This window comes from Lethenteron reissneri, chromosome 29, assembly GCF_015708825.2.
Source record: "Lethenteron reissneri isolate LAM-NWPU_2019-01 chromosome 29, ASM1570882v1, whole genome shotgun sequence".
In the NCBI taxonomy this organism is placed as follows: Eukaryota; Metazoa; Chordata; class Hyperoartia; order Petromyzontiformes; family Petromyzontidae; genus Lethenteron; species Lethenteron reissneri.
Genome location: NC_083807.1, coordinates 10,603,038 through 10,675,126, shown reverse-complemented (window position 1 = coordinate 10,675,126; position 72,089 = coordinate 10,603,038). Strand labels below are relative to the sequence as shown.

The window sequence follows — 72,089 nt, the reverse complement described above, 5'->3', positions numbered from 1 at the left end:
AAAGCAGTTGTGTGACGTAATCTTCTGGTGGTTGTTTCCCGACACGTGATGTTGCATCGCTCGCCGTGAGCATATCGAGTGGGAATTTCTTAATTTCACAACGTGACGCAAATAGCACAACTCGTTCCAGGGCCTGGAGCCCTCACGGCGATGCTGTTGTATATCTCTCCGATGTCTCTTTGGGTTTGCGCCGCGTGTTGGTCCAAAAAATGGCTTCCCAAAGAAGCTCCTAGCACGTGGAGCGAAATGCCAGACACCTTGTCCCGACAACACGCGGTAAAACCCGAACACTCAACGGAGAGCGATGGCATAACTGGTTTATAGCTGGGGGTGGTGGGCGATCATAAAGTTAATGAGTATACTCTTTAATTTGCTTGGAGTTAATTACTTATTTTGTCATTTTGTATCCACACGCGCATATACATCCGCGGGATATGATATATCCATGCTCTGTGTGTGTTCAAACCTACTGTGTGGGCGTATATATATCGAGATAAAGATCCCCCGTATAGCCTTAACAGACTGTTGGGGCAAGTACTGTGAGCGAGCCTCCATGAAAGGCCGGCACGGCACACGAGGGGGTGGGTGACCAGCACGACCTTTGTCTCCCTATTGGCGATGTTTACACATCGCACCAGGTACTCATTTGAGGCTGAGTCGATCTAGGGGAGGCCCAGGACCGATTCAGATGATCGTCACTGGTGTTAGCCATGTATATATCTGCACAAACACAGACGTACATGTACATCTTGTGCACGTGCGCGTGTGGATACGTACACATGGATTATGACAGACTCATTGCAGTTTTGCGTTAATGTATTCTAAATGCTTTGGGCATTTATAGTTCTTTACTAGCCAGCAGTCATGTGCTTTAGTGTGCTTCTCCTAACGGTGGAATGTTACGTCCCCCAGCTGAAATGAACGAACCTTAATAGCCTCATTGTTTTCACCTTTAGGCAACCTAAAGCCAGCTCGGTGTACCCGCCAGTGCTCTCACAAACCACGTGGGTTGTGCTTAAAGAACAAATATTAAAGAACTCTCATTTACACACTGCATTTTACAGCTCTGTAAAAGGCCCATGTGGACCGTGGGATAATGGTCAGATGCCAGTGGCGACGAATCGTGATTTGACCTCCGATATCCCTAAAACCCATGGACTGGCCTGAGGGTTTTAACTGCAGTTAGCATAGAGAAATGTGACTTTAAAAATTATAACAATTATTTTAATTATTATCATGATAATATGAAATCTTGACTTAAAGTTATCGTGACTGCAGGAATTCTTATTCTTTGGTCTTTCGGTGAAGTCACGTAGACAGGTTCAAAGAAAATAAAAATAAACTACGACGTTTCGATCGCAACGCAAGCGGTTGTCTTCAGGAAAAGGGGGGTTAGCTTCCAAGGCAAACTGTCTATAAGGGTTTGAAATGGGCATAGCCCAAATGTCAGCAGCCAATGATAATCAAGGGGCTGCCAGGTGAAAATTAGCATGTTAAAGAGAGATTAGCAAGTTAATGGAAGATCTCAGAGCCGCAACCAAGGGGTCGGCGCGCGAAGTGACTGTGAAAGCGCACGTTTGAAATGGGCGTAAAGCACAACTTACATCGGAAGGTGGTCGGATGGGAACATCACAGCCAGTTATGACTTCAACTGGTTGATAACGTCCTTCCAATGATTGCTCAGTTTGTACCCATCTTCTCGGTTTAAATTGTGTCTGTGTCTATATATCTGGATGGCTTCATGAACGAATCCTTGTTGATAGCCAGTGGGCTTGCAAAGAACCTTCGTCTTAGAGAATCAATTTCGTGTGAGCCCACCGCATTAAAACAATGATCAGCCACGGCTGAGGTATTGGTCCTACCGTGTTTCAGATCTGCCTTATGTTCACGAACACGGTCCGAGACATGTCTCTTAGTTTCCCCAATGTAACTACTGCCGCAGACACAGCTTAGTTTGTAGACTCCTGGGTATTGCATGTCATGGATCACATCCTTCCCAGATGGGATCAGATTTTTGGGCTACGCCCATTTCAGACCCTTATAAACAGTTTCCCTTGGAAGCTAACCCCCCTTTTCCTGAAGACGACCGCTTGTGTTGCGATCGGAACGTCGTAGTTTTTTGTTATTTTTTGTTATTTTCTTTGAACCTATCTACGTGACTTTACCGAAAGACCCAAGAATATGATAATATTAATTTACTGCCCATTTTCGATTTACTGCCAGATGAAGGCCTTCGAATGCCGAGTGAGTCATGGAGTGTGGCCATGCTTCACCATGATGGCCAGTGCAGCTTGGTAAAGGGGAGAGATGGGAATGACCCGGACTGGTTCGGATATCACTCGCTGCAAATGTTAGCCGTGGCCAAACATAGGTTGCCGGGCTCATAGTGTGCAGTGTGTTAACTGTTACGTCAAAGTGAGATGAAATTAAGTGGCACAAAATTTGGGCAAATTAACAAACAGAAGATGTATGCTCTTTCGTAATCTACATACATACCAATAATTAATATAGACATACTCTTGGGTTTTTTCGGTAAAGTCGCGTAGGTAAAAAACATAAAATAAAAAATTACTAAAAGTAATCATAGAAATAAAATAATAAATCACGATGTTTTGGAGGCAACACAAGTCTCCGTCATCAGGTGGGACCGTCACACTTGATACAGCAAATCTAGCTGTGACGGTCCCACCTGATGACGGAGACTTGTGTTGCCTCCGAAACGGCGTGATTTATTATTTTATTTTATTTCTATTTTACTTTTAGTAATTTTTAATTATATTTTTTTACCTACGTGACTTTACCGAAAAAACCTAAGAGTATGAATCCTTGCAGTCACGAAAGCTTCAAATCTAGAAATAAATATAGACAGCACCTTGATAGGCGCAAGCCAGGAAAAACGAAGTGCAACACCAATGTTACGTTGTGTGCGTTTTTAATGCAGTGATTGTTGACCAGGCGACACTTGAGAACCTGAATACATTTTGAGTCAGAGTCCAGGATTTAAACTCGAGGTGTCGGTTTTGCCGACTCAGCTATCTGACCCAACCACCTCTTAAAAAATGTTACTGACTGTAACACGGTACTATTAAACAGCGCATGATCGTAAAGACTAAACAGCATGATGGTGCTCGAGATATATATATTTTTGACCGTGAGTTTTTCCAAGGTCATTTGTGTTTGATTTATTAATCACTCCACTGAATAAAGAAGTGCAGTGGTAGCCAGCCCTGTTTTGTAAATATTTGCATTGTACATTTACTGAATGCTGAGTTTTTATCAGCATGTGGATATGTAAACAGCACTTTTAATTTGATGTCTGAGACAAAGAGTACGCAATAATCAATGTTTTAGGCAATGCTGGTGATATGGGCCTGTGCGGCTGATATGTTTAAAACATCTCATTTTGTTCTATTCCAGACATTTAGAATAATTGCCATGGCATCGCTTTTTGTGCCAGCTGTTTAAATTCGTTGACACAGCAGCAACTGCAAATAACTGAAAATTCAATTGAATCTCACATCTGGACTTTTATAAATAAAAGGCACACAAAAGAATATAATGCCCATTTTTATTTTGAAGCCAAATCACTGATTTTGTGTTCACAACACGTGTTTACATATCATGTGTTTGCTGGCTTATCTGGATATACCGCATATGCAATGTATCAATAAAATGTCAACGTCTTTTTTTCTCTCAGTTAAAATATAAATCATTGCAGGACTAACGCATTTACTAATATTAACAGAACGCTTATATGCACGAGTAAATCGGGGAAATGTTGCGTGCATTCTAACATTGGGTTAGGGTTAGTTCCAATGTATATTCAAACCGCCCCTTTTGTGCTCATCCACCGTGGGTTTTCCACCCCTCCATACCTCGACAGCTTTACATACACTGCATGTATGACGTTCGTGTGCATTTACGCAGACGCATGCTGTTTTATTGATTAATTATTTGCACTGTAGTTTGGAGGTGATGATGTGGCTCAGGGGTCAGATCATGGAGCCAACACCACTGAGACCCTGGGTTAGACTCCTGGCAGCTGCCCGCGGGTAAAACGGCTTCTTCTCAAGCACAGCGGGTTGATGTTCTCAGCTTGGTCATCATTAACTGCACAACAACAACACAAATCTTCAAATTAAATGTGTTCTTTGCTATTCCAGCTTTTCAGTTTTGATGAGCGATCTTTCAGGCCATCAATAGGTCTGCCTCTAATATGAATGTCGGTGCACTGCTAGTTACACAGTCGCTAAAAATGCATTCATGTAACTCGTGCTATGATTCTGAATGCACAATTGGGATATAATTGGGGAAAAAACTAAGAAAATGCCATAGTTTTACTTTACCAAGTATTGCATGATTGGTGAAGCATCAACATTTCAACCGTGCCGCATTTTGATATACAGTTAACACATACATAGTGTAAAGGGGAAGATGCTGTGGTGTAGTAGTTAGCACACTGGACTTGTCATCCAGATGTCCCCAGTTCCCCCACCTCTGTCCACCCAGCAGGATAACTGGTGGGTATTTCAACTTCTTCGTCTGGCCAGGATGGAAGTGTAGGCCAAATACCCTTTAGATTAGGCCCTTCCACTAGCAGTGGCATGTGCAAGCGATTGCAGGGCTGTACCTTTACCTTAATAATCACAAGCTGTAAAGAGTAATCCCTTCCTACCTCCCAACACCATCCCAGCAGAAGCTAATGGGATAGGTCGATCACGTGAAGTGGAAATGACATCATCATTGATCCTCAAGTTAATGATATCCTCTGCATGAAATCTGTCTCCAAACCAGATATTTTAAAAATACAATTTGCGTTATACCTAATTTATGCATTTTTTTCAGCTGAGATCTGCAGTGCTTGTTTTGTCATAGTAAATATATCGTTATTGTGGACAGCATAAGGGGTATGTTTGACATTGAGCTAATATCATTACTTATTAAAAGGTGTCACACTGCATTTATGCACCCAAGGAATAAAGAATAAAAATATTGAACAACAAATTACCTTAATGAGCAATATGAACCCATGCTGGCTTGCTATATCCCAGATGAATGCATACCAAAGCATCCCTCAATCAAGTGTATTGACAACACCTGACGTGACATTTAATTACTATGTGTCTAATGGGAAGAGTGAGTCAATTCCTGGCAACATCATCGAAAATCCCATGATGTTCATGTCAGCAGTTTCAAATACTCTCGAGTTAGAAGTCATTTGGGTAACACACAGGACATATTTGGTTTGGGTTATTGAAGTATTCATCAGTTCATGCTTTTGAACCTTTACTCACCATTGCCACAGGTTCTTCAACCTTGAGCATTTTGGTAGTGCAAGGCTGATTCTGCTGATGAGACCCAGAAGGGAAAAATTGGTTAATAGATTGTGCATTAAAATACATTTTGCTGGTGGAGCAGTGGTTTTAGGCCGGCAAAAACAACCCCCTACCTCCTCGTGATGCCGGACGGCAGTGCCGTGGGGGGGAGGGCCAATTTAGATTGGCCTTTCCTCTCATGGCGTTTGTAACCATCACAGCAGCCAAATGGGGGCTCTGGACGGGTGCGAGGGGCTGGTAACCCCTCCACCTTCAATTAATTACCACTAAACCACGACTGAAAATTGTAATTAATAAGCTTGTGCCGGAGGCCGCGGGGGGACAGGCGCCTATGACGTCTCTTGGTCAAACCCCATTTGGCGGCGCCAGGAGACTGAATCGTTACCCTCAGGGCTACTCCAGAACAACAAAAAACCACTACGTGTGGCCACGTAGGAATGTTAGAATGCTCACTGCGGAGGAGAGGCTGCCACTCATTTGTCTGGAGCTGGACCGGTACCACCTGGATCTCTGTGGTATTCAGGAGGTCTGGTAGACCGGCTCTGGGTCCTGCCACCATGAGGGGGAGACAGTCCACTTCTCTGGGCAGGAGACTGCCAAACAACAGGGAGTGGCTCTTCTTCTGAACAAAAGAATGAAGGGGGCGTGGGAGCGTTGCGGTGAGGTGTGGAAAGCTGTAAGCCCCAGTCTACTTTTGGCTCGCCTTCCCATCAACCAGAGGCGAGGAGTGGTGGTCGTGGTTACTTATGCCCCCACCGAAGACGAACATGCCGTGGAGTGATGCAGGCAAGGCCAATGAGTCAGATGCCTTCTATGACCTGTCACAGGTGCTAGCTAAAGTGGCCCCTCGGGATAGAGTCATCTTGTTGGGTGACTTCAATGCCCGAGTTGGTCATGATGCTGGCACCTGGTCTGGAGTGATTTGGAAGGCAGGGGCCAGATCAGCTCAATAACAACATTGCTTTGCTAGGCATGCTGAGGAGAGGCTTGCGGAGCCCCATTGTGGTTTCAGGAAAGGGCGGTCCTGCACATATGCCATATTTTCTGTCCATCTGCTACAGCAGAGGTGTAGGGAATTCCAACAAGACCTACATCTCTGCTTTATTGACCTGGTCAAGGCCTATGCTACCATCAGTAGGCCTGGGCCCCGGGTTGTTCTTCATGCTTTCGGAGTCCCTGACCCTCTGCTCATGATCTTTAAGGACCTTCATGATGGTGAGCGGGCCCAGGTAAAACTACGTGGTTGGGAGTCGGAGCCATTCCCTGTACACCTTGGGGTGCGACAGGGATGTCCTCTGGCTCCCACATTATTTAACATCTAATTCGACCACGTAGTTCATGAAGCCTTGTATCTGTACCATTGTATCTGGTACAGATACAAAGGCACAGATACAATCTGGTACAGATACAATGGGAGGTTGATCGATGCCCAGGTGCTGTCAAGGGATGGCTCCCTATTGCTCCTGATCTGGTAATTGTTGCTCACTCAGAGGAGGAGTTGGAGGCACTGCTGCTGAACCTGGAGCTTGCCACTAAGAGGTGGGGCCTTACCATCAGCCCCACCAAAACTAAGCACCTGCCTGGGTATTTTATACCGTCGGATACTCCACCCCCACAACTCCTAAATGGTGATAGGGCAGTTGTGAAGAGTGCAGAGTTTCCCATACCTGGGCATGACCAGCTCCAGGTTTAACAGCGGAGGTCTCACTCCGAATCAGTCGAGCGACATTATCTTTTCATTGGTTGCGTAACGCTGTGTGGAAGGTACCTGGTCTGTCGCTCTGTACGAAGCTTTAGGTCTTCTCAGCCATAGTCATTCCCTCCCTTCTCTATGCTTGCGAAATGTGGACCCTCTTAATGGAACATCTTCGCCGGTTAGAAACATTTAGGCTGGGGTTAACCAGGCTCGATTGTGTGAGGAGCTCACAAATCCTTGAAAGATCTGGACAAAGTCCCATAGGTGAGCTCCTCCGGCAAACAAGGCTGCATTGGCTGGGTCATATAGCCCGTATGCCCAGCCACCGCATGCCTAAACAGCTTTTGTTCGGCCAGATCGAGGGGGCTATACGGGCACGGCACGGGCTAGAGAAGAGATCGAGTGATGTGGTACGGGAGGATGTGGAGCTCGGTGGACTTGCTGATGACTGGTACCAGCGGTGTCAAGATCGGCCTCTGTGGAGGAGGCTCGTGAAGGACGTGGGCAGTTGGAGGCAGTCGCCCTCTAACAACAATGGAGGACGGAGGAACGACGCTCACAACAACGAGCGGCACGCCGCGTGGCTAAAACACAGCAAGTTGGCACAGTAGGGGGCACAGGTAGTGCATCAGCCAGTCGTCTCAGTCAGTAGACCTGTGGCATCTGGGTCTGCTCCGTAACCTCCTGCCAGCAGGCGTTCGACACTTCACGTGTCCTCAAAGTGCACATAGCCTGGCACAAGCGTCATGGTGACGTCACCGCCACTTCATAGCGAATGGCGGTTATTGTTAGCCCACTGCACCTGGTGACCTCAGTTCAATTCCTGGCCACTGCTAACATCAGTGGGGAGTGATATTTAAACTGGTCCGTGCACTTCTTCCTTCATCAACCCGTACTGACCAATGTGGTGAAGTCTGGTTAGAGGCTTTGTGTGGAGAGGCTTTCTTCCTGTATAAATTTAATAAAGAATGCATAACATTGTCGAAGGCCAAGAGACTGATAGACTAATAAAAAAAATCAGTGGAGATTCAGAGATACATGCAATTGCATTGTTTTGTTTATTTTATTTCCCTGAATGCTCCACTGCAGAGAATAATGAGATATAGGAATAAAAACGGTTCGCACGTGTTGTGTTTCATCATCTCCATTCGCCAATGTCTGCAAACAACGCTTACACGTTTTCTCGTGCCAAATTCGATTCGAGTGCTTAACATATATCAGCAGACAGACAGGGTGAAGCGCTCAGCACCCGTGGAACAAGCACTGCTGGGTGCTTGTGCAGAGAAGGTCGGTTGAAAAGGCACCGATTGAAGTAGCTCTGTCTCATATCTTCCGAGGTTGTTCCCCTGCAATGTCAAGAGTCCCCACTGCTCATGGGGGCAAAATGAACATTAACATCGGTGCTGTTGTAATCACAATGTGAATCAATAAGACAAAAACACAGCCATATGACATTCACCAAGCATACTATTGTAGTCTTGTCTCCTGACTTTTGTTCGCGAGCCAATGCTACGGGGCAAGTGTGTTCATAAATATCTTTCTCAAACGGGGCCATTTAGTCGTTCAGTCCACTGCAGACGTCCCGATTAAGTGACCTTGTAAAAGGAGCTGGATTGATTTCAAGTGGGCTGAGCTACGCTAATGGCGTAACGGGGGAGATGGGTTGAGCGAGGGGGCTCGGTGAAGGGCGAGCGTGGAGGATCGAGTATCTTATCTGCTGAGGAAACCAAAGGGGGGGGGGGGGGGAAATACCACTGCTCAGAAGTTCAATGAATAAATCTGTACAGAATGTACACAGGGGCCTAACTGTGGCGTTTTTTGTGCTTAATTACTGAAGTTTTGCAATTTATTTACTTATTTTTGTTAGCAAGAAGCCCTATTTATTTTTTATTTCTGTGACATTTGAGCAAGCCCAAAGCGGACTTGGGTAACAGGCTGGCCTTTGTACTGGGTGAAAGGAGCCATTATCAGCCAGGGGCAGGGTCAATACGCACAACAGGGAGCCCCCTAATGTGGAGGCCACGGCGCAGCCTGTGATAGGTGCTGCTGCAATTTGCATGCGGCAACTATTCTACTGTTTAGCCCCCTAGATGCTTAACGGAATGCCCCCAAAATTATGTGTGGTCCCCTGGTGTGAGAGAGAGAGAAAAACCACGGCGAGGGCGTTTTCGATGAGCTTGTGGTCCGTCAAAGTCCGAATTCGGGTTTTTGTTGTATTTAGCTACCACCACCCGTGGCGTGCTCTGTCTCACTGTGGTTTTGCAGTCCTTTACGTGGCTGTGAAAAACTAGGATCGCGTGCGCAATAGAAGCGATGAGACGGAGCGGCGGGGCATTTGTCATATTTTTATTTATTGAAAAGGGTAAATAAGTAAAGCACCGTGCAGGGGTGGGGGGGGGGAGTTTTTGAGACCGTGAGTTTTTGGCCTGGTGAAATGCAGCCACAGTGAAAAGAATTTGGTGCATGTGTTGTACAGTGCATGCCAGCTGCTGCGAATTGGATGGCCACTTGCAAGGCGCATTTAATAATTTATTAACGAAATTGAACCGATGCTCTTCCGTTTGCTTCATTTAAAGTCTTCGTTTTTTTCTTTCGTATTGTTGTTTGTGCACGCTGTCAAGTTCGAGATGACGTTGTTTACGAAACTGGGCTTTCTGATCCCAGAGATCTGATCTCGGAGTCGTTTGCGTGTATTTACGAACGTCGCTTAAATTCCTCAAGTGATGATGGGGCCGTCTTCGTCTCCCCAAGGATAGCAGACAGATATGAACTCCAGTATCTGACTTCAGCCACAATCTCAAATAACCTCAGTCTGCCCTCACCACCACATATACTCTTCCACGGGCCATTCTCATTCCACTGCTCGATCAAGGTATTCTCATAGCAATGCCAACAGCGGTTCTGTATAGATGCGATTAGCGTAATTTTATTTTTTCAGATCTCACCAAGGTTTCCATTGCTCGTGATTTTTATTTATTTATTTTGAGCTTTTCATCAATTGCCCTACAGTAAGTGTCATCTCGTGACGTGCACTCTCTGAGCAGTGTGAAGCACATTTCACTCTTTTGCGAGCTTCCCTTCAACAGTAGAGCCTCCGCAATGTCATGTTGAGCTGCGACGTAGACTTCTCCGGCATCACCAAGTGACCTACAAGGGGCCTCCGTTGTGCAGCAGCCAGACTCCAACCGCCCCATTTAGCCGCGCAGGCCTAATGGTTCACTCGTGCCTATCCGTTGAATGAGGCCTTTAAGCTGAACTTGACGATGTCTTATGCAGCCATTGGTGACTGTTACTCTTAGGTTTTTTTTCGGTAAAGTCACGTAGGTAAAATTTTTTTATTAATAAAAGTAAAATAAAACAAATAGGAAAATTCACGACGTTTCGGAAGCAACACAAGCCTCCGTCTTCCGAAACGTCGTGATTTTTTCAATTTGTTTTATTTTACTTTTATTAATTTAAATTTTTTACCAACGTGACTTTACCGAAAAAAACCTAAGAGTATGAATCCTTGCAGTCACGAAAGCTTCAAATCTAGAATTGGTGACTGTGTTTGAGCTAATTCAAAGCTTTCACACGGGAGACAGTGCCGGGTTTAGTGGCACAATCCGGAAGGGTGGAGATGTTGTGGATCTTGCAGCGATTGAGCGTGAATGATGCCTTGAGGGCAACAAGGTGCCCGTAAGGAGGCAACACGGCAAGTCGGTGTTTGTGTGGAGTGTTGAGAAGGAAGGCACTACGTGCTTTATAACAGGGGAGGGGATTCGTCGAGGTGTAATGGTTGTCACGTGTTGCAATCCAGAGTTGCAGTCCAGAGGTCGCCGGTTCAACCTCTTGGTGTGGCTTCTATGTCGGCCCTCATACTGCAGGAGCTTGCCTGTCTTTGCGATCTATAATCCAAGAGAGGATATTTGTCATGATATATAAAGTATGAACTGTATGCATATATATTGTGTGTAGTTTGTTGTCCTTTCCCCACACCTCCGTATAGCACTGTTGGCTACGTGCGGTGCGGAGGACGTTGAAGATGCATCCAAACAAGAGAGGACCTTTGTCATGATGTTTAAAAATATGTGTATAAGTAAAGTACACCATCATGTCTGGGGATTGAGGTACAGGCGGATATGAGAAGAAGTCAAATATGTGAACATCTTTGCAAAATCACAGTTTCAGCACCATGCACAATTAATTTAGTCGACAAAAATACATCTCAAACTGGTTTAAACATGGGGCATGCTTCATTGGACTTTAGAAGGTGGGAAAGGTGACGCAAGGTCGGATATGTGAACATCTACAATGACAGTCGGACCGCGCGCAAATACTGCGCTGGTGTGTGGAAGGTTGATTGGTCAGAGCGGTCACGTGACTGTGCCGTTTACGTTTCTCTTGTCAACGCAGCGCAGCAGCGAAGCCTATCGTTGAACAAAGCCGAGCTGCAGGCAGTGTAAACACCCTACACTCTCAGCTGCTGACTGACAGAGGAAGCTGGGAGAGGGTGCTTACCTTGCCTGGCTTGGGCGAGCATCACTGCTGCCTGGAAGTGTCGTTTGAACCTTGGAGGTGGGGGTGGGCGGTGGATAAAAAAAAAAATATTTTTTTGTTTTACCAGGTAAGGCCCATTGAGTTATATAGCTCTTTTTTTCAGAAGCGAGCTGGCTTCCATAATTGATAGCTCAACGCTCAACGAAGTGGCTTATCGTGTGGAAATGTGTAGTGGCCAAATACTCCAAACGTGTGTTTCTAAATGTGGAGGGAAAAACCGGAGGACCTGGATAAAAATCTACGCGGTGATGGGGGAGAACAAATATTGAGGCGTCAGGGTCAGTATCGAACCCACGACCTCCTGCATACCAGGCGAGGGAGTTAGTATCTCGCCACCGTGACTTAGTGTGCAGTGCAACGTCATTACAACATCCAGATGATGTGAATCATGTGTAAAAACGCTGTTGTTAGAGACACTTTAACCTGTGTCCATTTCCTTTCTTTGAGATGTACAAACGTTAAAGACATAATAGGATTTATGGTGTTACTGAGATCTGTTAGAGATATAAGGATGCTGATGTGGCGTAGTAGTGGGCACATTGGACTTGCAATCCTCTGATGGCCGCGTCGATCTCCTGGTGCGACAGTTGAAACAATGGAGCAAGTTTCTAAATTCCTCCCACTTCTGTCGACCCATCGGTGGCTATCGGTATAAAAAGTCGACCGGCAGGTGGTTTGTGGTGCGGTAAAGGTTGGGAACTCCCACCTCAGTGTGGAAGAGTAGACCAAAATATTCCTCGAAAGGTGCTCTCTATCTAGAGCACCACGAGTGGAGGTTTTTTTACCGCCAGTGCCTTGGCGTGAAAGGGCGCACGATCACAAACAAATTATGATTATTATTGCTAAACTACGTCAGACAGCATCAGGATAATATCCAGTCGGTCATTCCGACTTTCTGGAGATCCAGGCTTCCATGACAAGCTGTCTTGCTTAGCTTCCAACATATAGCTTCAAATCAAGTTTTTACATTCCAGGTGGTTTGATTATGGGTGTTAGGATTTGGAAATTGTAATCACATACAAAAGATAACATTTAAATAAATAAATGCACCGATATGCTTTTTTGTTGTTGTTAGACACTGAGAAGAAACAATGCATTGACCACAAGACATTGCAGGTCAGTGTGCCCCAATCATCACTCATGTTCAATCCACAGCTGGATGAAGAACTCCCCAAGACGCTGCCAGTTCTCACATCCCAGTAGCGTTTGTTTAGAGGAGGCACCCTCTTGGACCAGTTATGATTTTTTTTGCTTCGGCAGCAATTATTATGAGTGAGAGTCGTCCAATAATGTGGTGCAAGAATATAGTCTCATTTACATCGTGGGAAAGATCAGTCTTCAGACATAAGCAAAGTGAGGGAAGACATTGCAATGAATGGCAATTAAAAGGATATCACAGACCACAAACGTGGCACAGGAGACATAGTGACCAAACCGTCATGGAGGGACTTAGACTATAGAAACTATTTTTTTTTATTTTACCAGATAATTCCCACTGAGCTACATAGCTATTTTTTAGAAGCGACCCTGGCCACCACAAATGATACTTAACATGATGATAGCTTATGATCACGTGGATATTTATAGCAGCAAAACACTCTAAACGTATGTTGATTCGTTAACGTGGAAGGAAAACCGGAGGACCTGGAGAAAAATCCATGTGACCATGTTGAGAGAAACATGCAAACTCCTAATATACTGGCGTCAGGGTTGGGATCGAACGCCATGACCTACATACCAAGCGAGGTAGTTAATGTCTCACCACCGTGACTTAGGTTTGCTTGTGAGAGAATTCTCGGGGAATTACATCTGGAACATTGTTCGACTCAACTACAGGGTGGAGGACTTTCAACCATCTTTCTTTCTCTCACTTTGGTTGAAGCAGGAGAAACTGCCGTCCTTGTACTTATTTATCTTTTCTTTTTGAGCGACAAGACTGCGATGTAAAAAACATTATCCCTGTGTTTGTTTTTTCATTCCAGGAGGCCCGGCGTGGTTTTCCAGCTCTGCTGTCCCCCGTGCATTATGAAGATTGCCCCACCTAAGTGGGATGTTTATCAAGGATTAAGATTTCCACTTACTTTGAACGCTAACCACATCCACAACTGCGTATGTGTATACATACACACATCTATGCCTATATAGACAAAGATCCCTGTGTAGCCTCAACAGACTATTCGGGCAAGTGCTGTTAGCGAGCAACTATGAAGGCCGGCACGGCACACGAGGGGTGGGTGGCCAGCACCACGCCCGACCGCCATTGTCTCCCCAGTGGCGATGTTTATACACCACACTTTGTACTCATTTTAGGCTGAGTCGACCTAGGGGAGGCCCGGGGCCAGCTCAGATAATCGTCACTGGTATTGGCCGTAAGCGGGAATCGAACTCGGGTTCCCGGGTTTGTGGCGCAGCGTGCTAACCGCTGCACCACCGCTCCCCATGCGTTTATATACACACAAACAAAACACGTGTATACTCGCACATGATCAGGGCCCTACTTGCAATCATTTACAGTTGATATACGGCCAAAGCTTGGGATTCTCATAAGTCAACTCGGCCTAAAATGAGCTTCTCTGGTACAGTATGGTGGTGAACATCTACACTGGAGTCTCAAAGTCATCCAGGCATGCACGGGGCTGGCTACACCATCTACTTGCATGCCAATTGGCGAGAATAGGTGCTCGCTAACATAATATATGCCATATAAGATGAAGAAGGGGTATTTGTTTGTATAAAGAATAACAGTTGCTGCTTAAGTGAATATAATTATGAATATAGAGCAACATTTAAAAATGAGTCTTTGTCATCGCTTACCAATTATGAGTGTGAAACACAACGTTTGAAGGTGTTTTGTGCTCTGCGCATTCATCAGCGAGTCGTAATTAATAAATGATTGCCAAAGTACATTGTGCCTCAGCATTATGAACAATCGGGTTGATAAGTCCATGAATGCTTGAGAATAAAACCATATTCTCGATTTGAAGCTTTCGTGACTGCAAGGATTCATACTCTTAGTTTTTTCGGTAAAGTCACGTAGGTAAAAAATGAAATTAAAATTAATAAAAAATAAAATAATAAAAATCACGACGTTTCGAAGGCAACACAAGTCTCCGTCATCAGGTGGGACCGTCACAGCCAGATTTGCTGTATCAAGTGAGGCAGGGATTCCAAGATGCAAGTTCTTAAATACAAGTTGAGGGGGGGGAGCTTATCAGAATGTGGTAGCCAATGAATGGAACGTATTGGGAGGGGGGGGGGAGCTAAAAGAGAGCACGAGGTGTACGTAGACGTGGACGTGCGCACCAACAGGGGCTTGCGCACAAACACGTCTACGTACACCTCGTGCTCTCTTTTAGCCCCCCCTCCCAATACTGATGTATTGTATGAGGTCCATCAACAGGCATTTTCATGCAACCACAATCGCAAAAAATCAAAGCACAGATGAGTTTGTGAGTAGCCGTGTGGCCTAGTGGTTGTTGCAACTATTTTAAGACCATGGCAAATGTTGGATTAAACGGGATACTTAAGATTTGGATATTTCTGTCGGTCAGCCCAGACCACCATTCGTTTTGAAATTGCTCATAAAACCCAAGAGCATGTACTACCATACATTTTTGGCAATATATAAAAGCCAATGAAGTATTAATTGGACGAAAACAACGTCTTGTTTTCCCTAATCTGTAATTTCCCATTTTTACCCATACTGTTGGTAAGTGGGATATGCAATTACAGTAACATTGGATACAGACTCGTGTTAGCTACAGGAAAATTGTGAAAAAATGTAAATAAAAATATGTTGAAGGCTTCAGGCCATTCTTGACCTAGTCTACGAGCACAATTCACAAGTGAATTGGTCATCAGTTTAACCCATAGGCTTTCGCGAACAATATCCATAAGACGTTTTGTGGATTAGATCGCGTAGATATAAATGGGCCGTTAAACCCGGCGCCACCCGACACAGCCAATTAGTAAGGTTTTTCACGTAAACAAAACATGCCAATTAGTTACTAGTTCAGCACAATGGTGTGTTGGAGAGTAAACCCGACAGCCCAAAATGGCTGTCGTGATGATGCTGGTTGTAATTTCCGGCGAAACATCGTACTTGAATTGTAAATGTGAGTTTATACTCCAACAGACCCGTGAATTGGTCATCGTCATGACTGCACGCTTGTTCTTTCCTTTAAATCACCTTTCCACTTAATTTTTGGTATTGCATAGGTTTTGGCAACTTTATGGAAACTGGACTCTCCAGTAGCACTTGCATCAATTGCTTTAGCCTTGTCTTCACTCTACAACTGGCGATTGGTTTTTCATTTCTAATTCGAAGGCACGGCTCTTGCCGGTCAAGACATTTAAAATGAATTTATGCCACAAAAAATATTTTCACAAATATTTTAAAGTAATATCAGATATTTGCACAAGATCTATTTGTTGTTAACACGTAGACTTTCGCGACCAATATTATTCATAATAAAGTTTTTTTGTTTAGATCGCGCAAGTATAAATGTGTCGTAACCTTCCACTCGACATAGTAAGGTTTTTCCACGTAAACAACGCGACAATTAGTTACTACTTCAGCCCACCGGTGTGTTGGAGAGTAAATACACAACATTTACAATTTCAGTAGTACGACGTTTCACTGGTAATTACATCCAGCATCATCGGGCGATTTGCCAGCATAGTGTGATCTTAAGTATTATTAAGTAATACACCTTACAATTGTATTCCTTATAAAGGCAACACATGCTAATAAACTGTGATTAAAAATCTATTGTTATAAAATTACCCCCCCCTCTGCTCACCGCACCAGATTGGTTCAGAGTGATGACGTCACATTGCTCTATTTAAGACCGGAAGCAGGTGGATTTCTTCACCATTCTGGCAAATCGTCCAATGATGCTGGATGTAATTAACGGCAAACGTCGTATTCAAATGCTAAATGTTGTGGATTTACTTGCCAACACACCGGTGGACTGAAGCAGTAACTAATTGGCGCGTTTTGTTTACGTGACAAACCTTACTGGCTGTGTCGGGTGGTGGAGGGTTACACCACATTTACACTTGCGCGATCTAAACCAAACACTTTTATTATGAAGCCATTTCTTGTATTGAATATATTACCTGTAAAACGCCAATCATACGTGTGGGCAAAGTGGGATGGGTAACCCATTTTTACCTGCCGCGTGACAACAGACATTACTGTGCAGCTGTGTTGGTTAGTTAAGTGTATGCCCAAACACCGAAGGCCAAATACCACCCTTTCGCTATTTATCCACCTGTTTGCAATCTCTACATCATTCTCTCAATATTTATAGACACAGACTCTACGTTTGCTGAGCCATCTTGTTATAGTGAGACCCAGCTAAAAAAAAAATCTAAATCAGCTCGTTTACACACCACGTGTTCCACAAACAAGTCGCTATCAAAGAATGATCGCGTGGGTATCCACACTCACTCTTTGGAGATGGCTGCAGTTCGCAGGGGGAAAACAAACCTTGGTGTCCCGTTGTACCTGAGTATCCAGTTGTAGGCAACCTTCCCCTAAACAGTCCGATCTCCACAGCTGCCCTGCCATTTCTAATAGGAATTGTGCTTTGATAATTGGTTTTTTTACCCTTCCATCTGGCAACAAAACTGACACCTTTTTTGCACGGAGTCATGTTTGCATAGACCATAATACCTGCAGTCATAATGCAAACAAAAAACATAACTCTGATGATGTGCACTGTCCCTGAAGTTGATTGGTCCACACCCGAGACAGCTTTCCTTAGAGCCTAGTCTCACATGGGTTGGACCAGATGACGCCAAAAGGCGTTTTGGCGTCATCTGTCTCGGGTGTGGACCAATCAACTTTATGCACAGTGCACATTATCAGAGTTATGTTTTTAGTTTGCATTATGACTGCAGGTATTGCGGTCTATGCAAACATGACTCCTTGTAAAAAAGGTGTCAGTTTTGTTGCCAGATGGAGGGGTAAAAAAACTATTATCATATTTTTTACTGGCAAATGAGGTTCCAATGGTGTGAATTATGCTTTGTTGCATTGGCTTGACTTTTGTGAGCCTCAGGCTTTGTTGCTGAAGGGTCGGTATTAAAGACAATGTTTAACACCATTGCGCAGACGTTTCATGCTTGTATGTACCGCCTCCGATGTCTTTTAAGGTTTCACCGCGTGGTGTTTTCACCTTTGTGTCTGACGTGTCATGTGCTGGGAGCTTCTTTAGTTCATGGAGCGAAGCTTTCAGACATCATGCCAAACAACTTGCAGCACAAGCCAAAAACACACCGAAGAGCAATATTGGTTCACGCGGAACAATCACGAGCGCCATTGTGCAGAATATGAGTAACAAAATAGATAAGCAGACGATGTCTCCTTCATATATCTGCCTCTCAATTATATACACAGAAGGCTGTGCTGCCGATGAGTTGTGTAAGAAATACTTTTATATTAACAAGTACAGAACCCGTTGCTCTGCAATGGAAAAAGAACACACAGCTGTAATTGTTATGCTCTTGTAATCAGAGCACTAAAGGTAACTTTTTTACGTAATATAACGCCAAGATAATACGTATTGTGAGGTTTATAAAAAATATTTTCTAGGATTTAAAGAATATTATGGTGAAATAATTGCATTACTAGAAGCACAAATTGTATTGTTGGTGCTCATATTGTAAATTAACCGGATTAGTCTTTTGTATTCCTGACTCCCAGCTCTGTGGTGTCTGCTATCTAATATGTCTTGCAAATGCCCTCCGTCGTCGATTCAATCCAATTCAATGTTTATTTGTTACACGGAAATCCCGTTTAGCTAGTTTTGGTTGCAACGGCCCGCGGCCACTAACACTAGAGTTATTTTTGGGGTGGAGAGGCATAGATTAGAATTAATATAATGATGTGGAGGGCCAGATATATGAAAGGGGACATTGTCTGATTTTCTGTTTTGTTATACTCTGTACGAACATTAGCAAGTGCATGCCACTGTGTACAGGTGTCATAAAACAAATCTAACATTTGGTATACATTGTCTACACAGTGTTTCCCTGGCTCCCATTCTTGGATGTAATGTGCTTAAACAAATGCAGTCACAAAGCATAGTTTTACATCGCAAGGCTTTTTTTTCTCGACATGAAGTTGACTATTCACAGATTGCAACATTTAATCACTGCGTAAGTTTTCTCTGATTGTGTTTCTATAAAGGGTATGAGCAAATATCCAAACGTGCTTATAATCCTACCTCTCTTCTCCCCCCTCCCCCCACCATAGATGAATGCTCAAGGTCTATGTTCCACAAGAGAAAAAGGTCATGGACACTGATCACAGATATTATTTCTCCCAAGAGCTTCAGAATTAACAGCAGAAGATAGACATGTGGGTTTGTATGCGTGCCTGAGTCGTGCAGTGGCTATTGCACTGCGCTACGAAACTGGCCACTAGGGCTGAACGACTTGGAGAAAATATCTAATTGCGATTTTTCTGAGATATATTGCGATTTGATTTGCGATTAAAAATATTTAAGTCAAGCTTCAGTTCAACATTCACCGTGTAATAAATTTGAAACATGTGATGGAGCATTACCACGTGATACCATAAAAATATGAACTGCTCTAATTATTCTAATGCAAGGATGAGAACTTAAAAGATATGAATTGTTCTTCTTGGTTCTTTCGGTAAAGTCACGTAGAAGGGAAATAATAAAATAATAAAAAATGAAACATAATAAAATACAATAGAATTGTAAATACAATAGAATTGTATTTTATTATGTTTTATTTTTTATTATTTTATTATTTCCCTTCTACGTGACTTTACCGAAAGAACCAAGAAGATGAATCCCTGCAGTCACGAAAGCTTTAAATCGAAAGATATGAATTGCTTCCAACATGTATTTATAATTTTTTTTATTGAAATAGAACAATCAAACATAAAACACTTGTTAAGTTAAGTAAAAAAGTTATAATACAAAAGAAAACAATTCCAATAAGAAAGTAATCGGACTTTTCAAATCGCAAAAAATCGCAGCCTTCGTGATTTGCTAATCGCATTGTTTCAAATTGCGATTTCGATTTAAAATCGATTAACCGTTCAGCCCTACTGGCCACCTGAGTTTTGATTCCCGCTCATGAGCAACGACCAACATTAACGGCGAATATCTGAAACCGGTCTTGGGCGTCCCCTAGGTCGACTCAGCCTTAAATGACTACCTGGTACGATGTGAAATGAGTGTAGTGTGTAAGAATAAGCATTGGGGAAACAAAGGCGGTCAGGCATGGTGCGAACCTCGTGCGTTATTTCGGCCTTCACAAGTGCTCGCTAACAACACTTGCCGCCCTAGTAGCTAGTGTTATCTTTGCGTGACTGAATGTTTCCATGCATTGTGTGTGCGTGTGTGCGTGCACGTGGTTGTGTTTCATGTTCACTCGCTCACGCATAAATAATCCCGAGACCCTTGCAATGGGCTATTGTGCAAATGTCTTGGCCAAATTACCCACCCACCATCAGTGATTTGAAGATATTAAGATGTATAAAGGTTTGCATTTGTACCCAGGTGAATATTTGCTCGTTTTGCTCAAAATAACGTGGAAGCATATTCTTTGCATTCAATTTTTTTATGCAACACAATACATGTGCAGATTGCGAGCTGTTTTGTGATGAATGTTCGATCATGAAAAAATCAAATAAAGAACTTGCATTTACAAAAAAGACGTTTACTGCGGTATTTTTGTGGAAAATGGACAGAATGTTTTTTTTTTATTGCATCATTCAAAGTAAATATATCATTCACTGCATGCACGTATATATAGGTGTTTTTTCGAAACGTATATTTCTTTATTTCAGCATAACTCGGTTTGACGGAGCACTTACTCCAAGCATTAATTTTTTTTTTATCCTGCCTCATCCACGCTTAAATATGTATGATCAAAGGCTGCGGATTAAGGAGTTGTGATGATCACAGGCTGGAGACCTGGCTGGCCGTTTGTTTCAACACCGTCGGTCAGTTAGCCGGCTCAAATGGGCCACGTTATGCCCTGAGTTAACGGGTCACCAGAGGGGAGGTTTCTTTCATTATGTTCAAAGTCTCTCTTTGCTGCGGGCCCCCCTTACCCAGGAGAAATCACCAGACGTGAATGATTGTCGAGCATGGCCAGCGAGCAGGAAATGGGAAGAGGTCCATTGCAAACGATTACTTTGCGCTTTCGCAAGTTTTTTTTTTTAAAGAGGAGTCCTCCGATGATGATCATGTAAACAATTATAATCTGAATTTACAAAGAAGTAAATACAATGTTGTTAATATTGGCCCTTAGATATGCCTAATTGTCCATAATATAGATTGTTTTTTAGGTTAGATCGCGTACATATAAATGTGTTGTTAAACCCACCACCACCCGACACAGCCAACCAGTAAGGTTTGTCACGTAAACAGAACGTGGCCAATTCGTCACTAGTACAGCACACCGGTGTGTTGGAGAGCAAATCCACAACATTTACAATCTGAGTACGACGTTTCGCCAGTAATTACAACAAGCTTCATCAGGCGACAGCCAAATCTGACAAATTGTGTCTCAGGAAAGTGGTTGTTGGCAGGTGTGACCAAAGCACTCTTAAGAATTCTGCGAGGCATTACTCAAAGCTTGCTGACTCTTATTCCGTAGACGTCTAAAACCTTTTGACATCATTCATAACAGTAGGCCATTGTGTGTCGAATTACGGTGCAAATGCCTAATTTGTGAATGTGACGCAAACTAAATTAGGGGCCGTCCATAAACGATGTCACGCACCTTGGGGGGGGGGAGGTCAGACATTTGTGACGATGTGTGACGAGGAGGGTTTGAGAAATGTGACGTCATATCAAAATGCGTGACTTTAAATAAATATAGAATTGTTATAACAACACTAATTGTTATAACAACACTAATTGTTATACCAACACTCCTACAAAATCAGAGTGCAGCACCACATTGGATACACACTACAATGGCAATAGTTTAAAGCGATTTGGAGCATGTTTTATTTTCAAAATGGAAATATGGTTTTGGGGGGGTGGGGGCAGAGCTTTGTGACGTCATATTTTAGGGGGGAGTCTGACTTTTTGTGACGCCGTGTGACGAGTGGAGGGGGGGGGGGGTCAAAAATCGTCCAAAATCGCGTGACGTCATTTATGGACGGCCCCAAAGCCATGCTCTTCCGGGGGGGTGGTTAATCTAATCATTTTTATGATAATGGATATTTATTACCATATATTAGGTTTCACTTGCTTAAAAGTGCACAGCTTTGGAGTGCATCATGTATAGTTCATAATGTACCATGAGAATTCGAAACCTTCTGAGCTCTGAAGTGACCAGAATATGAACGGCAAGTTGGTTCATGATGCTTTATTGAAATCGTACTTGGGGCCAAGAATGCATTGCTAAGTGGATTGCACCTTGTCCTCACGAGAACCAATTTTCCCACAAATGTGAGGTGCCAGCAATATTTAATTATTTTACCTTTAGTATAAATTAGTTGATTTAGCAACATTCTTTGAGCATAGAAGGGGTTATCCGTTAACCAATCGCTACGGTTAGGCAATTATTCATATACCAATTAAAAAAAAAACTATTAGAACGATTTCAAAAATGTAATTCCCATCAGGCCCGGTGGGGTAAAGTGAAGTCTACAACGTTTATTACCCACACTGCCTCTCTAGGTCTTTCTATTTGCAATGCAGAAGGACCATTGCCCGAAACGTCATTTTCCTCATTGGAGCAGTGTTCTTGACGAATGTGTTGACTCTCTTTGGTTCATAATCCCATCGGTGCAGACTTTTTTGTGAGGGTTTTCTACAGGCACTGCGATTTCCTCTGACGTGCAAGACACTTTATGAAATGGCCATGGCCAGAGATTCCAATTGAAGGCCTTCCCGAATTTGTTTTAACAGCATTGCCACTCAAGCTTCTTTAGATGTCAAACGACAATTAAGTACACATTTCTACAACAATTCGCAACCCACACGTTCCTAAAACAACAACAAAATGTAGCGTTTTAAATACAGCGAAATACAATTTAGAGAATTGGTGGCCAGGCTTAAAATGGGCAAGGGTGAAATGAGGACTTTATTTTTCTCAACTGTAGATCATTGCGAGTGTCTGCAGAGTCGGCAGATTCCTCTGGATCATTCAAAAATCAATCGAATGTCTCGTGCGTAAATAAGGTGGTTGGGGCATCTGGGTGAGATTAAAGCACGGTCTTGGCGGGGTACAGGAAGGGGAGGGTCGATTTGAACAACTGAGCCAACGTTGCGCGTCCAGGGCACGATTTAGAACAAAATATAGAGCGTAAAGTGGACTCACCACATTCGCCAAAGTAAGACGCCAGATGGAATTTATTTCCTTGCTCCGACTTGCGCAAATCGTTTTCTTCCAATTATGATACAATCACACCTCTTCGCTCTTTGAGAGTTGAAGCGAACAAAGGACATTAGTGTCGAGCGTGGCTTGTACGTATGGTAATATTGATTCATTGTGCCCCAAGTGCACCATTCTGTCCACCAGTCGACCAGGCTTGTGGATGGCAATGCTTCGCCGTTAATATTTGTGAAGTCTCCCCACTGTCTTACCTGGCAGGCTGGTAGATTTGTGGCTATAAAAAGCGAATACAATTGCCCCTGAATGAGCTTGATTAACTTTTAAAGCACTCCACGAATTTTGTATTATTATTATTATTAATCAGGTTAATGCCCACGATCGCACTGCCATGGCTTTGATGAGTGGCTGTCAAGTCCATCTGTGGGACTGTTCTAAAGAATAGTTGTGAAGGACCCATTTGCCATCATTTACACCACAGCAAGCGGCGAATTTTGCAAAGTACAACAAGGGCAATTGTCCAGTGGTCAAAGAAGAAAGGTGTACCACGGAGCAGGGTTCGTGACATCTCCATTGCGATGCATGGCCGCATGGGCCATGAGATCACAGCGCTGCAGCCGCGCCGACAGCTGCACACTGCCACCTGCTGGCTCAGGCACAGACACGCGGACATGCCAGAGAATCCGTAAATGCCCAACGCGTGTAGCACGCATTGCCCAGCGCGTGCAGGGCGCCGTCCATTAATGACGTCACGCACCCTAGGGGGTGGGGGGGGTCAGACATTTGTGATGATGTGTGACGATGGGAGGGGGGGGGTTTGAGAAATGTGACGTCACATCAAAATGCGCAACTTTAAATAAACATAGACAACACGTTCTACTTAATTAAATATACTTTTTAATAAATGTTTTCTCCTACGACATCAGAGTGCAACGCCACATTAAATACGCACTACAATGACAATAGTTTCAAGCGATTTGAAGCATGTTTTATATTTTTGGGGGGGGGGGGCAGAGCTTTGTGACGTCATATTTGAGGGGGGTCTGACTTTTTCTGACGCCGTGTGACGAAGGGGGGGGGGGGGTCAAAAATCGTCCAAAATCGCGTGACGTCATTTATGGACGGCCCCTAGCACGCATTGCCCTGTGGTAGTTTAGTCCACATAATGTACCGTGTGTTGAACTTCTTTCGCACCGTACGTGGCCGACCGTGCTAATCGGAGGTGCGGGATATTCTCGCAAACCAGATTTGTGAATGTTGAACACAAACGAAGCATACAAAGAGAACAACCAAATATCCTCACTTCTGTCTGATTAGCATCTCCATGCAAATTGGGAATGATAAACATAACGGAAAGGCATTCATACGACAGTGGATTGATCACGGCAGATGATGATAATTGATAACAATACACCTGTTAACTTTTGTTACTGTTTATAAATTGTGGGAGTTCAAGTTTAAATTGAATGAGTCACATATGGGACGGTAGATTGGTGATGCTTTAATCGTGCAAATATATTCTAAACATGTTCATTAAAGACAATTTTCGTAGCTCAAGTGTAGCATGGTATAATGAAGATGCCGGTCAAGCTGGACAAATCTCTAAGATCTTATTATTTCGCATGGCTAATGTAGAACAACCATTCGAGATTCAGTTGCAAGTAGTTTAGCCATTCATGTGTATGTTGAACTTCTTTCGCACCGTACGTAGGTAACTGTGCTAATCGGAGGTGCAGGGGGTAGGACAACAATAGCCTTGCCTGAGAGTTGGCGCATTGCAAGGATACATTACCTTCAAATGTAACGGCCTACTCAATGAACCTTATGGCGGGACCCCGGGGTCACATAAGCCCCCGGCTCTCGCATAAACTGCGTTGCGACGTCATTTTGTGTCTGTTGAAGGCGAACGACACGGCGATCGATTCCTCTCGACGAGCTCTACACGATGCACTAATCCGAGTTTCAAAGTTTTGTTTCTTCTGCGCATTCGTCCTCGCTGCTGCGCTTGGACGACACGACAGAACGATCCGCGCCAGGCGGGTCGCGGCGTTTATGATGAGCGGTGGGACGGAGTCGCCATAAATAAAAACATTTACGATTTTGACTTCCGTTTATTCGTGACCCCGGGGTGCCGCCATAAGATTCGATTATCGGTGAACATCTGATGAAGACTGTCAGAACATTGGGGGGACGATATCTTTATTTGACTCTGGTAGTGTATTTGTGTCTGCTTCACACTGCTATATTTGTTTGTGTTTTTTGTAGCCTAACATTTAGTACTAGCTTCTTTGCCCGTCGTAGGACGGAAGCTGTAATATTTACGAAAAAATTGAGCAGAGTATAATTGTATCTTGTGTAAATTTAATGGCAGTGAATCTTGTACAAAAGTATGCCCTCAAACCCTTCACTACATTTCACTGTAGCACTGTTTTAATGGCAGTGATTCGTGCACTAAACTATGTCATTAAACGCCTCACTTCATGTTACTGTAGCACTGTATATAACTGATCTTCAATTTGTTCAAATTCACTGCTCTGATACTTTATTCTCTTCTGCTTTCGGTCGCTGGGGTTGAAATAAATTTAAAATCGATACAATATCTTGAAAATCACCGATAAATGTCTATTTTACCATAATGTAGAAGCATAAATTAGACTTACCTTTTTTCTCAAGTGCTGAAGAAATAAAGACACAAAATCCACTTTCTTGCTGCGTATAATTATTTATTAGATTCACTTTCAATAAAGAAACGTCAAACTTAAAGAGAATTTGTGAAGAAAAATATTTCCACTCGACCTTCTTCTGCGTGAGTGTAAAAATCCACCTTCTTATGAATATTAATGACGGGGGGGGGGGGGGGTGGCATGTGGAGTGACGTCACGCGCGGGACACACAGACATTCTTGGCTCATTATAGTAGTAATGCTCGGCTATATACAGAACGGTGACCCAGGGCTCAAACCCAGGTTATCACCAGCGCTGGCTCAGTGCTTCATGAATAACAACTTGATCTGCTATAGCGATGCTCCTATCTTAATTAGCTAACTGGCAAATTCTCGTTAAGGTTAATGGATCAAAATTCAAGTCACCCTTGCACCATTTAAGATCATGTGTCAGCATGCACTCTTTACGTGTGTGGACGTGTGTGTGGTTTACCCCCCCCCCCTCCGCATTTATCCACGTGTGCTTACCCTGTGCTTTCACAGTGTACGTGTGTGTGCATGATAAGCAAAAATCCAATCAACTCCTAAGTGCTGTGAGTTTGAGTACAATTTCATGCTCAGTCATCCTTGGAGTGATTAAATTATGGGCAATGACCTCATTTGCATATTATAATTAGCGTTAATTAAAGTAAAACAAAGGCTACAAAGGTGTACATGAACTCATGAAAAGCCAGATGTTATTCATATAGAAGCAACCACTCAATTCCCCTTAAAGGCAACTCAATCATCTGTGCCTTTGTTCCTCATCGCAAACAAAATGTAAGTCTTGCCAAAATGAATAAAGCCGTGCTTTCCCTTCAGTTAAAAGTTTAAAATTAATGATGTGCAAATGTCAGTGGCCTCTGTTCACAGCAGCGGTGCTGTATAGAAATATACACAGTCAATGGATTCACCGCACGTTCGTCAATCAGCATCTCGCATGGGGTGGGGTAGACTGTGGGTCTCTAACCTGACCGAGATAGAACTCGAGTGGAGGCCCTTCTCCCAGCACTGGCTTGAGCGACTACCAGCGGAGCTTTTGATGGCACTGGGTGGCTTTCCTTTAAAAAAAATGTTTTGGTATATATTTGACGTCTGCGCCAACGTCATGCCCTATCTCATGTGTGCTACGCTGTCACACGGCTGACCAGGTAGTAGCCAGAGAGGATGGGAGAGTCATGCACAAGGCAATCTCTGCGTGATCCACCAACACCTGTGACGGATTACATGACAGTATGTGCTCAAGGACTGCGCAATAGTCACACTTGTGCGTCTCAACAAGAAGGACCTGGGTTCGATTCCCGACTTGGGTGCCATTCCGTGTGGAGTCGGTACATTCTCCCCCTGTTTTGGATTGGGTTCCTCCGCATTCTTTGTTTTCCTCCCATAGCTAAACAAAAATCATCCAGTGGAACAGGTATTGGTCTAAAATCCCAATGCTGAAAAATACCTGCAAATTGTTCAATTGGGATTACATCTAGCCCGGCGAAAACTGGGCAGGACCATTCTGAAAAGGAGTCTTGAGACTCAAGTAAAGCAACCAGGTTTCACTACAACATGCCTTGTGCAGAGCCACCTCAGAAAGACATTGGTGGGCAGTGTGCGCTACCCTGCCTTGCCATATTCCTTCAAAGGACAGGTGCAGTTTTGTGTTTCCTACCAGTGAACCTTGGCCTGAGAGGTTAATGAATTGAGCCAGCTTCGTCATTATACCATGCGTGACCCCCATTTAATCAGTTAATGCAATTTAATAAGCAAAAAAAAAACGAATGAAGGTGTTTGAAGCACAATTCTTGGCCTTTAAGCTCAATTAAAATAAACACATTGAGTCATTTTCTCTCCATTTAAATTTACAAATTGTGAGCCATTTTAGCAACAAGCATCTTATTTGCGAATGCAGAGGGCGAGCACATCTTGCCAATTAAAGGGACATTTCTGATTAATGTTTTTCCTTTACCACTGTTTGAGACTATACGCGACTCAGACGGCATTATTAAAACTGGAAATGCACATGATGAGCCATTTGCTGAGCCATTTACTTTTATTTGCATTTGTTGATTAGAGTCCATCCAATTCGAATGCATGCTGCAATATGTACTTGTGCTATTGATAGCTTCTGGAACGACTGTAATCACATTCCCGACACAGCACACAGTTGTATTAAACGCACAGAGTTTATACTGTGCAGTGCTGCAGTTTATAACGCTATGCTTTCTGCAATGGAACTCCATTTACCTGATGAAGCTGCCGATATTCAAGAATCAAACAATTAGTGGGTGAAAGCAGATCTCATCTCATCCTATTACCTTTGAAAATAAATTCCTCTGTTCATGTAATCATGATCACATGCAGGGTTATGGGGTAAGCGATTATATAGCAGTGCAGAATAAATTGTGCTGTCCGTCTATGCCACCACGTCATATTGACCATTCCACAACCGACCAGCGTGGTAAGTAATTATTCAATAATTATCTCGACGGGGTGTGGAGAGGCTTCATCCAGAAGTGGATTGACAAAGGGGCTGCACATATACATACAAAAGATATGTATTTATGTTGAACTTCTTTCGCGCCGTACGTAGCCAACCATGCTAATCGGAGGTGCGGGATACAACACATGTAAAAAAAGGAGTAATTTTGCTGCATTAATATATTTTCCCCATGACATTTTTTGGTAAAATTCAGTGCCAATCGCAATCCACTTCCTGGTGATTCCTCTAATCCGTAAAAATTGCGGATTGTAGGAATAATCGACCTGCAGTTATCAGGCAATTTTCACGGATCGATTTGGCTCCAAAATGGTTCACTGAATTAATTAGAGCTCGTTGTCATGGTGAGGTGGTTTGCATAGCTGGAAGGACACTGCTGAATGGTCGTTACTCAGTTCATAGACATTCTTCGTTGTTATTAAAGCCTCAATGCCATTCGCAGGCTTATCGGCCTGAAGTAAGGCGACGATAACCCAGTATCAGGGGCCTCTTGTAGAGGGCTCATCTGCCGTTGGCAGTTGAACTGCATGTGGGGGTGACACAGCCTTTCGGTAAAGTCACGTAGGTAAAAAATGAAATTAAAATTAATAAAAATAAAACAATAAAATCACGACGTTTCGGAGGCAACACAAGTCTCCGTCATCAGGTGGGACCGTCACAGCCAGATTTGCTACATCAAGCAGCACATCAAGCAGCAAATATGCTTGATGTAGCAAATCTGGCTGTGACGGTCCCACCTGATGACGGAGACTTGTGTTGCCTCCGAAACGTCGTGATTTTATTGTTTTATTTTTTATTAATTTTAATTTCATTTTTTACCTACGTGACTTTACCGAAAGAACTAAGAGTATGAATCCTTGCAGTCACGAAAGCTTCAAATCTAGAATTGACACAGCCTTATTGATACCGGACCACCCCGTTTCAGAAAGCTGCTGCCAACTTTTCACAGCAGGGGGCAATGTTGCTCGATGTAATCCCAATCGAATGATTTCCATTCACATCTTCATGGTAGATGAAGGGGGTTTTCCAGTCGTATACACATGGAATGTTGCGCCAACGGTTCAAATCACGTGGCAACGTTAGCGCAGCGTTGACACGTTTACTGGGATGTCATTTACGGATTTGAATCCATGATTTATTTTTGTTTCACGTGCGAACTAGCGGCTGTCCGCGTTGACAGCTATCACCAAAGAACGAGCTGCCAGATTTACACGTGGATAGTAACGACCAGCCCATGCAGCTGGTGGCTCTCCCGCTCGACTGAGGAGTGTGACCAGGGCCATGTGTGGGCCAGCCGGCGGGAGTTGTCACACCCGGTAAATTCACGTGGCACCAGTGTTCCCGACTTAGCGAGTTTGTCGCTAGACATTGCATCCTTTTGGGTCTCCCCAGTGACAACAATGTTCACCAAACGACAAATCCAGCGATTTTCTGGGTGGATGACATAATGCAGATTTAGGAGCTCTTCCATGTATGCATTGAGGATCCCCTATCAGTTGGATATGATTCATTCATATCTGGTAAATTGTCTATTGCTATGTATCCAAGTTGTCTATTGACATACTGTGTGTTTCTATGATCAGTTTACTCTGTTTCACGCGTGCTATAAATCCTCTCGTGACATTTTCGACGACTGTAAATTACATCCAGCGAGCCACATGTATCGGCTCTTTGAGGTTCGTTGGCGACGTTCCGTTTTCAGGAGATGGTAAACGCTGTGCACGTGCTTGCTGGAACTAACGAGTCTCCCCCAGCTCCAAGCTGGTGGTGGGGGGGGGGCATTGCCCCAGCGAGCTGAGGCCGCTCAGCTGCACCGCCCACGGCACCACCAATGGGGGCGCCAGGGAGCAAAGGTATTTGAGGATAATAGTAAGTTTTTACCCTTTTAAACTGGTAAAAAACTGACACCTTTATTCAAGGCATCATGTTTGCATGATGCCTTGAATAAAGGTGTCAGTTTTGTACAAGTTTAAAAGGGTAAAAACCTACTATTATATTTTGCCACTGGTAAAAGAGATATCATAGGGTATTTGAGGAGTCTGCACCTAACTCGGCAAGGAGCAATGCGTGGAATTTGCATTGAATTACTGATCGCTTCACATTCGAATTTTGCAGTCGCGGCCAATAACACGCAGAGCTGGACCTGCCATCACGCCGATATATTTGCCCACGTGATAAGCCACTTTGCTGAGCTATCATTTGTGGCCAGGTCGCTTCTGAAAAAGAGCTATATAGCTCAGTGGGCATTACCTGGTAAAATAAAAAAAAACTTTTGTTTAGTTCAGGGGTCGGCAACCTACGGCTCCGGAGCCGCATGCGGCTCTTTACGGGCTGCTTCTTGACGATGAGTACGTATGTACTCAGATGCATTGCGGCTCTTGAAATACTGAATTTTGTACCGAATTGGAAAGAAATGGCTCTTCTTGTTATTTTGGTTGCCGACCCCTGGTTTAGTTTGTACGTCGGGACCGCCCTATGCACGTGATCAGCTGGGGTGGGCACGAGTGCGCAGCGCTGCAAACCTGGCCCCTCGAGTTCAATTCCTGCTCAGGACCAACATCGGTGACGAATATCTGAACCGGTTCTCGAGGTCGACTCAGCCTTATGAGTACCAGTGGCAATGTGTAATAATCGGCGCTTGTTGTGTTGGCAAACTACTCTCTCATGCTCCTCGCCGGTATAAAATATGTGCTCGCTAACAGCAATTGCTCCAACAGCCTGTTTAAGGCTATACGGGGGGGGGTTCTTTGTATTTGTCGTTCCCGGGTGAGCACCGAGTGGTCATTCCAGTAAACAATGCAACGTTGAGACAACGTTGGCATGTAGTTGGAACCGTTTGCCTAATGTTGGCCCACAGTCCCATGTCTACCGGGCAGTGCCTGTGCAGAACCTTTGACAATCCGCTGACGAATGACGGCTTCCTCTTGTGCGGGCACATGAGGATGACTTGACCAGACTGTGAAGGCGGGGTGCATAGACGCAGGCATTTGAGTCCAGTACGACGATTGTTTTTTCTGCACATCTCTCTGGTGTCCACCACATGGCCACGCAGCCCATGGCAACTCGCTGTCCGTGGTGGTGGTCGCCCAATCCACACACTGCGCGCTGATGACCTCTTGCCCCAGCACCTCCGATTGGTACGGTTGGTTACGGACGGCGCGAAAGAAGTTCAGCGTATTAGCGTCGTGTGGTCGAGGAGTGAGAAACGAGATATAACCATGGCCAGGATCTCTCGTTTGTGTTGTTGAATTGTCCTGGAATTGACGCCACTTCACGTGCACGATGTTGAACATCTCCAGAGATGAGGACTTTAATTTTTACAAATGTGTTCATTAGGTAAATCTGCACTGCTTCAGACTGGTTGTACACATGTTATAGCTCGTCCCGATGCATTCAGGGAGGGCAGAGGGGAGGGGTGTTTGCAGGTTTCGGCATGGATACCGTTCAGGAGAAGATTCGAATGTGCACCGGGAATGCCAGCACCACGTCGCGGCAACAAAGCACACTGATACGCAATTTATTTGAAAATGTAAGAAATTACCAAAAGCTATGGATGAAAAAAAATTATATAATGAAGAAAAAGTTGTTCTGGATGCAAACCCTAAGTGTAGTCTCACATGCATCATCACAAACACTCGCAGCAGCAGCAGCATCAGCAAGACGTTCATCCTCCCCCACGCATGATGATATCGTGTCCATGTGGAGCCACGGTGGCATTTTAACGTAATGACAACACTGCTCTTTATCAAGGGACGGGGAGAAAGGTCAGCGGATTCCTTTGCAGAAATGTATTTTAAAGGCTATCAAGGCAGCGGTGACAAACGCACGGCTGTGTCTGCAGGGGGCAGTCGAGCAATTTCATTCGTGCCGTTATTGTTTGCCTGCCAACACCGTCAGCGTTGCAGGGTGGGTGGGAATAGTTCAGAGAATAACAAAATATTTTTCTTTTTTAAATGTTATTTAAAGTTCACGACTTCAATTAATCTCCACGTACTGTACCAATGATCTTATTTTACATTAAAACCTCTGCACATCCCTCACTTATACGGGGACAATGCCAAACACCCGTTAATGCGATTGGACAATAGAATTCGGGACCCTCATGAGAACATATTTACCCCGAGACCGACAGCATTTTAAAACGAGGTTGCACCTGCCCCAGGCAGTATTTTTGTGACAAAAAATGTTTTGTATGTTTCTAGTTTTAAACAGACTTGATTATAGTTTAACACGTAGGCTTTCGCGACCAATATTATTCATAATAAACGTTTTTGGGTTAGATCGCGTTATTTATAAATGTGTCGCAACCCTCCACCACCCGACACGGCCAATCAGTAAAGAAATGTGTCACGTTGACAAAAGACAAATAGTTCACTACTTTAGCCCACCGGTGTGTTGAAGAGTGAATCCACAACATTTAACATTTTTGAGTATGACATTTCCCTGGTAATTACACTATTCTGGCACATTGCCCGATGATGCTTGATTAATTATACTTTGACAACATTTCTGCCTTTTAGCCCATGTAGAGAACATTATTCGAATTTCATAATGAGAACATTTATTCATACTGGAGGAATCCGATGAGCTATGAAGCTCTTTTTCACAGAGTAGTCGTCACAGATGTCCAATTTACATCAGTCTGTCAGCTTACAGAAAATTGCCGGGAAAGGTTTAGTTTGCGAGCACCTGTTAAGGCAAACACAGCACACGAGCAGTAGCAGGAGCAGCCGTTGTCTCTCCGCGACTGATGCTAAGACACTGTCCGAGTTGCTCATTCAAAGATAAGTTGACCTAGGGCATGCCCTTTTACCATTGCTGGTGACATGCATCATGGATTTGAATTGAGCCTGGGTCACTGGGACCATGATACAGTGTGCTGACAATTCTGTGTGATGCATACAAAAAACGAAAAATCCCCCGTATAGCCTTTAACAGACCGTCGGAGCAAGTGTTGTTAGAGAGCACCTACGAAGGTCAGCACGGCAAACGCCAGAGCCGGCCGTCTTTGTCAGACATTCACCGCTGATGTTAACCGTAGCAGGGAATCAAACTCAGGTTACCTGGTTTGTAGCGCAGTGTGATATACCATGACTCCCTAATAATACACGTGCGCGTGTAGACAGAGGCTCACACATATCTATGAGTCTTGTCCATTGAGAATGTGTTATTATGGCTTAGATGCTGCTTTAAAAATAGCATTGTTGAACATGAACAGTACTTGAAGGTCAAATGATGTTAATTTGTATTAACCTAAGTTATACTCATTTAAATTACACTTTTAGAACTGCATATACAGTGAGGGAAAAAAGTATTTGAGCCCCTGCTGATTTTGTACGTTTGCCCACTGACAAATAAATGATCAGTCTATAATTTTAATGGTAGGTTTATTTGAACAGTGAGAGACAGAATAACAACAACAAAAATCCAGAAAAACGCATGTCAAAAGTGTTATAAATTGATTTGCATTTTAACGAGGGATTTGACTCCTCTGCAAAACATGACTTGGTACTTGGTGGCAAAACCCTTGTTGGCAATCACAGAGGTCAGACGTTTCTTGTAGTGGGCCACCAGGTTTGCACACATCTCAGGAGGGATTTTGTCACACTCCTCTTTGCAGATATTCTCCAAGTCATTAAGGTTTTGAGGCTGACGTTTGGCAACTCGAACCTTCAGCTCCCTCCACAGATTTTTATAGGATTAAGGTCTGGAGACTGGCTAGGCCACTCCAGGACCTTATTGTGCTTCTTCTTGAGCCACTCCTTTGTTGCCTTGGCCGTGTGTTTTGGGTCATTGTCATGCTGGAATACCCTGGCTCAGGGAAGGAGGTTCTCACCCAAGATTTGACGGTACATGGTCCCGTCCATCGTCCCTTTGATGCGGTGAAGTTGTCCGGTCCCCTTAGCAGAAAAACACCCCCAAAGCATAATGTTTTCACCTTCATGTTTGACGGTGGTGATGGTGTTCTTGGGGTCATAGTCAGCATTCCTCCTCCTCCAAACACGGCAAGTTGAGTTGATGCCAAAGAGCTCCATTTTGGTCTCATCTGACCACAACACTTTCACCCAGTTGTCCTCTGAATCATTCAGATGTTCATTGGCAAACTTCAGACGGGCATGTATATCTGCTTTCTTGAGCAGGGGGACCTTGCGGACACTGCAGGATTTCAGTCCTTCACGGCGTAGTGTGTTACCAAGTGTTTTCTTGGTGACTATGATCCCAGCTGCCTTGAGATCATTGACAAGATCCTCCCGTGTAGTTCTGGGCTGATTCATCCCCGTTCTCATGATCATTGCAACTCCACGAGGTGAGATCTTGCATGGAACCCCAGGCCGAGGGAGATTGACAGTTATTTTGTGTTTCTTCCATTTGCGAATAATCGCACCAACTGTTGTCACCTTCTCACCAAGCTGCTTGGCGATGGTCTTGTAGCCCATTCCAGCCTTGTGTAGGTCTACAATCTTGTCCCTGACATCTTTGGAGAGCTCTTTGGTCTTGGCCATAGTGGAGAGTTTGGAATCTGATTGATTGATTGCGTCTGTGAACAGGTGTCTTTTATACAGGTAACAAGCTGAGATTAAGAGCATTCCCTTTAAGAGTGTGCTCCTAATCTCAGCTCGTTACCTGTATAAAAGACACCTGGGAGCCAGGCATCTTTCTGATTGAGAGGGGGTCAAATACTTATTTCCCTCATTAAAATGCAAATCAATTCATAACATTTTTGACATGCGTTTTTCTGGATTTTGTTGTTGTTATTCTGTCTCTCACTGTTCAAATAAACCTACCATTAAAATTATAGACTGATCATTTCTTTGTCAGTGGGCAAACGTACAAAATCAGCAGGGGATCAAATACTTTTTCCCCTCACTGTACCTATGCATCTCATACAATATCCGTGCCATACACACAACGGTTGCATAGACAGCAATTATTATAATGTTAATTAAAATTGCACTTTTATATCAGCATAAGTCTGTAAAATTACGTCTGAGTGTAATGTATTATGATTATCTATTCTACTTTTGTATGTGTCATAAACAAAGAAAACCATGTACGTTTCACAACTTGTTTGAAGGCTGCGAGGTTTATCCCTAAGCGCTGCAAGAGGTTGTTGAATTTTTTAAACGAAACGAACAAACACCATCCGTTTGAGCAAAAACATGAACAACTTCAACACTACAACAAGACCTTTGCGCGTTGGCTGTGCGGTTGTATCCATAAGCCGTTGCTGAATGCAAGTGCAGGGGTGCATTTGCCGGCCCAAAATATTTCACATTTAATTGACAAGCAGGAGCTCAACGTGCCAAGCCTATGGAGGAAACAAAATTAAATTATCAAATGAGATCGCATCAATTAACCACAAATTAATGATGCTGTCCAGGATAGATACATATTTTTGTACGACTAAGATTTTTTTTTTGTAAAACAACTCAAATGTTACATCGGATTCACATGTCAAAAGACCTGATTTACATCCCAACGGCCTATGGTGAGCGTGGAACTAACAAGGACATAAAACTGCAGCCCGGGATGCTTAACAAACTCTGACAAGAGTCTGAAAAAAGAGCAGCAGCAGCAGCAGCAGGAGCTGCTGAGTTCTCTGCCAATGGACAGGCAACAAATAAACCCAACTGCCCTCTTAGGCCGAGCGCAATCGCTCCCACAGGCATCTCACGCCTGGAGCTCAGGTGTGGAGCACAAACGAAGAGTCTTGACCAGACACGCGCTCTTCGACACGCAGTGCAGTGTGAGACTGAGCAAGGCACATCAATCCAGTGGGAGATCACGCGCTCACGTTGTCCCTCGCCCGCCTGCACGCACGCACACCACTTTGTGTTTTCTAAAGGTCTCGTGCAAACTGCCGCAGAAGGGCTTTGCACACAAGGATACTTTGCACGCGTTTTGTGTGATTTAAGAGAACGGCAACGTTAAAAAGGCGTTAGCGCGAAAGAACCTGAGGTGAACGTAAAAGAAAGACAAAGATCCCCCGTATAGGCTTCACAGGACTGGAGGGGCAAGTGCTGTTAGCGAGCACCTATGAAGGCACGAGGAGTTGGGTGGCCAGCACCACGCCCGACCGCCTTTGTCTCCCCAGTGGCGATGTTTACACACTACGTACTCGTTTCAAGCTGAGTCGACCTAGGGGAGGCCCAGGACCGGCTCAGATAATCGTCACTGGTGTTGGTCGTGAGCGGGAATCGAACCCGGGTCGCTAGGTTCATACCGCTACACTACCGCTCCCCCTTTTTTTACCACCTTCATCGTAAGCGAAATATACACCTCATGCATTTTGTCACAATAATTGTTAATTTGTAGTATAATTGCTTTGTTAAACACCCATTTATACAATTGATTCAATGTTTGTGTTTTTAAAAATAATTTAGTAATTTGCAAATATTGAAATTGCAGATTTGTATTACCGGTCTACATGTAATATTTCTTATTTACAGTTAAATGTGTGCACACTTAATTTTCTGTGCACCTTTTTACATGGCATTTTTTCTTCATTTGTTATTTCCTCGTATCTTTAATGCAAATATTGTCGTTCCATAACCGATGTTTTGCGTGCAAAGTTTTCATTAGTTAAATAACTCAGCACGTCTCTTAATCCAAACCCACTCCGACGCGAAGCTTATTAAAGTCCCATGGCGCTCATTGGCAGACGAACCCACACACAATATTAAATACACGGCCTATTACTTAAAACCCATTACCGGTGGCTGCGTTAAACACTGCACAATATCAAGCTGTCAATAGGCAGAACACACAATTGCAGTTGCTGAGGTGGATATGAATGTCAGGTTCACATTTTCCGCTCACTTACATTATTGTAGAATACTAATAAGTGACAAAGGGCTTTGCCCACTCTGAAATTTGCACGGGGACAGGGCCTATAGCGGTCGCGCATTCACCACTCGTTGCAGATGTTTACGGTTCACATCCAGAGGCCGTCCTGGTTAACACTGCGGGTGTTTCAACCAAAATAAATCACGTCGTATGCTTCACAGTGGTTGTTAAAGATCCCATGATCTCATTCAAAAGCGTAGGCCATTGTGTGCCAACATAATTGTTTTGCCCTTCTAGAACAACATCAGAGTATACATAAGTGAGGATGTGTGTATGTGTGTCCGTATATAGTCTATCAATGTATTTTAATAATACTCATTTAGAGCCGATTTAAAGCTTTCGTGACTGCAGGGATTCATCTTCTTGGTTCTTTCGGTAAAGTCACGAAAGAACCAAGAAGATCATTTAGAGCCCTTTGTTAATCTACTGTGTGGATGAGAGTCGTGGGGTTGTTTGATCGTACGTGCTGAAGGTCCCAGCTCAGATGTCACTTACCACTGTTGCGAGTTGTGGTCGGGAATTGAACACAGATCGCCAGGCTCACGGCATCTCTATAAACACATTAGTTGAATGCAATTTCACTTTTTAAAAATAACAAATGTTACGTCTTGTTATATTTTGTGAATATACGCCGTCTAGTTTCACGTCCTTCTTACGTGCAGTGCTTTTGAAAGCTTGGGTTCTGATGCTGTTTCAGGAAAAATCCGATTGTACCATATTATATGAAATGTTTTAGAAGTAATAGGCTATACTATGTTCTTTCATCCAGAAAATCCCAAGAACAAACAGTCCCTGGGACAGGTTGAGGAGGAACAGTTACTTCGGTGAATGAGGCGATACAATTCCCCTCACTGTCTGCACATGTGGGTTGGGTGGCCCATGAGTCAACCTGCCTCGACTCCTTTGACCTGCATTTAAACGAGCATTTAAATGTTTCATTTCACGTAATTTGCTTTATTTAAATTATGGCGAGAGAATCCATTTGCGGTCTTAAATTTCAGGAATTTGCTCAATGTTGCATTGTGTGATGGCCAAAGCAATTGCACTTCGTGGACAATATACCTTGAGCTCATGCAATAATTTTGACATCACAAACAAATCTACGACTAAAGGTCAATATTTTAATATCCATATAATTTTAGGACTATTACAATGTCCATTTAGATGCACGCATCGAGACATCAATTTATTAACATGTTTAATAGCAAGCTCAAGGTTGATATTAAACAGCCATATCGGCGATCTTTGTGCAAAATAATGTTGGTACGATTGTTGGCAATGGTGTCCGTCTGCTCTTAAGTTGACATTTGAAGGCTTCTGACGCCATTCAAGACAGCAGGCCATTGTGTACCCGGCGTCATGTGCATAAGAATAACATCTTAAATAAACCACTTACAAGACCCACCAAAAATATATACATCTCAATTAGCTCTCACCTGGTTCAATAAAAAGCAAATTGATGAAGCTCAAAGGGCTCACCTGGTTAAAGGGCCATCATTCAAAATGGATTATGAACCCTCAATGGGCTCTCGGTTGGGCAAAGGTTACAATGCGAGCGCTCGTATGGGCTGCAATCACGATTGCCGGAGCCTGAATGGCAAATGCGTTGCGAGGCGCAGAGTGATCCCTTTTTAGCGCATCAGCACATTATATATAGCCTCCATTACCAGAGTGCGGACATGGCGTGCAGGCGCTCTTATAAAATAGTAATCCCGCTTAGCAAGCAATAATATAGATTGCTTTTCGTCCCAGACGCGTTATTAAGACGCAAATCATATTGCCAGCGAGGGGCGCCACGCAACCTGCGCTGGTGCGTTATTGGAGCGCCGCTGCTGTTCCTCCCAGCTCCTCGTGTGTATTTGCGTCTGACTTGGGATTTATAATGATATACGCGCAGCACGAAGCGGGCGGCACGGACGAGCGAGACAATGTGCTGCACGTGCCACGTGAGTTGGGATTCGGCAGTTTTCACGCAAGGTTAACGTTTCGGTTGCATCGATTCTCCGTGCGCTGGGCGCAATTTCCTTAGTCTTTCATGCGTAAATTTGCGTATTAGGATAACAAGGTGCTCGTTGGTGAATACGCATTAGTGTGTGTGCCAGCCTGTCTGCCATTTTAATTTCTGTTAGCCCAGCTGAGATCTAGTTGTGATTTACTTTCCATTTCGCAAGAAAGATTTGGAACGTCATAATAACGTAGATACCGCCCTTCCCCGCCTCCAGTGTATTTGCGGGTTACGACTTAAAATTAAGATCGAAGTTGATTGAGTCTATCACCGCTTTCAAGTCAATAACATAAGTATAACTTTGTGTAACAAAAACAGATATTGCACGATAAGGAAATTGGCACTGCTGTCTAAATGCGGAATTTTCAGACGGCTCAGGGCACGCAAACTGAGATAAGCATCGCTGCAATGCTTCTCTAAGCACGGAGAGACATTCGATTTGATTTTGTAATTATATTTCCACACAGTGGCCCACGATACCACGGGGTCTTTACCATCGGCTTCACAGACAGGCAACTCTGTGCATTGTTTTAAGGTCTCGCACAAATTCAAGGATAAAATATGGGGGAATTCAGCCCGTGGACTCCAGCATTACCTAACTCACCGGCGAGAACGCTTATTTTATACACGACTTTCGACTCTCAGAGTGATGATGACGATGATGACCACGATCTTCTCGCTGTCGTCAAACATCTCAATTCATGAGTAAAAGCCTGACGCGCCACAACCTGCTGCTCACAATTGAGCGTCTTAGCCGATATCAACAATGCTCATACACATACAGGTGCCTACATGCGCGTTCGGTGTGTGTATACTGCATATGCACGTGTGCCTCTACACAGCATAGGATAATCATGCTCGTCGACAAAGGGAGCAGACAAATTGACTGCAAAGATGAATCGCTTGTAAGGCGATATCCTGCAAAGTGGCTGGCGGTGGGAGTTGAATGCAAACGCATTTCCCCTTGCAAGGCGAGCCGCTGCCTCCTTTGGGAGATGCGCATTAACGGTGTGAGGTTAAAAGTTAGAACCAAGCATCCCTCCTCCTCCTCGTCCTCATCTCCTACGCTGTATGACCACCCACCCACCCACTGGCCCTCCTACCCACCCGCTTGTATGAGTGGGGGGGGGGGAATATAGCGTGCTGTTTGAAGACACGCATCCCATAAGGTTACGACGGTTCCTGCCACCGATATTGTAGACTGTACGTACACACACACGCACTTGTGTGGTCGATGATGCAGTGTCGGGAGAATGGGCGGTGATCATAACTGAGCACACAAGCGCAAAGACAAGTTGTCGTCTGCGCCCGCTTGAGGCTCAAATCCAGCGGTGGCTGGTGGACATCGGGGGGCCGGCGGGGGTGGGGGATACATTCGATATGGACGTACACGAAAAGTGTAAACTCTCACGCGGGCGCTGAGCAAAGAGGGAGAGCGGAGAGAGAGAGGGGAGAGGGAGCCGAGGGGGACGCGCTGTGTCCACACGGAGCCCTCGAGTTGTGCCGAACATTCACGCTCCAACCCATGCCATGGAATCGAGGCTCTGCGCGACGCAGACGAGCGAGCGAGCGAGAGTGACACGCGCCTCGCTGTAATGTTTGCGCGAGTTTAAATGTCTCACCGAGCGTGCGCGATGAAGGCGTACGTCTACAGCCGCTTCATCATCATAGCCCCGTGGATCCTGGTGCTCGTTCTCGTTCTGGATTTGAACACAGAGCGCAAGCTCATGATTCGGCATTCGAAAGAGCTCTTGGGGCCACCAGATCCGCATCCTCCTGCGGCACCTCCATCGCCACCGCCGTTGTCTTCTTCATCGTCGTCGTCGTCGTCATCATCGGCGTCGTCACCCGCTGCCATCCCCGTGGTGTACTGCATCACCCCCACGTACAGCCGCGCCGTGCAGAAGGCCGAGCTCACGCGGCTGGCCAACACGTTCCGCCAGGTGCCGCGCTTCCACTGGCTCGTGGTGGAGGACTCTGGCCAGAAGACGGCCCTCGTGGGCGCCCTGCTGGCCGGCTGCGGCGTGGCGCACACGCACCTCAACGTGGCCACGCCGAGGAGGTTCAAGCGAGCGGGGCAGCCCAGGGCCACGGAGCAGCGCAACGAGGGCCTCAAGTGGCTGCGGAGGAACAGAGCCGCGTCCCGCGACCGGGGGGTCGTGTTCTTCGCGGACGACGACAACACCTACAGCCTGGAGCTCTTCCACGAGGCGAGAGCACTGACACACATACAACATGCTACACACAGAACACGCGTGATGTATAGACTGTCGTGCACCTACAGCCTGGAGCTCTTCCACGAGGCGAGAGCACTGACACACATGCAACATGCTACACACAGAACACGCGTGATGTATAGACTGTCGTGCACCTACAGGCCTGGAACTCTTCCACGAGGCGAGAGCACTGACAACATGCTACATGCTACATGCAACATGCTACACACAGTGCAGAAGACACGTAATGGATAGACTGTCATGCACCTACAGCCTGGAGATATTCAGCGAGGCGAGGTAACGGGAATGCGCGTGCATGTACCTCGCACATAGACGCTTCGCTGATACACGCACACAGTGGAGCGGTGGCGCAGCGGTTAGCGCACTGCACAATGAACCCGGCGAATGAGTTCTATTCCCGGCCATCAAGTGATATCTAAACTGTTCTCCACCCTTTACCAAACCGCCGTGACGAGAGTGGTGAAGTATGGCCCAACAACCCCCCATGACCGACACGGCGTGGGGACGCCTTCAACAGTGGATCGACCACTGTAAATTAATTTAACACGTAGGCTTTTCGCGACCAATATAATTCATGGTATTATTGTATTATTGGACAACGTTAATATATAGTACCGTGAATGCACTCTGTGTATACGGTTGCACACTTCAGTATATGCAGGTACAGCCTGGAGCTCATTCAGGAGTTGAGCTGAGATGCCTTCTGGATAAACTACACACAGCACACGCATGCTACCACATGACACATGCATGGAAAGCCTCTTCAGTACGGACGGACATACTCCTGGGCACCTCTTAAATGGAAAAGTTTAATATCACAACATTGTTGTTTAGATGCACGATGATCCATTCATAGATCCCACACTCAAATCGGAGCGAAATAATACAACATTTAATTTCAAAGCTTCTACATGCCTCGGTACACTGATTACATATTTTAACACGCTTCTCTGTAAGATGTGGACCAATCGCTTTCATGATACAGTCCTGAATGTAACTATTTTTTTTGGGAAGAACGTGAAGACGCTAAATTGGTCACTCTGTACGTATTTGAGTACGTGCATGCACAGCGTTTGCTTGTTAAAACCGGCAAAGGGGATAATGTAAATTCCACGTTCCTATGGCGGAGAAACGTTGCTCGTCCTTGAGAAAACTACTGCTGACTTCACAGAAAGTGGTGCTCATTTTATCTCTCTTGATTGAGATGAATGGGGGGGGGGGGGGGGGGGGCAAGCCATCAGGCTAGGTTTTTTGTCCCATTATGCCAGCACACTTTGTACCTGCTGATTTACAATAGCACAGGATTGAGCGCCTCATAGGCTGCAAAAGCAACGCGGTGCAGTAGTTTGCATAAGACACCACAACAAGTAGGTTGGCTTTATGTTGCATGTATATGTTGAATATTCATCTCGTGTATAACTTAATGGGTACAATCTGAATTGAAATACCCCAACACGGTACATTTGAAGAATCCATTGTTTACAAAAAGAAGTTTCCACCGATACTTGTAGTCACTGAGCCAAGCTTGATGCCACTGGCCGGTTGTAAAACGCCTCGCCATAAAAGCCACTGCAGCAGGCCCAATCGTTAAGAGAGAGTCACTTTATTGAGAGGCACGCGGATTATATATTTGTAATGGCAGGGGTATGCGGTCCCCATTCTAATACGGTGCATAATTAATCAATTGCGCGTAATTTCCCATGTCTTTCAAAGCCCCCTGTGTGAATGTATATCCACAAAAGACGTTGGTTAGGTAATTAATTATTTGATTCAAGACAGGGGCAACGACTAATAGACGTCGATTGTGTATACGTGAAATTACGGTTAATTTAAGGACATTGGAGGGAGTAAAGAAAACAGTGCAGCTTGCTGAGTCACAGAATAATCTCCCTTGCGGTTGTAAATTACATCTCTGCTCCGCTAACTGCTATTTATTAATGGTTCTATCGATTCGCCACCGCTGTTCACCATGACCAGAAGCTGTGTTTTCAAGGCGCCGCTGATAATTTACAATATCGAGCATTTGTCAATCACACACACTGTGCGCCGGGACCGCCGATCCAGCCAGAGCCACGCGCCGAGGCAAACACGAGCCACGCACGCTCGTAAATGTTTTTGTTAGCCCTCGGTATTGCGATACAGAGGGCATTTTCAGTGCACGAATAGAAACACCAGGGATTGCCGAACGCCGCCGCTCCTCGTGAGCCAACACGGACCGAAACGCTTCTTTATGGTGACAAAATCACCCCCCACGCACAATACAAATTGCAGTTGCTGTACTCGCCACACGCGCCTGATGATTGCTAAACACGCTCTTCATTGGACGTGAAGATCGCTCTCAAATTATAATTTTGCACTGAGACCTCCTTTACCAGTGGCAAAATATAGTAGTAGGTTTTTACCCTTTAAACTGGTACAAAAACTGACACCTTTATACAAGGCATCATGTTTGCAATAACCACAACACAAGCAGTCAAAATGCAAACAAAAAGAAACAACTCTGATAATGATAATGATACGCACTGTCCTTGAAGTTTATTGGTCTACACCCGAGACAGCTTTTCTTAGAGCCTAGTCTCCATTGGTGTTGGACCAGATGACATTGATAAGCCTTTTGGCGTCATCTGGTCCAACACCAATGGAGACTAGGCTCTAAGAAAAGCTGTCTCGGGTGTAGACCAATAAACTTCAAGGACAGTGCGTATCATTATCATGATCAGAATTGTTTCTTTTTGTTTGCATTTTGACTGCTTGTGTTGTGGTTATTGCAAACATGATGCCTTGTATAAAAGTGTCAGTTTTTGTACCAGTTTAAAGGGTAAAAACCTACTACTATATAATTTTGCAGTTCACCAGCATTGGATCAAGCTATCCTGACCCTGCTAATGAGACACTGCACGTCGAAACCTGTCCAGAGACTGCTTGTCATGAATTATGCACTGCCAGAAGTACTATCGTCGGCTTTATGTCGTGTGTTACTTATATTCTCCACAGTAACGGTAATGCTTATGTTGTGGCATGTATCTAATTAAGATCTCTACCAATTTGTGATCGCATAAATATACGGGAATGGGACCCGGATGAAATGGAATAAAGGGGATAATTTAACTGAATACGCATTTATATGAACTGCAAACGAAGTCACCAGTGAACAGAAATAGACGTATATAAATGTTTTGCCTATTTGAGTCTAAGTCGATTGTCAATACTCATTGTCTATACTTGTTAACATATACGGGTTTCCCTTGTTCAATACGGGTACGGGTTGTGCGATTTTGGTGTATATGCGGCAAACCGATTTCAATCCAAAATTCGTTATATGCGGTTTGCATTCACTGGTATGCGGCTCTGTGGTCGGACGTGGGACAGCATTGTGTGTGTGAGCGCTACTCGGCAGTCAGTTGCCTCGTGCGGTTTCACTTCGTGCGCCCTTTTTTTAAAACGCATCTACCGAATGAAGCCAGGAAAACTCGTATACATACAATGTATTATAACCACTCCTGCAAAACCTATACAGCTCTACATACGCTTTGTATTTAATATACTTAAAGCACCAATAATATATGTATACAGTCGTGCATATTTGATAAAGGTGCAGCCCTGCAATTACCTGCTCACCCTGCTGATGCTGGAAGTGTCTCCATGCGAGGGAGCTCTACATAAATCCTTCTGGAGGGTATTTTGGTTTACTTTCCACGCTGGCCAGACGCCTTGTAACAAGTGGGAGTTACCCCCACTTTACCCCCTTTTGCGATCTACTAATTATCTGCGGTGTACCCACTTGAACTGCTGGGTGGAAAGGGGTGGGGTTTTTAATAAATGTATTCATCGTTCCAATTACAGCAACGGGAGATAGAACCGGCGACCTCTGGATTGCAAGTACTAACCATGACACCAAGGACGTGTCCCTTCTATATACTTTCTAAACGAGGATTTTTTGGAGGGAAATCAGAAATTTATATCAATCGCATTCTGCTAGCAGTATGAATGATAATATTCCACGAAAAAAAAGCGACAGTTGACAAAAAACCTATACCATCACACTGTCCCGTGTAAATATACTAAATGTGTGGGTGCATGTAAATATAGTCACATAGGACCACAGGACCTTTGACATGTTTCAGCTTGTTGAGCGTGTGCGTTCATGGCCATAGTGAATCTTGCAGTAAGGCCATGTGGACACGCGAGGGCAGTGCCTCAATTATTTTGTCCAGCGGCAGCTGCTGCCCTTGGTGCTGAAAATGCCAGCCCCGGAAACTATAGACATTTAGCAAGGACAAAGCGTTAACATACTTTGGTACAATCGCTGTGAGAAATTATTCATTAGCATTAATTGCCCTGTCATATCTAAATATACTGTGACATGATGCCCAACGTTTCGCTCCACACATGCTGAAGAAGCTCCCACATCGCAGAGCAATATTTTTTTCATAGACCACACTGCACATATTTTAAATAACCCACTAAAGTGCATACCATTGATATATTAGCTGCGTATGCTTTTATTATGAGTCATTTTATTTTATATGGCCCTTGACTATCAGGGAATTTCAATTTAAATTGCTAATACCTTGAAAGTGTGTTCATCTCCATTATTAGATATAATTAGTTTATTACATGTATTATTTAAACTAATAATGGAGATGACACAGTATAATATTTGCAGTGGGGTGTTGTGTTTAAAATGGTACAATGCATGCATTTTTATATTGTTTGAGTTTCACGTATCAATAGGTATCACGTATTGAGTTGTTTTGATATGTTAGCAGAAATGTAGTCACATGGTAGTTTTATCATGTAATTTAGCATAATGTGAAATTTGGGAATTGGAAATGACACAATAGAGGCCCCTTTTCCATGAGCATTGCTGAGTCTTTAATGTCCACTTTACAACTGATAATTTACACAAGTAATTTCTCACAGGCATTACCTGTAAGCTTTAGGCTTTAAACCATTGGCTCATGTCATATACTCATATTTAAAACAAATTGGAACATCTGTAATGCTGCTGAGTTTATGGCAGAAACTCCATGTCAGAGTTCAAATTTGTGGTTATAGCACTCTTGGGTAATGAAAGAGACTCCCACATAACACTTCTCCACAATGTGAGAGGTAAAGTAATACAAATTGGATACATAAAATAGCCATTGCCAGAGTGTGGCACATGAATCCAAGGAATTCACAAGGCTCATAGGGCAGAATTAAATAATGACCACAAGTTGGAATTGAAAGGTCCTCAAATTACACAGATTTGCTATAAACTGGGGCGAGCATTTGTGCGTCACGAATAGGGTTAGGCTTGTGTTATGGCCACAGTTGGGGTTCACGTTAAGGTTACTGTCAGGTTATTTAATTCCCCACTTTGAGCTTTATGGAGTCTCTCAATTTAAGTGCCCCGCTACCCACAATGGTGTTTTCTGAATTTATTTGTTACTTCCCCCACTCAATCACAACAGCTACGTTGTAGGGCTCCACCACCTTCCAGAGTGTTTTATATTGACTGCAAACAATACGGCGTCTCAATAGGAATGTTAATAAGCAATGCCTATTCACATTTTTTTTAAACCGCTGCTTGGAATTGAGACACAGGTTATCTGGCTCATGTGATAAGGTGCCCTGGTAATCCAGCGACTTCGAGCAGGGATGGTGGATAATGCTGAGATTATGTTCATGATACTCCGACTTGCAGTGAATAAGTTGTTGAGTGAAGGAAGCGGGTTGGTGAACAGTGTGTATAGCAAATTAATGTGATCCCTTCTTATACGTGGGTTTTCTTTGGGCAATCCAGTTTACTCCATCACGTATAATCACGTATAATTGTCCAAGTCTGGGGTGTCATTTGAAGCAGTGTTGGTAAAAAAAAATACGATGTATTTGCTCGTGATAAATGAATTATCTCAGGATTCTTGAAGTTAATTGTGAAATTGTTATCTCTACACGAGAAAAAGGCGCGAGCAAGAATGCCACTTGATGGGCTTCAGGACATTTAAAACAAATCTAATTCAGTTAAATTTCATGTTTAATTGTTTGGCATTAAAGGCACAATAACACGTATCAGTAGGCACATTTCAGCAGTAGGTCGGTATGGCTGGTTTGCTTTTCTGAATTTCTCTGCCTGAGGGTGGGTCTATGGCTCTAAACTCAATTCCATCTGATCCTCTGCCAACGCAAAGTTGGAGAATTGTATAAATATCTGTTGTTGTCTGTATATGGCAGTTATTGTTGTATTTACGAATATAGAATGTCGTTGCAACTGTTGTTTTTAATTTTTCAATTTGTGTTGGTTCATATCAACTGATTTGAGTTTTGCTTGGTGTCAGAACAAATACCTTTTTCATCAGCGTGTAAGAACCTGATGAAAATATGACCGACTTCTTTGACCAAACAACTTGATAGTTGTAGTAAGTACATCATGTATTAATATCCGGCGTTTAGGATAGCCTGCTAAAATTAATTGTAACCAAGGCCGTAATTATAATAGATATTGGAGGGGGGACACATCCCCCCCCCCCCAATATTCTAATATGCTCAAAATGTCCCCCCCCAATATATTGCTATAAAATAGATTTCTGTTCATATGATTGTGGTTATGATTGTACTTTATTAATCCCTAATCCCTGACATTACACACAATGAAACAAGAAAAAGTTAAAAAGAAAACACAGAGCAATGTAATACAATACACTATTAGACATTATTGTAATTTTTTAAATATTTTAGGCAGGAAATTCGTTTTCAAATTTAGATTTTTTTGGGGGGGGGGGCCCCCAGACCCCCTAGAAGATTTGATCTCCCCCCAATGTTGACTCCATGGCTACGGCCTTGATTGTAACAATAAAATACGCCGCCCGGCAAATTAACCGAGTTCGTATAGAGTTGAAGAGTTGGTAACTTCTCGAAGGAATTAATAAAGCATGCTGTCTGTTGTATAGTGTGCGTTAAACACTCGGTGACCTTAATTTGCAATAATAGTCCACTGTGTGCAAGTTTCTATAACCAAAATCCCACATTTTATGTAATCTTCATGTTTCAATTTAAGTATCTGCTTGTGTAATTACTCTTTTTCCAGGTCTCTCTTGCAAGAGACCATGAAACTCAATTCTGTCTAAGCTGTTCAAATAAAAGCGTATTGAGATAACATAGAAGTACTACACTCTATATTAGAGAAAATGTACAAAATCTAGTGTTGAAATAATAACTAAAATAAACTACGTATTCATTTCTTGAAAACATACTTCAGCTATCCACGTTGTTCAAATGTTATTTCCCTGTACAATATACGGTCTAATGCTATTAAACACATACAAGGGATCTGCCTTTGTGGCATTGTGTGTGGTGGGTGAGTAAGCTGTTACTGGAGCCTGCCTTTCACATGCTTTGGAAATTACTTGGTTTAATAGAACAACCACAGAAAGAAAACTGCAACACAGATTGAAGTTGATGGTGCTGGGCATTCTTAGGGCAACTGCCAAGATTTCAATCCAATGCATTCACAGAACATGGGTTGTGTAAATGGTGTGAGATTACACGGACCAGCTTCATGATATTCAGAAAATTCGTACCTACAACTTTGTCTTTGAATTAAATTCTCAAGGATAACATTCACAATCCTTGCCGTATACTACTGGGTGGACAGAGATGGTGGGATTTGAGAAACGTATCCCGTTGTTTCAACTGCCGCACCAAGAGATAGCATCGACCTCTGGATTACAGGTCCAGCATGCTGACAGTTACACCGCGGAAGGATCCCTGTGAATACACAAAAGTGGATGGAAATGCAGGCAGACATCGCCGAACGCAGGGGGGATTACGTTCGTGGACGATGCCGTGTTGGGTACAGGACCGCGTTTGACGAATGATAGACATTCGGGGAAAATTAGGGTTGCGTTCCTGGGCACGAAATTATCACCGCCCTCCCCTCCTTCTTTCTTAAACTAATTGTACACGATTTCCGCCTTTGGTATTATACTAAAGTATGCTGAGTCACCATCCATTTCTCTTCCAGCACTGCGGCACCCACGCCCACCACTCGCCCCCCTAACACTGTCACTTGAACCTCGACGATTCGCCAATCTCGGCATCCGCCTGATGTCCTCAATGAGCGGACGGCCACGTATGCACGTTTCAACATGTGAACGTTTGCGTTACGCTGTTGCGCGTGATGAGTGTGTTGCATGATCGCGTGAAAGCATACACACGCATCGTTCTCGCAGTCGATTCATTCACACCTTACAACGAATGCAGCACTCCCACGGCACCACTGTTCAACGCAGAGATGAGAATCTGAGCAGCGTCAACCCGCGTATAGCCGAAACATCACCCCCGTCTTCCGGAAAAAAATCTGGACCTCATTAGGTAAGGGTCCGTCCATAAATGACGTCACGCGATTTTAGCCGATTTTTTACCCCCCTCCCCCCCTCGTCACATGGTGTCACAAAAGTCAGACCCCCCTCAAATATTACGTCACAAAGCTCTGTCACCCCCCCCCTCCAAAACCATATTTACATTTTGATACAATAAAAGATGCTTCAAATCGCTTTAGACTATTGTCATTGTAGTGCGTATTTAATGTGGCGCTGCACTCTGATATTTGTAGGAGAAACACATTAAAAAGGAGGCGTTGGAAAGCTGAAATTTAGCATATATTTCACTTGACAATATTCAACGTCTAACTAAAACTGCAGATGTTCAGAATATTATATTGAAATTCCCTTATAACTATAAAATATAAAAAGTAATTATAACTATTTAAAAAATACTTGAAACTTTGTAGTAGAACGAAGCAAAATGGAGAGTACAATTATAACAATCACATATTCATTCCACAGAATGAAAAGCCCTGGTAGAATCATTAAAATCAAAATGTTTAATAATAATCATTCAAACAATTTACTAAATTTATGCTTCTCCATTCTCCCATGGAGACGCAAAATGCTCCTTCATGGAATAAATAAAAGGTGACCTTAGTAAACTTAAATAATAAAATAGTTAATAATGAAAATTAATCAAAATTAGTGTTGTTCTAACAATTTAATTGTTTATATTTATTTAAAGTTGCGCATTTTCACGTGACGTGACATTTCTCAAACCCCCCCTCCCCCCTCGTCACACATTGTCACAAATGTCTGACCCCCCTCCCCCCCCCAGGTGTGTGACATCATTTATGGACGGCCCCTAAACCCTGTATCGCAAGACCAAAAAAAACACGTATCCGCTAAAGCCGCGTTGGATAAGGGTTTCCTGCACACGAAAGTACACAAGTCCATTCCTGCTGCTGCACAAGTGGCGATAACTGTTGGGGTTTGGTGTGGTGGTGGTGGTCTATCTCTGTCCCGCAGATTCGCAGCGTCCACCAGGTGGGCGTGTGGCCAGTGGGGCTCGTGGGCGGACGACGCTACGAGCGGCCCCTGGTGGAGAGAGGCCGCGTCGTGGGGTGGTACACGGGCTGGCGGCCCGACCGGCCCTTCGCCACCGATATGGCAGGTACGCACATTCATTGCAAGAACGTTGGTGAAAGACCCACACGAGGTCGTCATTACATCCCTGTCAATCCCTTCATCACTGCCCTACATTATTGTGGACCAATTCAGACCTTATTGGTCACCCCGTGCCCCTTATACATCTCAACGTTCATCCTATACACTACACTATACACTACACTATACTACATTATACGCTACACCATATCTATCAACCCATTATCATTGCCCTACCTTATTACAGACCAATTCAGACCGTATTGGTCACCCCATGCCCCTTATTAATCTCAACGTTCATCCTACAAAGTCCCTTCACAAGGGAGAAACACAAACAGATAGACAACAACGTTTTTCCGTATTGAAACGGCTGTACAAGAATAGGGGTAAACCGTATTGGTTGACAGGTATGTCATCATTATCATCAATCAACCTTGATCTATCCACTGCTGGATGAAGGCATACCCACACACCCTGTCCATTCACGGTCTTGCGATGCCAGAATCCTTTAAACTCCCACCGCACGAGGTGATCCCATCACTGCATCTCTGTGTGTGGCGATCACGATCTTGGGTGCGTGCCATGCTTCGGCTGACCTTCTGTCACAAGTCTCCCCCGTCGCCCACGGCTGATTGCGCCGCCTGTGCGTGGCGTCGCAGCCTGGAGCACGTGGGTTGTTTCACAGCAGGTGCAGCAGCAACAGCTATTGTGAGGCGAACGCCGGTAAAGCCAGACCCGGGTTCTCGATTTCAAAGAAATGACTTACATTGTGATGTATGGACAATGCCTTCGTAAGGATTGTGAGGAAACTCATGCGGGGGGAGTAACACTTGAAATGCAATGAGAATAAATAACCCATTACTTTGACCTACCTTCGAAACCTCCTTTCCAACTACCACTCAGAACTGCTTCCTAGCAACATGCAATTTGCCCAGGCCAGTGATTTGGCCTCATGGGGTGGATATAAGAGAGGATAGGAGTGAGATTGGAAGGTGCCAGTGAGAATATATACAAACGCTAAATATTATTAAATATTACTTACCCCAAGAATTCATGTTCATTCCCCCGAGGAACAAATATTCAAAGATATTGCTCATCTTCGGAATATTTGTACGTCCTTATTTTTAGACCACTTTCCATACTTGCAAACAGCTGTTCTAAATGCACTTTGCAATGGAGCTAAAGGAATGTGGAACCGAACATATCTGTAACATAACCTATGTTAACATATGTCCGCTCGTGTAAACTATTGTTCGTTACACTGGGGATACGATAATGACTAGATGTGAACAAGTCCACCGCTCTGCAATTACGCAAGCCGCGAAAGTTTTTTCTCACAAAAACGCGAAACAATAAAAACGAACGTTGCTAATCGCATTCACACACACACACATCGTTGATACATTAAAATTGCTTACATTTAATTTTTTTTATTGAACCGGAACCCACGATCATGACAGAGAGCACCAATAGTTTGTTTACCCAGAGTTTGTGTCCGCTGGGTATTTCTCTCTCCCCAAACGGGGGCTCTTTAGGGTGTACCAGGCTCCTTTTCTAACCAAGGCACGGTTCGAGGTAGAGAGGGGGGGGGGGCAAAGGATGGGGGTGGGGGGGATAAGGTGGGGGGGGGGCAGAGAAATTGCTGAAATAAAAAATAACACGTCGTGGATAACCTCATGTGATGGCTACAAGTCACCCAGACCGATATTTGTTACACTCGTAAGCGACTGAAGATAAAGCTGCATAAGGATCGTGATTGGAAAATGTGTACTCCACCACGCTCTCTCCCCCCCACCCGCCCCACAGGCTTTGCTGTGAACCTGGAGGTTTTGCTATCTCACCACATGGCCGTGTTCAAGAGGAGAGGCTCGCAGCCCGGCATGCAGGAGTCCGACTTTCTCAAGCAGATCACCACCATGGAGGAGCTGGAGCCCAAGGCAGATAACTGCACCAAGGTGAGATGCCCAGCGTGGATTCAGCAACACGGTGCTTTAACTCGTGATCTTTATGAGTATTTATGCTCCACGACATTTGTGAATGTTTGCTGCGTGCACGTTGTGACACATGGAGGTTTTATGAAACTGACGAGAGGCATTTTATTTTTTCGGATAAAACGCCAAAGTGCCTCTGTGCTCTTAAGAATACCAGGCGTGAAATATTATATCGTGCATACGCTAGTGACCACGTCTTTTTGGCCGCCGGTGCACTTGGAAACATCAAAAATGAATACATTATTGATAACAAGATGACGTTCATACGTGTGATGGCTTCTCATTCCTTGCAATATTATCGTGTTTATAAGGGAACGCATTGACATTTATTTTGAATGTATTTAAGGCCTCGGGCCAGATCTTCCTCCCGTGGTTTCCATGACTGGCACGTGCACCTCTACCGGTGTAGGGAATCAGGTGTGAGACCAGGATAGGCTCAAGCCACTCTTCATCATCGTCATGAGCCATGATCTCTCTGCTGCTAGATGTAGACCAATACGATGCCTGATGCATGTGTTACTCTTTCTGCCTCTCGGTGTATATCTAAGCATGTATGTCTCTGTTTTTTTTCATCTTCATAGTACTCCTTCCACTGCTCCACGAAGAAAAACATTTCTATAACTTGCATAAGGCAAATGCTGTCAGAAATAATTACGCAATTAAATGGAAGAGGAAAAGTATAAGGTCATATAAATTGGATGCCATCAGTTACTTGGAGGAAAAAACGAATTTTTCTAAAGTACCAATAACTTTATTATTTCAGAAATATATTTTTAGGAAATACAATTTTCAGGAAAATAAAATAAATGGGTGGCAGAGTGGTGCAGTTGTAACACTTGTACCTCGCAGCAGGAAGTGCCTGGGTGTGATTTCTGGCTCGTGCACCTTGCTGTGTGGAGTTCACACGTTTTTCCTCTGCTCTGTAAAGATTTTCTCAAGGTTCTGCGGTTTTCTCCCATAGATAAAACAAAAGATAATGCAACTGGTATTGGCCAAACATAGCAATGCTGAAAATGACACCGAAAATTACTCTGTTGGGAATACACGTAGCAACATCGGCCCTCATTCCGAATACTTGACAGGAACTGCCTGAAATATAGTCTAGAGAGTCAGTGAGGCTTCACTGGGTAAACAATCGTATTAATAATAATAATCACGATACAATGATATTTTGCAAGATGGACAACACAATTATTGCGGCTCTCACAGTACACAATATATTGTAGTATTGCCATATCATTTCCATATCAAACCTAACCTATTCTCTATGTATCACTGAGTATTCCTATTGTTTATGCAAATACAGAGCATTGTATAAAATAGCAAATACTTAATATGCATAAATGTGTACCGACTACACATGTAAAGAAAAATCGATTTGTATTTATGTTGAACTTTTTCGCACTCTACGTAGCCAATCTTGCTAATCGGAGGTGCGATTCAAAGGACAAAATCAGAAAGATACACGTATCAAATTGAGACTTGATCGGGATTTACCCAATTGCATGCAAACCGAGATGCCAAAGGCTCTGTTTTAGCCTTACAAAGTGAACAAAACTGATTGGGGTCATTCATGAATCTAATTATGACCCCAAATCACAGCTTTGGAGAGAGTCATGGAAGGCGGTGTTAATCACGCCACGTCGAGTACAGTGCTTGTGTGCATTGCCACTCCTGGATGAGGGTCTCTCCCTATGCTGTGTGCTACGTGGGGGGTTTTGGCCATACTTCACCCTGCTGGCCAGTATGCGTTTGGAGCATCGTATAGCACAACAATGCAACGTCCACTGCATTATGCTGCGAACATCGTAGCCCCATAGCAGTCTTTAAGACCAAGTGTATCCAGGCTGAACACTGCTTTAGCTCCTGAGATGTGATGAGATCGGGCGCGCTCCAGGTGATCTGGTCATACTGTTTGATGCTTATTTTAGTTTCATTTCGTGCCATCCATGCGCACTGCATCTCACGATCCGTAGAGGAACCACACAGGCGCAAGGTGGCCAGGCAGTGAGCCGGTGGCAACAATTGCCCTGGCTCTGCAGTCCTTTATTCGTCAAGATGTTCTCATTGAATGAACGCGCTTTAATACATGCGCGGAGGCAGCTGGAGCACCCGTAGAAGACGCACACGTGCGAGGGAGCAACACGCTCTCCCATACGGCAGGGATACAACTGGAGATTAGTCCACATTTTGTTGTTCCGCCTTCTCCTGGAAAAGCCAGGGTATGGCACCTCAACGCCGCAAGAAGGGAGTGGCTCAATATTCGTGCGATCCACCAAACCTCACTTGCCTCCACAGTGCCGAAATACAGGAGAAGTGCATCACCACCACCCCGGTCGCCACAGTCTACATGCCTAGTACCTACGTTCATCGAGTACATTTATAGCAAACGTCAGACCTTTTTGTGGAGCTACCCACCTCGGCTGCAGAGGAGTAGAACAAATGTCGTGCCATATTCTTTGGGTCTTTCGGTAAAGTCACGTAGATAGACCCAAAGAATATGAATTCCTGCAGTCACGAACGCTTTAAGTCAAGATTTAAATGTTGTGCCAAAACAACGAGTCGCCATACAATGTCCTGTCAACGGATCTCTATGCCTTCTCCCACAGCGCGCACATTGCATTCAGCCCGTTTCATGGCCACTTTGCTGCAGGTGGAACAATGCCAAAGTGCACGGCAGCGCAGCAAACACAGGGCACATTTTTGCCGCTGTAAAATTGAAGCTCGAGACGACAACAAGGTCGTTGATAATGAATCACTGCCACGCACCTCCATGCAGAGCGGAGTGTGGAATATAATGAGCGTTGCTGGACATAGGCGAGCAGGCTGGCGCAGACTACACTGCCAGTTGTAAGCATGGTGAGGTCATGGCATTGCATTGTCCGGAGGGTTTGCCAATTAATGTACTTGCTGATTCGCATTTAATTGACAAGCCTGCCAATTAATGCAATTGCGGCTGTGAGTTGAGTGGCACTGAAGTTTCCAATTTGTATGCATTGCCCTACCTGAAGCTGTCTGTAAAATTAAATGACGTTGGATTAGTATAAATGCATTATTATTATGTCCCATGGAATACAATGTCAACGCATTTGTATCTACGTGGTGTTTAAATATGACCAAATCTCAGGACCGTACAGAGAGACGTGGGCCGCTTGCTTGAATCGAGAGAGGCAGTTGGTCGTAGGCAGAGAACACAACGGGAAGGTTTTCAGCCTGCACTTGAAAAGAAGGGGGAGCGCACGGCATGTATGGTTGGAGGAAAAGTGCGTTCCAGACTATGTGGGCAGTAAAGAAAAATGAGCGACCTTCCACTGAGTTAAGGTTGACTCGCAGCTTTGACAAGAAACCTTGGCTGCTGAAGCAACGAGAGAGAGAGAGCGTGAAGGAGAGTGCAGTGTGACGAGAGGGGACAGTTAGGAAGAATAAACAGTAACAACAATAATAATAAACGTAAGCTGTGCTTTAAGCAGGAGTGCTTAGGATAATGTAATTATATTTTTTATTATTATTGCTATTATAGAAACTAATTGAAATCTGAAGACAAATGTTTACCCGTAAAGTTTATTTTTATTGAGCCCTAATGTCCTGCATAGGATGTTTGGCGAAACTTTACTTGAAGTTAATTATTTGAGTGTAGGAGAAAAGCAGAGAGGCAAGGAGTGGAGAGCAATCGAGCTCGGCACAGATAGGTCAGCCACCTACTGGCAGTGCCGCCTTATACAGGCACCCCATCTGTTCTCACAGGAAGAATAATTATTCGTCTGGGATTTGGAACATACCAACGACACACCTGTGACAGGTGGACATTTTATGTCAATCAACTGCTGGAGGAGGACCTCCCCAAGCCACCCATCTCCCGTCATCCCGCAATGGAACAATGCACAACGCACCTGCACACGAGCAGATTTCATGGCTCCGTCTCCTTGGTTGGCAACGTCTCTAAAGAATTCCACTCATTGACTGCCACTTAGTCACTATTCAAGACCATCGGCCATCATCCCTTCTTACGTCATATCCCTCCCAAACCCACTTACTTTTTAACATGTAGGCTTTCGCGACCAATATCATTCATAATAGAGGTTTTTTTTGGGTTAGATCGCGTAAATATATATATGTGTCGTTAAACCCGCCACCACCCAACACAGCCAACTAGTAAGGGTTGTTACGTAAACAGAACATGCCATTAGAATAGGGTTTCCCCTTTTTTCTGGCAAATGGCAAACAAAACAGCTGTTAAGATGTTAAAACACCAAACTGAAACCTTTTACAAGGAATCATGTCGGCATTAAACACAATACTTGTGGTCAGAATGCAAAAAAAACCTCTGATAATATATGCATTGTCTTTGAAACTGATTGGTCCACACCAGAGACAGCTTTCTTTCGAGCCTATTCTCAAACGGTGTTAGACCAGAGGACGCCAATAGGCATTCTGACCACAAGTATTGTGGTTAATGCAGACATGATTCCTTGTAAAAGGTTTCAGTTTGGTGTTTTAACATCTTAACACCTGTTTTGTTGCCAGAAAAAAGGAGAAAACCTTTTCTCATATTTTGGTACTGGCAAAGGAGGTCCCACGACAGAACATTCCAATGAGGTGGACTTCTCCACAAATCTGGCTGTCGCCTGATGAAGCTAGTTGTAATTACTGGCGAAACGTCATACTCAGATTGTAAATGTTGTGGCTTGGCTCTCCAACACACCGGTGTTGCTATACTAGTGACGAATTGGCACGTGACAATTCTTACGAGTTGGCTGTGTCGGGTGGTGGCGGGTCTAACGACATATTTATATAGTTGCGCGATCTAACCCAAAAAAACCCCTCTATTATCCACTTACTTTTGTTCACAGTTTGAATTAGCTTGTGTATTTCCAATAACCCATGTTCCTATTTCTATCTCTCAATGTAATTCTAAGCACGCATCTCTCCTTTGCTTCTTTTCACACTTTGAAGTTTTTTGTTATTCTGTTGTTGTTAATGTTTCTGGACCGCGTGCCATGAATATGGTTTGTCTCTTACAGGTGTTGGTGTGGCACACACGGACAGAGAAAGCTAACCTTGCGAGCGAACCAAAAGAAAACAGGGACAGCATCAACCCAGAAGTGTGAGCTGCACTGTGACTGCACACGTATCGTGCACACCCGTCTCAAGTGAACGTACAAACCAATGGAGTTTTATAAAACAATCTAATGAAGGTTAAAATGTACGTACGTCCCTGCCCATTATACCACATGTATTATGACTTTGTATTTTATCTTAATACTTGCAATAAATGAACAGCACAAACTATCACGAGTATTTTCTACATTTTTCGTAAATATTGCGTGATTTTTCACTTGTTGCTTTTACCTGCAAAGAGTTTTAAATTACCGCAGATTAAATTTTGATTTAAAGCTTTCGTCACTGCAGGGATTCATCTTCTTGGTTCTGTCGGTAAAGTCACGTAGAAGAGAATTGTATTTTATTAGTCTAATTTTTATTATTTTATTATTTCCCTTCTACGTGACTTTACCGAAAGAACCAAGAAGATGAATACCGCAGATTATATAAAAAAAAAACCCTGTGTATGTGTTTGCGATACAGTGACAAAGGGTATCGTTCCATTCTCGATGAACATTGTGGAGAAAATGACCCAAAATCACTCGCCATGCAATTGGGAATGACAGTCTTACCATCCACGTGAATGCCCCATCAAGAGAGGCACTGTCGCCTGCTGACGCTGAGATCACCAATCAGGCGAGGGGATGTCTGCACCATCATTCTCGCTGCGCAGGGTAGCACAAAGCGTGCCTCACTAAATGTGTACCTGCTTGAGGTGCGCAGTGATTGGAGTTGTGCAACCCAATATGGCCACGTGATCAATTGTTACCTTGCCCCACCATCAGAAGCCGCAAGATTATTTTCTTTAACCCAGCACACGGAGCGGAACGTCGGACATCACGGCGAACAACACGCGCCACAACCCGATCGCGAAATGGAAAGCAGTGCAGCACAACTGTGAACACCCTATGGAGTAAGATGATCTGATCTGAAAAACCCAAATGAATATGACACGCTTACCCCAGGATTGTTAAATGATGGGGAGACCACACATCTGGTGAAGAACACCAAACGCGCTCTTTGATATCACCGTAATAGTACTCCTGCTATTTATTAATCGTAACAATAACAATCTGAATCATTTGATTAATGTCCCAATAACAACAGCAATGACAATGATAATAATCTTGGCAACTAGATTAGATTATACTCTTTGTTTTTTTCGGTAAAGTCACGTAGGTTTAAAGAAAACAAACAAATTAAATCACGACGTTTTCGGAGGCAACACAAGCTTCCGTCTTCAGGTGGAACCGTCACAGCAAAATTACTGTATCAAGTGAGTGTTTGTTTTCTTTTAACCTACGTGACTTTACCGAAAAAACCAAAGAGTATGGATCCTTGCAGTCACGAATACTTCAAATCTAGAATTAGATTAGATTATCTTCTTCTTCCACGCGTTTGTCCCACTTATGTGGGATCCGCTGCCCTTGCTAACCTCCACACTGGCCAGTCCTGCACCATCTCTTTTTCCGCTCCTCATGCCACCGTGTCCGATCACACCACATCGCCCAACCTCTTCTTCTTCTGCCTTCCTCTTGATTTCTTTCCATCCCCTTGCATAACTTGCACCTTCTGACCCACATACTTTTCCTGTGGTCTCTCCACATGACCGAACCACACCGGCGTTTTCTCTCTCGTCTTCGCTGTGATTTCTACCACCTTGAGTCTTCCTCTCACTTCATTTCTCACCCCCTGTCCCTTCCTTGTTAAACCAAACATTCACCGCAACATCCTCATCTCCGTAACTGCCATAGCTTGGTCCTCCCTCTTTCTTGTGCCCCATAACTCGGCCCCATACAACAGCACCGGCCTCACCACCGTCTTGTACACTTTTCCCTTCAACCAAACTGGGACCCTCTTATCACACACCACACCGGTCATCTTTCGCCATTTCAGCCATCCAGCCCTTGTTCTTGTTCTAATACCTCCTTCTAATGATCCATCAGCACGCAAATTCGTGAAGCGGATATGAATGGTTCCATTCATATCTGTCCTTACCTTTCCCACTCTTCCATTTAAGTCTGCGCTCATCACCACTGCTTCATCTACCGGTAAGCTCTTAAATTCCTGGTCTAAAGTCTCCCAAAATTCATCCTCTTGCCCACTGCAGCCCACCTGCAGGGCATACACACACACCCCATTTAAAACCCCACTGCCCAGTACTAGTCTGACTATGATCAGTCTGTCATTCACTCTTCTGACTTCCACCGATTTTATCTTAATCTCCTCACTCAGCACAACTCCAACCCCATTTCGCCTTACTGTGGTTCCATGGTATAACAATTTACAACCACAGGCAGTCTCTTTCAAATTGCTGCATTTCCATTTTGTTTCCTGGATGTATACGATGTCGACTTTCCTTCTTCTCAAGAAGTCCACTAGATCCTGACCTTTTTCTGTCATTGTTCCAATATTCCATGTGGCCAACCATACCTTCCTCTCTAACAACCTTCTGCTATTTCCATTTTTTCTTCACCTTGATATGTGCAGACAACGTAACTACTCATAATATAGGTTTTTGGGTCAGATCGCCTTATTTATAAATGTGTCGTAACCCTTCACCACTCGACACGGCCAAATAGTAAAAAATGTGTCACGTTTTTCAAAGGACAAAATAATTCACTTCTTTAGCCCACCGGTGTGCTGAAGAGAGAATCAACAGCATTTTAAATTTGAGTATGACGTTTCGCTGATAGTTACAATCAGCTTCATCGGGCAAGAATGGTGAAGCTCTCCTGTTGCTTCCGGTCTTAAATAGAACAGCATCAGGGTGACGTCATCATTTGATTCAATTCAATCTGGTGCAGTGAGTCGAGGCAAAGAGGGGTAGGGTATTGTAATGATATAGATTGGTAATCAATCAATTGTTATTCATTGGTGTTTGTTTCCCTTATAAGTAATTGTAATTGTATTTATTTAATAATACGCGATCTGACCCAAAAACCTATATTATGAATAATATTATTCTTTGTTTTTTTTGGTAAAGTCACGTATAAAGATAAAAGAATAAATTAAATAATAGCATACGACGTTTCGATTGCAACACAAGCAATCATCAGGTATAATGAAATAGCGACATAGAATCTAACCAGAAAACTATAGACAGACATGTAAGCAGACAGATATCACCAAGATACATAGAGAGAGCAACACAGGCACAGAGAGGGGGGATCGTCTCTGTGGGGTGGCCTTAAATAGACAGAGGGGGGCGGAGGCAGAGAGAGGGAGGGGGTAGGGAAAAAATTTACCGAAAAAATCAAAGAATAATTCCTGCAGTCACGAAAGCTCCAAAAATTAAGATATGAATAATATTTGTCGCGAAAGCCTACGTGTTAAACGTAACTAATACCGCCCGGGTCTGCACTCCCTGCAGCGCCAGAGTCATTGGGTCCTGTGATTCTTTGCACCCTCCACCCACTTAAGGGCTGCAGGGGGCTGAGGGCCATGTGTTTGCAAGGACTTTCCATGTTTTGGCTTTAGGGTTTTACGGCCAGTTGCCACCAGACGCCAACCCTCCTCCTTTTATCCTGGCTTGGGACAGGCAGAAACAAATATCCGGTGGAGTTAACTAGATCAGATTATAATATTAAAAAATCAACAATTGCTTTTCATTGCGATCCTTGTTCCCTTGTTTATTGTTTTGAGTGCTGAGAGAGAACTCACAGATCAGCCCAGTGACATCTTTGCTGTGATCATATCGTGGTTCCACAAAAACTAAATTAAAGTCAAAATAAAAGAATACCTCCGTGCCATATTTATCTCACTCCGCCAACAAAAATAACGTTTTTTTACACAACCCCTAGGCCAAGTGCATATTTGTGGAATTGGAGGATTGTGACCAAATTCTGTTATTAACATTCTCCACCGTGACACTCAATTACGATTTTGTGTTATACATAAAAGTGGAGTTTGCCATTAGAGTTCACGAGACCGCACGCGCACAGTCGTGTCGCGTTAAGCAGTGCCTTTGGGCACCACAGCTGCAGTGCAGGAGTGTACAGCGTGCGTGCATTTTCTTAGCTCCACTATCAGTACCAACACCTGCACGGCATCACAGCTCTCCTCTGTTCGCAAATTCCCTCCGTGTTTTCTGTGGACCCGAGGACAGTAATTAGAGATGCAGTTTTTCCCGAAAACATCTCTTGCCACCTTCATTATGCTCCCTCCTGCTGCCACCTCACCCAGACATATAATTAAGAGTCAATTCGAGAAAATGGGTCATTTTACTTGTGGTACTTGTCATTTCATGAGGGCCAAACGTTCCGGTGAGGAACATTTTCTGTTTGCAGCTAATGGACCTGGAAATTGAGCGTCAGTGTTTTAAAGGCCTGGGTTTGTTAGAATCGAATTCAGAACTTTCCGCAAAAATCCCATGGGGTGCTGACATCGAGGTTGTTTAAATGCTACTGAAGGATGACTGCTGATTGGATTGGTGTGCGAATGAGGAGGTAGATTCCCTCTCATGCGGTCAACCTGAGGCAACAAAACCGCCCTCAGCGGGTGTTATACGTGGATAGACCAGTGGCAACAGTCAGGGTACGGTCGCCAGCCATTTGGACGTGCCGTGATCAGTTGGATCGCCAGCCGCAAGAAGGCACCACGTGCCTCACAATGTTATTAAAAACCGTGCAGCAGATCAGGTCACGCCCTTTGAGAGCTGCATTTGGATCTCAATAAGCCCATGCATCCTCCCTTTGAGCCCCTGGCTTCCTATGAGAAGTACCTGGCCATAAACGTTCTATTCCAAGGCACCTTTGCTTCATCCAGAAGAGGGGTAAAGCTTCCAGGTCTCCTTTCAACATATAGATTTCCAGTGGGATAAGGGGGTTTGTGCTTATTGTATAGATTCCTGCACATCAAAGTAGATGTTTTTTGTTCATCTCGAACAATACCTACTTGTACGCCGGTTGTGTCCTAAGTAAAGTAGATCCAAGCATTGAACGAGGCAGCGTAGCCTGGACTTAGCAGTGGAGTTAACGTCTTATCTTTGTTGGAGGAGAGCTGTTGTTTTGAAACTTGTGCAAGGGGCATGCCGGCATCTAAATTAAAATCGGCGTGGCTGAAGGAGGAATGTGTGTTCATGGTTCATTCATTGTTGGAGCAATTGCTCCACCACCCCTCCGAGCAGGGGCGGTTTCTTCATTAGGGCGATTGGGCGACGCACCACCAATGTCATTCAACCACAGAGTCACGCTCGCCGTCACTGTGCCTCTGGATATAGTCCAATCAGCGTCATGTCACGTTCTGTGGAGTACCGCCTCTTTTTGGGCGATTTCACTCCGGCTGAGAATCGCCCAGAGTGTTCCCATAGACTTACATTCAAAGATGTTTTTTTTCGAACGGCCGGTGCTCCAATGCATTTTCTATGGCTTCCGGGAGGGCTCGCACTAACGTGCTTACGTCATTATACGTAAGCACGTTTCAGTCAAAAATATTATTTGTCGCCACCTAGTGGAATCTTTAATAAAAAGAAACTGAGTGGATTGTAATAATAGTGAGTATAGAAGCAAGATGTATTGTAAGAGTCACTTTATTTTTCATTACTATTAAAGAAGTGAAGTTGCCTTTACATGCTTAAGCTGTTAATTTATCCATTGCATGGGTGGACCTTATCTTTATCAATCATCCAGACATTTGCCCCCCCTGAGAGATTTTGCAGGAGCCGCCACTGCCTCCGAGTTAATTCGAGCCCACTCCACGACAGCCTCCAGCCACTTCGTGGGCAAGCTGGTGTGACGTTACACCAGACGTGGTGGGCGTGCGCAGAGTGGCGGCGTGGCGTTCCGTCGGCACTTTCGTCGTCGTTGTATGTTGGAGGACAATGGAGCTTGGTGGGGCGGCACTGTCAGTGGAACTTTTGTCCAGACCTCCTCCAACTGTGGTTGCCGTTCGATTGTTTTGTCAAGAGTGGAAAATCTCGACGCAACAAAGGTGGAAACAGCCAAGTGGACAATAATAGTAGTTTATACCTCAGTCAAGGATTTATTTTATTTCGATTTCAAGCTTTCGTGACTGCAGGGATTCATCTTCTTGGTTCTTTCGGTAAAGTCACATAGAAGGAAAATAATAAAATAACAAAAATGAAACATAATAAAATAATTAATAAAATAAAAAGAATTGAGCATAGTAAAATAATTATTTTATTATGCTGTATTTTTATTATTTTATTATTTCCCTTCTACGTGACTTTACCGAAAGAACCAAGAGGATTTATTTTATTTTATTTCCTATCATTGTTGTTCTGTGCCGCAACACATCCCTACCTCCCCTCAATGGATATCAATGCCAATTACAGAATAATGTATGATTGAACACGAGATCGTGCAGTAAGGAGTTTGCTTATCGTGCTTTGGTGGCTCTCAATGACTATTGGAGTTTTGGTTGTGAAGTCTGTACCGCAATTTCTTGTGACATCGTTTCAGTGTTCCTGGCCGTGCGTTAAGATTGATCGTGTTATTTGTTTTTGTCCGATGGGGGGTTCTCGTCACGATTGTTGTTCTATACTCTTTGGTTCTTTCGGTAAAGTCACGTAGGTATAAAATAAATCACGACGTTTCGGGCGCAACACAAGCGTCCATCATCAGGTGGGAAAGCATGGTCTGCTGCTGAGGCAGACCATGCTTTGATGACGGACGATTGTATTGCGCCCAAAATGTTGTGATTTATTTTATTTTATACCTACGTGACTTTACCGAAAGAACCAAAGAGTATGGATTCCTGTAAGTCACGAAAGCTTCTAATCAAGATTGATTGTTGTTCTGTTCCATCCCTCATTGCCTCATTGTTGTTTGGTTGTTCTGAGAGAAATGTAAGAAGTAAAGTTAAGTTGTTTTTTCAATGAGTGAAGTGGCGGCAGCTTCACCTCAGGGGGATAGCGGTCACTGGAGATGTGCCAGAAACCGTCTTTGTTGAATTACTCTCTGCAGGATGCCACAAGGTGCTCATAGTAAATAATTGTGATACTGCACGGGCACTTTATAAGTGATGAGGCGAAACAGATATATTTACCCAAGTACAAACGAACTTTTGTGAGGTGTTATTCCAACCTCAGAATTTTTTTTGCGAGTGAAGACCGATAGTCAAGATTCGCAGCGTGAATTTCTCATCGGGGCAGGACATGATTTCGCTTGTAGGCAGATTTGTAATGCCCATGCTCCCAGCTGCGCATAATATATTAGCTATAGAGAGGCTTGGAATTGCCAAAATTAACCATGGAGAACACAGTCATCTGCTGACTCCTAGGTGAGGACCACTTTCTTCCCTCAGCGGCCCTGACCCTGCTTTCACCTCTAGATAGTGGGGTCATCGTCATCACCATCATCACGATCCATGGGCAGACAGTCCGTTGGTGTCCACTGCTCATTTCTATACTTGTTTCCACTTTACTCTCTGTCTTGCAGTGCCAACACGCTCAAGTAGTGGCCACATCTTTCTGGCACCATTCTCTTGTGATGTCGTCATCAAGCCATTCTCTGTTAGGTCTTCCTCTCTTTCTGGTTCCTTCCATTTTTCCAAACAACAACAACAACACACTTTAAATATTCCTATCGTTGTCCCTCCTACACATGCGTCCAAAGGGTAGGTTCAGCATGAGCAAATGGTCTGCATTTGCCACCACTAGCACTGGCATTGAGTGGGGATATTTGGTAAAACAAAATGATCAGTTTCAGTCTTATAATATTAATCAAAACTAACATGCATTGCGATTTTGCCAAGATGGTAACAAAATACTCTAAATGGTCTGTTCATGATGTTGGTGAGTTCCTCACCTATCAGTGACTGACTGACAGCGTTACCTCTCCACCGGTAATGTTGACCACCTCACTTCGTCAGGGACTTGTTTTAGGGGCCAAGTGGATTCATATAACATTGAGCTCAGGTCCAGATATCAAATGGCACTGGCATTTGGCAAAAGCTAAGAATCACGCCAAAGTCAATGGATCATATCGCAGTGTTCTGCTAATCACTTCACTGCAACTCACAACGTGTGCACACACGCACGTGCACATGTACATATATACATGCATTACATGCACAAAGATTCCCCATGCAGCCATATACAAGCTGTTGAGGAAGGTGATCCTCATTTCAGACTGAATCAACCTCGAGGAGGCTCAAGCCTAGATTTATATACCACTTAACACATTCCTGCAGAGGGAGCTGGTAGGAACGTTGGGTTCTACGGTCAATGGCCAGGGTGAACAGTGGCGTGATGTATTCCGCAAATATGCCCGACTGTGAGGGCGGGCACAAGCCAGCGTGAGTAGGTTAAACGTTGAGTTTTATAAGGGCACCACGGGGTGACCAGCCCCTCCCCACCCAGCCCCCCCAGCCCACCCTCCCACCCAGCCCCTTCCCACCCACCCCCTCCCTCCCCACCCAGCCCCTCACCTGCACGATGGACGGACGGACACAATAATCCCCTGTGGGCTGGTGTAACCTACCAGTATCACATGCTATCCATGTCCAGGAATAAAACCCAGGCTGCCAGATTTGTAGTGCAGTGCAGGAACACCTGGACCACCCCCCCCCCCCAGTACACACACGAGAACGTGCGTAAAATTATGGTGAAGGAATTTCACTCTGTGCTCCGTTGAATGACTTACACCCTGCAACAAAGAGGCGCGACACGAAACAGACTGGGAGTACCGTGTGCCCGTATTAATGCGTGCCCTTTGTTTTCCCTGTTTAATGACGCCGATCCAAAACGGAGGAGGCATGGGTGCATGTCTCAGACTGTGGCCATTCCTGTGTTCAGTCTTTAAGCCCAGCCCCGAAACGCCAATACTTCAATTGCTTCCACCCACGCTCCCGTTTCATTTGGAATCTCACACAGCCCCGGGGGGAGGGCCCCCTCCCTTGCGCGTTAAAGGAGTCGGGGTTAGGTTTTTGGGGGCAAATCGGCAATGACGACATGTGGCCAATGCTGCCTGGGGGCATTTGCAGCAAATAGATGATGGTTTTGGTGATGGCAGAGCTGCCTTCTGAGATACGCAGTAAATTTAGCTGCAGATGCAGCCGATGGGACCAGCTGAGCGCAGAGATAGCGCTCTCGCTTGCCAATGCTGGCTCACAGTGTGCACACTCAGGCAACGTTCTCAGTGTGCACACTGAGAGCGTAGCCTTCTGCTCTGTGCGCCAGGGTCAATATTTCGTGAGCCTCTGAGAATCATTTCAGACTTCACGCCGGTTGGCCGTTATATCCCCCTGTGCCACTTTCCAACCGACACCCCTTGACCATTAAGGAACGTGTGCTTCATTGCGTAACTCTGGTGCGACACATCAGCGTTGTTTTAATTTGCTTATAAAAAAAAATGTGTCGCAGTAATAACCAAACAATTAAGGTGTTGCCTCTGGGAAATACTAAAACAATAGCAGTGACTGTAATTAAGCTGAGCCATATGGGGAATTAACAAATGGATGTCCTATCAGACAATCCCATTATGTAATGCCAATCCTACTAATCACTATCGAGTTGGAGTATACACTGGTCAACAATCCAATATCCAGCACTGCATGCGACACCGTTTTGTTCCTCATTTTATAGACTCGAATAGAATCTCCTCTGCATCTGATGGGAGAGGGTGATTAAATCTATATCCAGTGGAATGAAACTAACTCGTGGATGCGAATTAACTGAATTAATTTCAGTAAATTATGCAAGGGCATAGAGGAAAAAAAATCATAAATGTGCAGGATTTAACAGATGAGTGATTCATTTAAATGAATGCTTGCTTTAAAATATGCAGTCAAATTAGAGCTGATAAGAGTAACTGGAGATGCAAGCGATCTTAGTGTATGTCGTACTCGTCAAATGTTTGAGTGTCCCTGAAATCCTTTTCTCCTGCTGTGTGGACACGTGCAGACAGTGAGCGCACACACTGCACGCAGCAGTGTCTCAAGTGCGACAAAGCAGGGAGTAGTTTTCTTGTCAGGGCGTTATTATTTGGCAAAAATACCGCAGCGTTTACCAGCCCTGCTCCACTTCACGCCAAATCAACTGCTCCCCACACAATCATTTAATGTCCCTCAAATCTGGGCGCCATAACGCAGAGGGATGATGCTCAAAGCCTCGCTCTCATGCTACGCCCAGTGCTGTATTCTGACTGAAGGTTCATGTCGTAGGGATGGTGGGAAGCTTAGTGCTATGGTGAGACATTTTCCTTGTAACAATTCGCTGTATGATTGAGAGTGCGGGCTCATGCAGATATATCTACTCACGAGCACAATCTTTGCTTAATCATGTCATTCTTGAAATGTCACAACCTTAAAGTTAATCAATGTGTTGCTTTCTTTTGAGTGACGTACACAATGCAGTTCTCACCACCCTCCACCCACACCTTCGATGAAAACGTCCACGGATAGTTTTTTGAGAGATGCTCACCGCAATCCAGTGCCACACGGAGGAGGAATTGGTTTCTGGTGGCATGCACAGTGGCAGTGGCACCGATGTGACCGGTGGAATTAGTCGCTGTTCATCAAGCACTTGCAATCAATAGAAATGTGTTCAAACACCGCACACGAAGAAGCCCTCTTTATTCTGTGCCGGTAGCCCCATATGTTGGTAGGGTAGCGAGTTCGCCTTTATTTCTTTGCCCTAACCGGCGAGCACCGCCTTTTGGGATTTTGTCCGCGGAATTTCCTGTGTTCCCCTCTCCACACCTTCTCTTGTTCGTTGCTCACGCTTTTTGCCGGGCTCTTATTGAAATTAAAAAAAATGCTAATGGGATGAGTTTCGGTGAAGGAAATGGCAGACTTTTGTTTACTGGTAAAATGATTGAGATGGGAGATTTTCTCTCTCTCCATGATATCAAATGGGAATCCACATTTACACGTGCCAAATCTGAGAATAGATGAAACGCAAGAAGACGCAATGTGGACAACATCCACCGCAGCTGCCCTTGGACTGAAGTCAATGAACAGCAGCACATTTGTTTTCTCAACTTGCCTGGACCCGTTTTAAAATGTTCTCGTATTTATTCCACTTGTGTGTAGCTTCCTCCGTGGCAGGTATCCCAATTGTTTTTTTTTTTATCAGCAACAAGCACGCGCATTGAACTCAGTTGCGTCGTGCATGTTCTTCCCTGTTACCTTGTAGAATATTTGTTATCGTGATTTCGCTGATGTGGCAGAACTGTACAGGTACTAATAGGGTTTTTCCCCTTTTTTCTGGCAACAAAACTGACATCTTTTGCAAGGAATCATGTCTACATTAACCACAATACCTGCAGTCAAATGCAAACAAAAAACAACACTCTGGTAATTTATGCATTGTCTCTGAAACTGATTGGTCCACACCAGAGACAGCATAAATTACCAGAGTGTTGTTTTTTGTTTGCATTTGACTGCAGGTATTGCGGTTAATGTAGACATGATTCCTTGCAAAAGGTGTCAGTTTTGTTGCCAGAAAAAAGGGGAAAAACCCTATTAGTATATTTTGGTACTGGCAAAAGAGGTCCCATGATGTAAGTGTACAGGTGACGGTGCACCGAGTGGAGAGTAATATTCACGTGAGACTCTCACCGACGGTGCTATGAGAGGGTCAGGAAAAAGGGAGTACAGAAAGTAGGTTACGGTCACACCTTTGCGGATGCCGTCATATGCACAAGTTTTCCGTGGGCATTTGGGTGTTCTCGCAGAGGCGAAATTTACACTTAATCATTCTAATTATGTGACGCAATTGGCCATGCAAGGCTCCTCCTGAAGAGACTTGGCATGGCTTTTCTGGACGTACAAAGGACCAACTTAGTTGTGAAAAAGCACATTCATAAGGTGGTCACCTCACGCTGAACTGGGTCCTGGGATGGAGGAGGAAGCCTGTAAAATAATAACACGGCAGGCTTGGCACAACCCATTGATCCATCTGTCAGCTAATGCAACGACAACCGATTGCCTTCCCACTCGTATGTAATTTTCCAACTCCTCTATCGATCTTCCGCGAGCAAGAGTTAATTGTCTATTTCCCCCCTCAAGTGCAGAGTGTTGTGGCTACTCATGCAAAGCGTTGCCATGCACACACAACGTAAGGGTTTCCTCTGGCTTATCTGCCGCCGTTCTTGAAGCCAATTCCAAAGGCGGCGTGATTGGCGCAGGCGAAATAGGCAAGTAGCATCACAGCGGTAATGTTACTATGGACCCGATATTGTTGCAGCAATGCATGCGTCACTGTGCTATATGCGAACGGCCAACTCCCACTGCAAGCGGGCATCCTTCAGTAATTGTGTACCTGTCTGTGCTGTGATGATAATCCCATCAGCACCTCTCAAATCCTGGGTTAGAGCGCTGGATTAAAGCCCACTGGAGATTAAACATCTCTCACTTGTGTAAAGAGGTCAAAGGTCTCGGGTCAGTCAGTGCAAGTGACTTGACACACACACACACAAATGTAGATTTTCAATTAACTTGTTAAAAATGATTATTATCAGACCCACTTACATATGCACAGCTGAAGAGAGCAGCACGTTTTCGAGGATGCATATGACGGAACCTTAAATGTGTTTCCACAATGGCATGTGATGTCACATCTGGAATGTTCCATGTGGTTCTTCAGTGTTTACGGCACTGTTCTTCGCACATTTTCAGAGGAGGGCCACTTGCGCTGATAAGACATCAGTGTGAGGGCCGCCACACAATCGAAACTATTTGGGTTGACAGCACGATGATGGTGGGGGGTGTTTTAACATTTGTGTATTGTCGGGGGCCGCATATCAGTGGCCACATTAAAGGACACCAGGGGCCGCCAATGGCCCAGCGGGCCTTGCAATGAAGAGAATGGTTTATGGGGTTCTGAAATTGGCTCAAAATAAGTCACGCTTTGATCCTGAAAGTATTAAAATTAATGCGATTATAATGTTCTGTAACATGCATGTAGGACATTTTGTGGCACTGAACTGACCCAACGGTTTTCACGGAGAGCTCTCACCTAAAATATCAGCTAACTACGCACTATTTATTTCAGATGTCTGCATTTGCTGATGAGATTCTGTAATATTAAATTTATCCAGAGTTTAACTGCTTTAAAAAATGTTGCCGACGAAAATTAGTCCAAAAGACACATAAGCATAAGTTCGACAAACTGTTCCTGTAGATTCGTTAGAGTAATAGCCATGTCTATCCAAAAGTCATCTCCAGGTATTCCAGTTTTCCTCTCATCATTTACATGCTCAAAAGGGAAATTAGGGGAAACCGTCCAAGCAGGGCCATTCTGAGGCCTCCCTGGATTAAAAAAAAACGATTACAGGAATTTATTTAATTTGCTGCCGAATTGCAAGCTGTGATGTAGAAGAACAAGGGTAGTGTTGGCACCGTGGTTCACATACTGCTGTGCCATGAACTTGTTTTCTTGAGTTCGATTCCCAGCCACGGCGAGCATGCACGGTGAGTGGAATCTGAACCGGTCCTGTGCACCCACTTTACCAGCTTGCACTGATCAGGGTGACCAATTATGGCCAAACATCCTCCGTGACCAACACAGCAGCCTTCATTAAGCAGTGGGTTGACAAATGGCTGCACAAGTGAAATAACAAGGCTGAAGGTTTGAATCTGGCCATAGTAAATTTTTAACAAGAGAAAGCACACAGACATGACACACCAACAACAACAACCCCTAAATGGTAGTAATATCACAGCTCAATTTGTGCAAGGCTATGTGCAATTTTTAAGCCATGTGAGGTTCACTGCCAGATTACGAGGCACATCCAGGTGTTATGATTAACTGAGGCGACTGCCGCCTACACAAAGACAAAGATCCCTTGTCCAGCCTTAACAGACTGTTGGGGCAAATGCTGTTAGTGAGCACCTATGAAGGCCGGCACGGCACACGAGGGGGTGTTTACACATTGCATCAGGTACTCATTTGAGGCTGAGTCGACCTAGGTGAGGCCCAGGACTGGTTCAGATAATGGTCACTGGTGTTGGCTGTGAGCGGGAATTGAACTCGGGATTTGAACTCGGGAATTGAACTCGGGAATTGAACTCGGAAATTGAACTCGGGAATTGAACTCGGCAATTTAACTCGGGAATTGAACTCGGGAATTGAACTCTGGAATTGAACTCGTCCCCGAGTTCTTAGCGCAGTGTGCTACACCACCGCTGCCCCCAACATTCACACACATATACCCACACTGGCAAATGTGTGACTGCATAATAATCTACCTGCTGGGAGCCATCGGTGAGCTTTGCCATTACACAGCGATGATTAAAATTGCACACAGGCGTGACACCACCGCAGAGCGAAAATGAAACGGTGCGCAGCCTTTTTGGAAACTTTATTTTAGTTTGTTTTACGCGTAAGCAGAGAGAACACCTGCTGATCGTCACCGTCCTAACGAGAG

At 44.2% G+C, this 72,089-nt stretch overlaps 1 protein-coding gene across 1 annotated transcript; it reads left to right on the top strand.

Moving 5' to 3' along the window:
- Positions 1-40,133: 40,133 nt before the first annotated feature.
- LOC133349232 (galactosylgalactosylxylosylprotein 3-beta-glucuronosyltransferase 2-like) lies at positions 40,134-57,871 on the top strand. Its single transcript, XM_061562557.1, has 4 exons — positions 40,134-41,162; positions 50,528-50,672; positions 52,472-52,620; positions 57,678-57,871. Exons 1-4 carry the CDS (start codon positions 40,566-40,568, stop codon positions 57,762-57,764), a joined length of 978 nt encoding a protein of 325 aa, XP_061418541.1. The 5' UTR covers positions 40,134-40,565; the 3' UTR covers positions 57,765-57,871.
- Positions 57,872-72,089: the final 14,218 nt, after the last annotated feature.

What these genes read in the sequence shown, in the direction of transcription:
- LOC133349232 (XM_061562557.1), top strand. Translation starts at nt 40,566, where the DNA reads ATGTCTCACCGAGCGTGCGCGATGAAGGCGTACGTCTACAGCCGCTTC. An exon ending in CTTCGCCACCGATATGGCAG is followed by an intron (nt 50,673 to 52,471) that starts GTACGCACATTC and finishes CCCGCCCCACAG; the next exon opens with GCTTTGCTGTGAACCTGGAG. An exon ending in AGGCAGATAACTGCACCAAG is followed by an intron (nt 52,621 to 57,677) that starts GTGAGATGCCCA and finishes TGTCTCTTACAG; the next exon opens with GTGTTGGTGTGGCACACACG.